Genomic DNA, 70,805 nt, shown 5'->3' with positions numbered 1-70,805 from the left:
CTGTTTGAACTGTTGCTCGATAGGACTGCAGTCCGCTGAGATGACCGGCAGCCTTTGCAGACACACCGCTGCCATCAGGGTCCACGGTGAATTCGCTCTTTCCGCCGCTTCATTGATCTGAAAAGCCGCACGGCAAACAGTAGCGCTGGAAAACTGACGGAAGCCCTTGTTTCCGACGGGAGATCTGCTGAAACGAGACAGAAACTGTAGGAGAGGCCGACTTGCCATTCTTCCACAGGGCGCAGCCATCTTTTCTGTTGCATTCAATGTACAAGCAAAAAAATAATAACATTAGAAAATGCTAAATAAAACAAAATGGAAGTAGGATTCTTTACATAATTTCTCTGCGGATAGTAGTTTATAGAGCAATTATATTATTTATTGTGTTTTAAGCAAAACGCTACAATGTTTGGTTGACGAAGATACGTTTTTATTAAACACAAAATGGCATAATATCGAGGGTTTTTTTTAAGTACTTGAAAGCACCATTTCCGTTCTCGACCCACAATTCTATGCGGGAAAACGGACGATCTATTTACCCATAACTGTGGGTGTGAAATGAAATTAATATATTTAAAAAAACAATAATACGCCACTTATACAGCCATATTAAATATTATCATTATATTTTTAATCAAGTGAAAACGGTTAATAAGCAGTGTATAAGTGAAGCTTCTACATATATTATTTTTTTGAACGTGACGCCACCCCCGCACAGCTCCGGGGGTATTACTGGTCTGGTCTGGATTGCTCCTTCAATGTCACGTTTGTTGTGTGTAAAATTATTTAACGTCTGGCTGCAAGATTGTGTATAAGTGTGTGGAACATGAATAAATTTAGCTGTATATTGTTTAGCTCACTGAGTACCGTATGTCGACAGCTTTCTGCCCCTCTGAACGGAAACACGGCCTCTCTGTAAGTGCTTTATGGCTATGTTTTCTTAGCATTTATGTTAGCTGGCGGCTAGTTCTAGGCTGTAGCATTTGGATAACAAATAGTATTTTAGATGACACCTTTATAATTACGATTACAATATCAATAGCAGATTATGTTTAATATTACAGGTTCATAAAGTTGTTGCTAATTAAATTGCGTGTGCACAGATGTGGAAGCAGAGCGTTGCAGCGGACAATATGCAGCAGTGCTATCAGGCATCAGGAGAAAGAAGCATCCTCCAGCGCAGAGACTGCGAAAGACTTCAGGTCAGTCACAAATGTACATCCAAATGAAATGAAATGAAACAACATAAAGTCTTAGCAAGGTGTGCCAAAATGTACAGCTCAAACCGCCCCAACGCGCTTCTTGAATTCTTCTGGAGGGATGCATCATCATTTTCCAGAAATATATTGCACAATTAGTTTATCTGAGAGTAACGAAGAACGCCCGAAAAGTTCACAGGCGTCTGGGTTGACTGCAGAATATATTGTGGATGGGGCATTTTGACATCCTGGAAGAAACTGGTTCCATTAGGATGGAAAGAAGTTTATATACTGATTTGCAGTAACTCTGTCTCCAGGTAGCCCTCAGGGGTACCCCTGAGCAAGGTACCGTTCCTACACACCGCTCCCCGGGCGCCCACTGCTTCACAGAGTGAATGGGTTAAATGCACAGAGGAATTTCCCCACGGGGATCAATACATTAAATAACTGACCACAATATTATTTTCTGAAATTTTTGGTATTGAACCTGTATGTATGCATGAGAGTATGTATCTATCTATACACTATACACACATATACATCTGTTCTTCTACCAGGGTCAGCTCATTGTGTCAGTACTGCATTGTGCTATGGCCTCTGGATCTCCAATTGAATTGATAGAATGCACTCATGGTCTCGCTATATACATAAGACATTTTTAAATGTAATTGGTAGCAAACAGCACAGTGGTCACACTCACTCCTTTCCCCCTATGCTGCTGAGGCTTTTAGGCTCTCCCAAATTCAGCTGGGTATCCTTGCTAAAGTACTTCCAAAATGAAGTAAACAAATGGAAGTTTGTTTAGCAAATGGTACATTCAGCTGCTCCCTTATTTCCCAAGGACTCGCTACGGCAGATGGATCCACAAATTTGATTTGGCACAGATTTCTATGCTGGATGCCCTTTATGACACAACCCTGCCATTTATGCAAACTTTTGGTCTCCTGCAGCACAACATGCGTCTCCTCATGGAGTTGAACCGGGGAGCTTTCACGTGTAAGGTGACTGTGTTAATGGAACTGGGCCAGTTGGAAATTGGTTTGGCAAATGAAAGAGGAAAAAATGAGAGGGAGACATTCCTCACCTGTCACTTAATGGAAACTGCCATCTGAAAGTTATTTTGTTAGTTGGTTATAAAATATAAAATCAGTTTTGATTACTTTTTTTATTTTTTGTGTCACACTGTTTTCCAGGGTCTGTAATTTGACAATCTGAGCAAAAGAAGAGTTAAATGAAATTGTGATAATATAACAAAGCCCCCACTGAATGTCCTCACTGTTCAGCAGTCAGCAGTTCAGGTTTTATCTTTAATTTGAATTTATTTATTTAAAAGGGACAGTGCAGTTTAACATAGTTCAAGTGCAAGACATGAAACTGATGTACCGCACATAGGTTTATAGCTACTGCTAATTTTCAACAATTGGCCCTTGTTGGGCTTACAATCTAAATAGATACATTTTACAATAAAACATACATTTTCATAAAAACAATTACAATTAACAGACAATAATTTAAAATAAAATTAAAATCATTAGTTAAAATGACTACAACTTTGATTTCCCTTTAACCACACTTTAACCTTCAATGTAAAGGATCTAATGTCTGTAATCAAGTTGATATCGGTTGATATCGGTGTGTTCCACAGATGGCAGGCCTTTATAGAAAAAGCTGACTGACCGAATGTAGATCTGCAATATAATATCTTGCAGTGGCCGTTCACCTTACTCCTAGTAATACGATTACTATCTTGTCTCTGGATGTATCTATTGAGACACTCTGGGGCCATCTTATTTATACATTTAAAAACTAATTTAAGAAAACACAAATGATTAAAACTCTTAAAACTAAGTAGATTATATTTCTTTAAAATGTGACACTGATGCCACCAAACAGATTTTTTTTTTATCCGTTATTTTTAAAGATTGGTTATATAAGGACACCACAGTGCTGCTTGGGTCCAAACTGTCATACAATATGAAAAATGAGAAAATATCATAGAATGCATAAATATCTGAGCTGCTGAAGTGGGTATATAGTGCCAAATTAACTTAAACAATTCAGATTAGCCTTGACTGTCTTAGAAATCTTCTTTACATGCTTGTCAAATTTAAGATGTGAATCTAAGATTATTCCTAAAAACTTAAAATCTTTGACCTCCTTTATTTCTCCGTTCCCTAATCGAAAAACACATAGGAACAGTTTTTTTTTTTAAGTTCAATACAAGATGATTTTGTTCCAGCCATTTTTGGACATCATTTAGATGTACCGTTAAGGTGTCTGCTGCTTCACCAGGTGACTTAGCTGGTACGTGCATAACTGCATCCTCTGCATAAAGTTGGCAGTTAGCTTTTAATATCCCAGTGTCACAAAATAGATTGTGACTAATAAAATGTCACAATCTATTTTGAATACTCAGTAATATATTATGGATATATGAAATCATTTTTCAGTTTGAATATTTGACATCAAAATAAGAACTTGTAAAATCCTAAACTTACTGCTAATGGGTTATGGATGAATTGGCACAAACCATGTATAGCGGGGGTTGGAGGGGGCACAGCTGTAAGAGGCTGATTGGGTGTTGTTTGTGAATGTCATCATTCAAAAAGAAAGTCACCTAGGAATTTCAACCTGATACCATAGGCATAGCTGCTAAGGTCCAAATCTCCATGACCTTGAACTCAAGGTCAAAGGTCAAGTTTTCTGAAAATCTTCTGAACACAATAAATTGAGAAGGATGTTACCTAGGATTTTCATAGCTGCATCTATTAGGAGGTTCAGTGGTCTGTTTTTGTTTTATTTTTTTAATGCATTCACTACTACTTTATTTCCTGCAGCACTAAAAATATCAGCTGCTTGTTCTTGCTAATGTGGCCTGTATTGACATTTCCAGTCACATAAAAAAGTTGTCTTTATTTTTTGTTTCCTTTCTCATTGCTATTCCTAACACATGTGCACCACAGTCATCAAATCTGCGCCCTGCCAACCACAATTTCCAACACTGTTTACTGATGGCTTTCACGTAGATTTAAATGTTCATTGTCTGCTTGAGCAGTTTTTCCGACTGAAGCTTCAGTGATGTGTACTTAATCTTTTCCTTCCACCATCTTAATACAAACCCCGAATTAACAGGGTTTTTCATACATGTCCCACAGCATGACTGTATTGCTTACCTTTATCATGTGGTGCATTGATGTGAAAGGACGCTTGTCTTCATTCATTTATTCATGTTTTCTCTTTAATTTAACACCTGTCAGCATCATATTTCACTGTCTACTGTCAGCAGACTAAGCTCCATTAAATAGAAGCACAGCCTGCTGCAGTATTATCATTAATCTCTAATCTTTGTTTTAATCCTACAGCTATTTACCTCCACTGCCTGGACATGACAGCGCACTGAGATGGGGTGGGAAGAAGTTTGAAGACTTACCAATTGTTCACATTAAAGCCACATACAACAAGTAAGTGAAAGCAAACTCTTACATTTGGCTTTTTAATAGTCATATTTTGACAGGAGCAAATTGACTTTGTTGCAATGTAAGTGTCAGAAAATATCTCTTAAAGCATATTCAAGATTCAGTCAGCACTTTGATTATTTTAGTCTTTCCTCTTTGTAATTTCAGACCCATTTGCCGTAGTGTTCTGATTTTATTAAGTAACCACGAAACCTGCTTTCAGAGGGAAAATTGCTGCTTGGATCTGTTTTCATAATTCAGTGAAATCAGATGTTCTGCTATGATTTAAATTTCCTATTAACAGTCATGGTGGCCATTGCTAAAAGCCACATATTAGTTAGAGTTCACGACTGCTGAGTTGTCCTCACTGTAAAAACGCCCGGCAGTTTGCGACCCAGTAACTCGCTGTGTTCTCTACCAGCACTCACATCCAGCTGACAGACAGCGCAGGGCAGTCCGTGGTGAGGACATCCTGCGGAACAGAAGGTTTCAAAAATATCAAGAAGTCGACGCCGATCGCTGCTCAGACTGCGGGCATCTCTGCTGCTGCGGTGAGTTCGATACAACACAACACTGGGCCACCTCGTTATCCCTGCAGAAGATTGTTCCAATTAAATAAAAATTAGAGACTACAGCATCTGCTGCTTCTCCACTTTGTGCAGCAACACTTAATTCATGAATATTAAATGTTTGCTGTAAACAAACTGGCTTCTCTGAGGATTTTCTAAAGGCTGCGGGCTAACAAAGTTATGGTCGGACAGATTTTCTTTTTCATTTGTTGTAATCAACATAGTTGATAAATTAAGTTTTATTATAATGCTGCCATATTCAGTAGAGTTAAATTATACTTTCCTCTCATCAGTTTTTAAATGTTTTTTCTACAATTGAAAATTAAAAGTAGCTGTACACTTTTATTAAGAGTCTTTTCTACTGGTTTTGAGTAATCTTAAAGAATAATTCTTGTTTACCTCTGTCAATTAAGCCTCTTTGTATACATACCTAAAACTAACATTGAATACCTCTGGTTACGTTCTCTTGTAATGGCTGCTAAGCCGCGAAACTGTCACAAAGTAATGAAAGCTGCAGTTATTGTTTGTTGAAGTCGATCTTAAGACTCTAGTGAATGACATTAATTGGACACCTGCTTATTCTGAATATGTTAGAAGTGGCAAAGCAGAGAAAAAGCCATGGACTCAGAGCAATGGTGTGTCTAAAGCTCTAAAGCTCCTCAACTGTGTTTTAGTCAAGATTACTAATCACATCTATTAGCCTCAGAACCAGGAGAGGATTTCATTTGTTGGCTTTATTGGACTTTTCTGAACACCGGAGTCAAAGGGATGCTGCTCATCTCAGATTTTTCTTCTGTCCATCTGCACAGAAAGCTACAGCCAAAGGAGTTAGCTTTGTGCGTGTTGTGGTCAAAGGTCTTGGTCCTGGGCGTTTGGTGAGTAGTTTCTATAAAGAAATCTTTAAAGCTATTCCAGATAAAACTAAGATTTATTTTTAATTAGTGTTATTGTTTTTGTAGCTTGTTGTTTGGTCTGTCTTCAGACTGAAGACAGTTAACAGGGATGGAAGCCTCATTAAAACAGCCTATTAAAAAATTGTTTTGGCTCAGTAGATGATAAACTTGTACTCGTACTTTAGTTTGGTATCGAAATTTGTCATATTTCTGTTAAAGGCAAGCATACAGTCATAACCCAATAAGACAACCAATAAGAGTTGGCTTATTATCAGACGGTTGGACAGGCAAACATGTGAAAGTGAAACTTCTTAATATTATATGTAATTTTTCCCAACATACTGTAACATTACATAGATCCTTAACCTCTGAAGCAAATTCTCTGATGGCTGTACTCTGGGAAAACATTGATTGTTTGGTCAGCATGCTCCCATCTGTCTTTCTCATTGGGGTGAGAAATTGCTGATGTTATTTTCACAAGTAGAAAAATGCTACACTGACAGCTCACCAGGGCCCATCTATTGATTTTTGCAATCGGAGGAGCAGCCTTTAGTACAGCAGCCTTCAAAGACATCATGTTAAAGTTATTGGTACGAGTGCATTTTGCCTAAATGTGCACGAGATTGACTTTTTCCTTTTGATTAATCTCATTTTAAAATAAAATGTCTTTTATTTGTGTTACCTGTTTATTATGTTACCTTATCTGCACTGTTAGAAGAAGGATAAAAAATCAAAGAACCATTTGTATGAAGAAGGAAAATTTACTGCAGGATAACAGGATGAAAATGAAACTAGTTTTGTGTTTTGTTCCACTGACCCTGCTCTGTGCCGATACGCGAGTGGGCGGTCAATACCAGCAAACCTGTCACAGCACGAAGAAGTGGTCCTCTAATTATTTCCAGACTTGTCATAATGAGGATAATTTAAGGAGCTGCAGACATTTTGATCTGTTCCCATTAGCTTTCTTAATGAATGAATGCATTTTTCTCTGCTCTGCAGTCTGCAATCAAAGGCCTGACAATGGGAGGCCTGGAGGTGGTATCTATCACTGACAACACCCCCGTGCCACACAATGGATGCCGCCCACGGAAAGCCAGAAGGACGTGATCTTTGTGTGCCAGAATGCACCGCGACAGGAGGAAGCTTTTGTGTTGAATTATGCTAATAAAGAGTTTTGTTGTATAGCTTTTCTGGCTCTGAGCTGACCTTACAAAAAGCGTTTTGGGGAAATAATTGCAGATGGGTGTTATTAATGAGCAGAGAACAGGCTTCTCAGTCCTCTGCTGCTACTGTTGGCAGATGAATAAACCTTCATTCTCACTGCAGGCGCTTTTATGTTCATTAGTAGACTGATGTTTGTACACAGCACAGAAACGGCTCTGCGTGGGAACAACTAGTAGCCACAGGAACCCTTGATCCTGACTATGCTACACAGCTGAACCTGCAGGACTGCAGATTGATGCAAGATTGTCCAAGTTTAACCTTCTTGTGTGCCTTTTTATATTGTCAACTTTCAGCACATTAGACAGCCACACATCTATTTAACATGATATCAGTACAAAAGTCTCCTCTCTTCCCCCCTTCATTCGTCTTTTCTTTACATTTTGCTAGGAAAATGGGAAAGAAATGCATGAATTTTTAAAAACATGCAAGTATACATGTGAATGCAACAGTTTCTATCATTCTAATGAGCTTGAAAGTCAATATTTGATATGACGACCTTTATTCTTCAACCTAGCCTGAACTCTCCAGTCGTCAGGAACAGTTCCCCAGGCATCTTGAATGACCGCCAACATTTTTCCTTTGATGATGGCTGCCTTTTGTTTCCTTCTCTGTCAAGATGATCCCACATTGCTGGAACAGTGTTGAGACCCAGGCTCTGGGAGCCCAGTCCATGACTCATAGTTCTCCACTGTGTTTTTTCCATGCATGTATGGCTTTTACTGCATTGGCAGTGTGTTTGAGGTCATTGTCATTCTGCAAAAATGGAGCCGTTGCCAGTCAGATGCTTTCCAGATGGCTTAAATGCTGGATAGAAATCTAACCGTAGCATTCTGCATACATGCTCACAGTGATTTGAACCAAAAATTTCAAATTTATTTTGGTCATTCCATAAGACCTGCTGCCAGTCCAGTTCTTGTGTAATTTGGCATACCTCTGCCTTTTTGTATCTGTTCCCATTTCATTTAGAATGGCTCTGTAACATCCACACGCTCACTGAGACCATGATGAGCGAACAGTAGATGGATCAATTCGAGGCCAGATACAAGTCTTTGGTCCTGTGTCAGGTCTTTGCTGAACTTTGTCGTATTTCTTAAGGGATTCACTTTCAGATCTGTTCATTTGCTCTACATAGTATTTTAACTCCTCCCACTTCATCTTGAGTCCAGTTCCTCTTAAAGTACAAATATCATTTTTACTCCTGTTAAACAGTCTTTGGCATTTTTTTTGTAGATTTTGATAAATAAATGGGAACAAATTGTTTTTGCAACAAGCTGCTAGCAACAAAGTGCCTAAATATGTAATTAGTTTCTTTTTCTGAGTTATGCATAGAACACTGGTTCATTTTTATGCTTGAATTATTCATAGATTAGTGTTAGGTGCCTTAACAAAATAAAGGACTGGACTTAAAATGAATAAAAAGGCACCCAATGTTCAAAGAAAGTTCTTTAGAGACTTTCAGAACGCCTGGAGAAGTGTTGCTCAAGACCACTTTAAAAAAGACAAAATTCTGGCAAAGTGAAATGTCTGCGTGGGGTAGCTTGAGACTTTTGCACAGTATTGCACATCAGTGTAGGTCTCTGCAAAGGCCAAGATATCGACTTGAAAGATCAATCCTGAGTGGGGAAATGTAGAAATGGAAGCAAGTATATACCAAGTACCATCAATTTTATTGTGTTTCAACATCTCTTCAAGATTTTCTTTTAACCTTTCTGGATATTTTTAACATTTGAGACACACCCAGAAATTTTTTTACACCTTAACAGGCTCCCTTAATTAAGTGCAAATGTTTTTAACTTAGTCAGTTTTACCATATAAGTGCACATATAGTCAGTGCACGGTTTCGACAAAAATAGATTGCAACAGATGAAATGACTTACAGGGTCGTGTGTTTGTGGGTTTCCAGTCTAAATGCTTCAAAACTTTTTAAAGGCCTCACTGATACAGTGGTGATGAAAAAAATACAGTATCACAAATAAAAGTAGATACACGAAGACTAATCTGATGCTTTTGACCTACAAATATTGTATTTCATTAAAAGAACAACTACTATAACATGTGGCTTCCTGCCTGTTATGCCACCTCCGACCCCTGGTGACCCTGAATTGTATTTAAGAAAATAGATGGATGAAGAAAAGTAGTTTTACCAACAATCTCCCGCTCTGCCTCGGGTTAAAAGCCTCATCGCTGCATATTTCAAACAACACAATAGGATCCATTTAGTAAAATGTGGAACAGAACTGAGACTTATTGTCCTGCTGTTAATACAGACTCCACGAGAGGTCTCTTAAAATGCCATCTGCAAGCTAAATATTTTATTCATCTGCCTTCAAATGGTATTTCATACACGCTAGAGGTGTTACCAAACTAGATTTTTCTTTTATAAAGAGAGCAGCTGCAGTATCCAAACTGGAAGGTACTGCAAGAGCCCCCAACTGTATTACACTGCATGTATTTTAGAGCGTATAAATGAATAAATCTTGTAATTAGGCTGATCTTCCAAAAACAACACATTACCAAATCTATTAATACAATTAGGGATATATATGCTGGTTATCGCACATTTTCTAATTTGATTAAAATAATTTTGTGACACAAAGGAAAGAAAGGAAAATTTGAGTCCAGCAGTGGATTTTGTCTCTACGGGGCTCCGCTTGCATGACCTCGGATTTTAGCTCTGCTGAATACCAGAAACAACAGTGTAAATTTTTTATTCTATTCATCTTTATTTATGACACCAAATCATAACATTTGCCTCGAACTGTTTTTTCCTCAAGGCATCACCTTACCTGGCCCTGACTGTATGCTTTTTTAAAAGTAGAGTAGAGAGGTTGTCTGCCTCCTGAATCCAAACTGGGAGCTGGTTCCAGTGAAGAGGGGCCTGGAAGCTAAAGGCTCTGCCTCCCATTCTACTTTTAAACCACAAGCTCTCTATTGGGGTGATACAGAACTACGAGTTCTTTAAGATAAAATGAGGCCTGATTATTCAAGACCTTGTATGCGATCAAATAAAAAGTTTAAAAGGTTATATTCACCATGATGTCATCAGTTGATTAACAAAGTTTTGAGCCTATGAGCTGTTGAAAATAGAGATGGGAATTTTGACTGAGAAACAAAGGACACTGGATGCTCACACAGCAATGACGTGTCAGTTAGGCCCACTCTAAAGCATACCCTACCTTGCTTTCTGTTTTACCCTACAAGAGACAATAATTTACATAATAAATGCCACGCTGTACTAAAGGTGAGTCCATAAATGCTTTGCTTTCCTTTTTACAATCAACACTACAGCTGAAGTATCACTGAATGACAAACTAAATCCCTATTAGCCCTGGACGTGGTGCTTTATAGTTCTGAGTAACAAAAGAAAGAAAGAAATACGGTTTTGGAAAAACATCTGAAATTATGTCTCAATCAGAAGGTCAGATTTAGAAATCAAATATTTAATTATAAATCATATTTTTAAAAAGCATGACTGAAAATAGAGATTTTGTACACACTAGTTATACAAAAATACAATTTATTTTGAGTCGCAGTTTCTTTACACAAACATCTAAACTCTGAACCAGGCAAAAGTCAAACCACAAATGTAAGATATTAGATATTGTAGACTCCAGTCGCAGAGTTCCTGTCCCATCTTGGCTTCTCTCACCAGCCACACATTCAGCAAAACTAAGCATAAACATCGAAGAGTGCAACAATGCTTCATAACGACACAACATAAATAACAGATTGAAAGTACATTACAACAGGTTCCACACACACCGCAAAATAAGCTCACAACTGATGACAATGACACTTTCAAGGGAAATGAAGGAATTCTGGGAAATCCTGGGAATCCTTTTAACGGGAGTGGAAGTTTAGTAATGGCCAAAAGACTAATGATTAGCCCAGGATTTTTTATGCTTCCCAGGGCTTTCCTCTATTCAGGAAAATACCATTTCCTTCTTTGTCAGGTGTAATGCTGACAAAGTTGTAAAGTGTCCGAATTAAGCCACTCTTTACATCACATCACTCATATCTTTACAGCAGCAAATATATGGTTTGTAAAGTGACAATAGAATCAACAACTACATGGACTGTAGCCATCTGCAGAGTGGGACGTTTACAACAGTACTGGAGAAGATTGTCGGTCAAATTCCTTGTGAATAGGTTACAGAGAACAAATTGGAAAAAGTCTTCAGCATCTTCTGCTGATGTTGCCTTAACAAAGGCACTTAACCAGAGAGTGTCTCAGTCAGCCATGAGACTGTGTTTAAGAGTGAAGCTGGGCAGGGCTGAGAAACAACGGCAGAATTTGATGAGACAAGAGCTTTGTATTTAATGCAGCAAAAGCATCTGGAGAGTATTAAATATTGCACTTTGAAAGAGGGAGATGCAACAAGGAGATTAAATATTAGAGTTACGAGGAGTGATTGTGCATAAAGCCCTCTCATTAGGAGACAAAAGGAAAGAAAGGTTGGCACTGCAAGGTAAGAGCAGGAGTGGATTTGGTGGAGGAGTGTCACAGGAAAGTTTTGCGTTACTCTGCATCACTTCCCCTGCAGGTTGCTGAGCTCCATGTCATCCTTGCGGCGCTTTTGTTGGGTGAAGAGGGAGCTGAACGGGTAGAGCTTGGCTTTGGCCGGATAGCGCTGACCAGCAATGTCCACCTCGTAGTCCCCGCGGTTGATGAAGTCAGGAGTGATGGCTGTAGGGAGCCCCTCGGGGCCAAGGGGTGGAGACACAAAGCCCAGGCAAACATGGCGCTCCAGGGTGTAGCTGTAGGCGCTGCTGGTGGTCGTCCCCGCTAGTTGATCGTTACGATAGACGGGCTCACCCCACCACGGCCACAAGTCGAGCTCGGTGTCATGGTCCTCCAGAACCAGCATGACAAACCGTCGTGTCACACCGTCCTGACGCTGCTGAAGCAATGCCTCACGGCCGATGAAATCTGTGTCCTGACGGAGAGAAAAAGGCGTGAAGAAGATGAGGATAAATAGAGAAAATTAGGCCCTAAGAACCTTCACTAAATTAGTGAAGATCAACTTGAGTAAACAACACAATGGCCCTGCTATGTGCAGCTCTGCTGGAGTAGCATAAGACCACCATGTTTTAAAGTCACCCACCTTTTTTTTTAACAACACTATAAAACTTAAAACAGTCTGTGAAACCAGCGTTAAACTGTAGATGCCTTTAATCAGCACCGCGCTGACACTGCTCTAAGCAGCAGACAGCTCACCTGATGTTCCACCCTTTCAAAATGAGACAGACAGTAAACTTTACACCTGCTACTTTAAAGTGCCACCTGTTGTGCCTGCAGGTGCAGCCCGGTGACAAATTCCCTGCTGCATCATGACAAAGACTCCACCAAGATGTTGAGTGCTTTAATTATTCTACTCTTCATCTCTCATCTTTCAACCATTTTAAAGCAAAAGAGGGAAAGTTTGAAACTTAATAAGTAGAGTCAAATAAAGCATCTTATGCATTTCTATCATATTGGCAAAGTAAAAATGTAGCTGACTAACTGATCAGTCTATTAGGATGAGGCAGTTTGATGTACAAAGAAAAACAAAGTCTAGATATTATACGTTTAAAACTGTCAACAGACCTTGTCAAACTTGACCCTGAACTCTCGTCCACACTCCAGCGGGGTGGTGAAGGCGTCGAGGTCCTGACCCCAGAAGGCGAAGAATTTCTCTATGCGTAGACTTCGCAGTGCGTAGTACCCTGCGTTACGGATCCCGTACTTCTGACCCACTGACATCACCTCGTTGTACACGTGCAGTGCGTACTGTGGAGAGCAGAGGAACAGGTGTCTTATACTCTATGTGGCATTTCCGGTACACTGAAATGTGAGAGTGTTTTTTGATTTTTAAACACCATCATACATGCCAGGTTCTCAGTAATCAGACAGAATAAGCCATGCAAAAATCATATCACTTTTAACCATTAACAATAAAAACACAACAACACATGTGTGACACTGAATTATCACAATTTTAAGTCCTAGAGTCCTGGTGACTCTTTCCTAAATTGCTACAAGAAACTGGATATTTTCTAGGATTTTTCTCCGGAGGTTTGTCCTGTGAAGATACTTTTATTTTATAACAACCAAGTCAAGGCAGCTAAGGACACTTTGATTCTCTTGGGACTTTAATTGGACATAATTTGACAGTATAATTGTGTAATAAATGTTTTATCCATCCTTACACCATTTTTCTGCTTTTAAATGATCGTTGTAGTATTAAAAAAAAAAAGCTCCTCTTTCAGCCATTCCTGAACTTTACACTGCAATCATCCATTTTGAAATTTGAAAATCTTCTCTGGTCCACCAAAACCTTCAGCCACAACTCTGATCCTCATAAAAGGACAAGTTAAACCCTTGGTTGTTTGAGTTTTTCATTCATCCTTATCTTCTCACAGTCTAAGGTTGATTCTTTATTAATACACTTTTACTTCTATCACCTAATAAAGTGTTTTTCAGTTCTTTCCCAGTAATGATGTATTACAAGAAAAAGATCAGAATCAAAAGATATTGTCAGAAAATTGTGAATAATGTTTCATTTTTTTAATCCCATGGCTATGCTTAACTAATTTCCTGTGAAAGTAAAAAAAAAAAAAAAAAAAAAAAAAGAAGTGTTTTTTGTAAATCATTTGTTGTCACCCACACTTTGGAAAACAACAATAGCAAAACAATACTTATTTCCATCTTTGGCATTTCAAGATAAAACCCAAGTTATAGAAAGACTAAATGTTGAAGAATATCAGGGAGTTGTGTGCTTAATTGTAATATATATATATATATATATATATATATATATATATATATATATATATATATATATATATATATATATAATAATAACAACTCATGTAACATACTCATGGGTTGTTGTCATTTTATCAACCATCCTGTGACGAGGTATCTATTAAATATCTGTGTGTGTGTAGGATTGCACCTCAATGGGGATGTAGAGCATGAAACCTGGTTCCCCAGTGTGAGTCATGCTCATGACTCTGATCCCGTTGGCATAGCCCACACTCATCTCCTGTAAACACACATGCACATAAACATGGTCAGTTTACTCCTCTTGGCAGGGTGAAGAGACAGACTGATGAAAAGGTCATTTAAAAAAAAAAAAAAACAAGCCATCAGCTTTGCTGTATCTAGCTTTCCCTACCTTACAGAACATGGAGGGGAAATGGTCAGGTGTCATGGAAACATATGACAGTTCAGCAAGAACATCCATAGCTCGAGGTCCAATCAGATTTAAAGCTGAGAAGAATAAGAGTTATAAACACTTAAGAGACTTTCTGGTTAACAAAGCCCACATCTGATGTTATATTACACGTGCAAAAACAGAATCTGGTACAACTGTTGCTCACATTTTACACAATTAAGATGACTGCATTAAAAATACACAAGATCTACTTTCAGACATGTAATTAATGCCATCCCTCCACAGACTTCATCCCTCTGGTGTCTGATTTTTAAGGTTATTTAAATAACTGGGTTACAAGTCGACAGTGGATTGTTTTGACTTTTTGCATTGTTTCGCCTTTTAAATGTTATATGAGCACTAGATGGCGATATCAGAGCAGAAACCCCAGTTGCTGCATGCGTACCAGTGTACTTCCAGCTGACATCCTCTAGGTGGAGGTGTGGGTCATTAGGCATGTGCTTCTTTATCCAGGACCAACAGTGGACCTGCTGGTCCGTCGGAGAGATGATGAAGAAGCTGGACAGCAAATGAGAAAGTAAGCAATTTTAAAAATCTGTCATGTACTAGTATCTACAGTGCCACTGCACAGATGTTTCAAACCTGTTCTTGCTGATGCGGACCACACTGCAGTCGTTCTCATAGCCACCTCTCTCATTCAGCATGCCGGTGTGGACAATGTGTCCAACGGGAACATCCAGGTCATTGGCACAGAGATGTTGCAGCAGTTCCAAGGCTTGGTCACCTGTTGACTGAGCCATCAGGACAGAGCAGAGGATTTAACCTGAATACTTTTAAAGCTAAATGCATTAATTAAAATTGATTTATTTAAAAAGGAAAGAGTAACTGCACAGGTTTTTCCCAGCTGACAAAGATCTGCATAATTTAAAGAAAAAAAAACAACAACAACAAAAAATTTCGAGTAGCTAGTACAAACATATGTACATAACACTGATAAATATCATATGCTAACTGCGTGTGACCACATAGACAACAGTAAGTAGCACAGCAGCAGTTTTTCCCCTCTCTGTAACCCGGTTCTAATTCTAAGTTTTCCAAAGTGATTCATGACTCACAGTCAGTTCGAATTTGGTGAAGGAGGACATGTCGATGACACAGACGGCCTCTTTGCAGCATTTCACTTCTGCTCCAACTATGTCAAACCAGTCTGGCTTATAAAAAGTCTTACTCTGGTCCAGGGACAGCAGATCTACAGAGAGAAACAGTCCAATTCAACCAAGTAATTTCATTCATTAGACAAAACTGCCTTAAAATCCGTCAAAATCATTTGCAGTCCAAGTACCACTGCTTCTCACTGGGACAAACCTTTTCCTGGAGGAACAAAGTACTTGGGCCTTTCAAAGCCATGTTTCTCCATCCACCGAGCCCCCTGAGTGTCCAGGCGGTCGTACAGAGGACTGGTCCTCAGCTGGCGTCCGGTCTGGAAGTCCCACCGGGGAACCTTCAGCTCATACAGCAGGGCTGAACATCGACACACAAATATTAGAAGGAGAGATAGCAGAGCAAGAATTAGAATATACTGCACATTATAATAAATATCCAACACCTATAGGATTTATAATAATTTAACTAAAGCAACAGCAGAAATTAATTATTTAAACAGTACACCAAGGTTCAGTTGACTATACAGCTTTTGTCTACTTAAAAGCATGAACCAAACACCCAACAAGGCTCACTACTCACGCATGACTTCCATCACTCTGTGTCTCAGGAAGGTTCGGCTGCTCTGCAGGTTGCCAAAGCGTTTGATGTCCAGTGGCCAGACATTGGCGGTGGGGTAGCCATAGGTCATCCACTCTGCCAGGTACCTGGATACCAAACCACACAACAGGCCATTTATCCCTTCTTGTAATGCAAAAAAAGCACGTCCACAACACAGTCTTGATCGCTGCAACTGATAAACCATGGCTGAATTATTTCAGGTGACCCAATATTGATCATGTGCTTACGTCTAGTCTTAACAGATACACTATATATATATATTTGTTCTTACTTTCCAGCTCCTCCAGCAAAGGCCAGGCCTGAGGAGTTCATCCCTGCCAGCACATAGTACCCAGACACACCTGGGGTCTCACCCATCAGACAGCGCATATCAGGTGTGAAGGACTCCGGACAGTTGACCAGCTGATGGATCTCAGCTGACTCGAGACTGGGCATTCTCCTCAGCAGGGCACTGAGTATCGGCTCTGAAGGCAGAAAACAAAAAGTGCTCTAAAATGTAGCAAATGCAGATGATAATTTAATACAGTTTACTCTAATTAACTTAAACAACCAACCACACCATAACCAAGAAATATTACAGTGCTGCTTCTTGTTCTTTTGCCCACCTCTATTGTTGCACAATTACTGAAAAACCCTGAACCACCTCTCACCATAAATCATCTAAGAGTCTAAAGGTTCCAGCTGCAACCCATTAAGATTACATATTTTTAAAAATTTTAAAAATGGATTAACAAAATAATCAAATGAATTGCAGTTCTAACAATATCTATTACAATACATTAATATAATATACATTCATAAAATACAGAACATTCTAACATTATATATTGTGATGGATTCTTTCAGCAGCCTTTTCAACCCCTACACTTATAAGATAAAATAAATGGAAAAATAACAGGGCTTCAGAGCGGTCGATCACAGACTGGTTTGGTGATGTGTGCTGCTATAATAAACGTTTTATGGCAGCCTGGTATGAGAAATCTCACATTACTGGTTTAAGGCCAAGACAAACAGTCAGGTGTATTTTTACATGTGTACAGAGGGGTAGGTCAAAATCATTTAAGGTAGCCTTAAACAGAGGTTCTAGTAACAGCAATCTACATGAAAGTGGTAGATACAGCTGTTACTAGAACCTGACATTCAACATAGGTCGATAAGCCATGTTCCTAAAGCTGGGGTTATTTATTTTTGGAACAATTTTTAATGAATAAAAATACAACATTAATACTTTTTTTTCTTTTTTACCAAAGTGATCCCAGTCCTCCTGCATGTTCTGGATCTCCAGCTGGTTGCGACCCTCAGTGAAGATGGGTTTGGGGTTTTTCTCAAAGCCTCCTGACAGAAGGCCTCCCTGCCACGGCCGTGCATATATCCTGCCATCCATATCAATCACCACTAGCAAAGAGACACATAGTTAGAAACATCTCCTGGCTGGACTTGTTTTTAGCCTTTCAGCAGGCATTACCATATTGCATATTGCTAAGCACATTATTTGGCTAAGTAAAAAGGTACAGCCTGTGCCCTAGTTTTTTCTTTTTACTATGGGACTAAAAAAAAGGACTAGACGTAATTGTCGATCTGATATAAATTGCAATTAGTTAATTAATTTGCCAAAAAACAGACACAAATTGGACTTTAAAATTCAATAGTGTCTACTGCAAAGGTTACTTCCTAGCTTTTTAATATGTGAGACCTGGTGTCTTGGGTGGAAGTGGCTCCTGGAGAGGTTTGGTGAGGAGGTAGAAGTGTTCACATCCATGGAGGGGAACTGACACCTTCGTCTCACTAGCCTGGCCCAGCTCATAAGCCCACTGGAGCAGAAACAGTCAGAGCAACCAAATACAATTAGAACAATGTGTAGAAACAAGATACTTATAGTCACCATAGGAAACAACTGCTTCAACTAGTTTCAGAGATAAAAAAGATTATGAAATAGAATTAAATTATTATTATTATTATTATTATTATTATTATTATGAAGGAGAAGAAAAAAATTGCTGCCTGTCCTGCTTACATATTTTTGACCAAGCATGACACTGAATTTCCACAGAAACAAAAGTAATTCCAAAATGTTTACAGAGGGGTTTTTTTGTCACAGATTCCATTTCTCATAGTTTCAGTCTTATTAATGCATCTCCCATAAAACAATCTACCTGTCCAGCACAGCTGACAAAATATTCACATTTAATGGAACCACGGTCAGTCTCTACAGCTGTTACACATCCCTTCTCTACCAGAACCTGCTGAACACTGGTTCGCTCCATGATCTGAACCCCTGAAGGAGAAGAAAGAGGGAAAAAAAGAGGAAACGAAGGACAAAAGAGGAAGTTACAATTATAGGGTGGGCCAGCAACAGCAGAATACACGATTTATGGTCTACCAAACCAAACTGCAAGTTTGTGTTACCTTGTCCAGCTGAAGCCACGGCAAGGGCATGGTTAACATCTGGTGGAGACACGACAGCATCTTCAGGAAGGTGGAGTGCGCCTACCAGGTCATGAATGTTAACAAGGGGGTGGAGTTTGGCCACCTCTTTAGGTTTAATAATATTACAATTGATTCCCATTACCCTGTGAATGAAGTGAAAGGGTCAAAAGTCATTTATGTTTTTAAATCAGTGAAAAGGGACAATCAGCTGGCACTATTATTTCAAACAAAACCTTGTGAGTCCCCAAAAGCTTGTCCTCACAAAGCTACTAGAGCTTTACAGCTTAATCCACATAGCTGTGGCCTAAATACTAACTACAGGACTTACTTCAGCCTTGATGCGAGGCGCTTAAGAGAAATGAAGCGATCCTGATTTTGAGCCAGACACAAAGACCCTGTCTTCACATAACCTGCAACACATACCACACACCACATATGACGCAGTCTATAATTAGTATTCTAGCTTTGCAGCTTGTTTATTGCTGGTGCACATCAAATGATATCTCGGACTTCAACAAAAAATATCTGAAATGTTTCTAAATGCATTGAGACAGAAGGCAGTATGTCACAATTTGCTCCCTTGTCTGTTTTATGCTTTAGAAGTTATAATCTGGGAAGATACAAATGCAAAACTGTTCTATAATCTAAATTAATAATTAACATTTTAAAAAATATGTGGTGATGTGCATGTGGGAACTGTTAACTATCAGCACCAATAGTAAAATGGGGAAACAGCAAACCCTTCTAAGAATAAAAAATTTAAAAAGTTAAATATGACAAAAACCAAATTCTGTAAATCATCCCACCTGTTTTAACCCCCGTCTCCTCCTCCAGCTGCTGGTAAAGACTACTGGAGTAGTTGGCCATTTGACACTCGATGGAAATGGGCTTGGCCACGCTGACAATACCAGCACATAGTCTTGTTGTTCCTGCACCAAGTCTGGTTAGGATAATAATGGCCAAGAAAGTATTAACATAACAATATCAAATCTAACATTTCTTTCCACTATCACCTCCTAATGTTAAAGCTATCCCTACTCTCATATAATATCAGTGGTCTGAGTCAATAACATAAAGAACATCTCTCTCTTCATGCTAATTTTAAGCCAACAAACACAATGGCTTATCTGTAATTTGTTGAGCTGAAACACTCACCTGCCCTGCTCAAGTAGTACAATATCAGTCCAGCCCAGTCTAGCCAGGTGGTAGGCCACTGATGTTCCCACAATACCTCCTCCACAGATGACAACCCGGGCCTGCCTGGGCAATGGAAGCAGCTGGGAGTCCCCACTGACAGTCAAACACCGAGGGGAAGTCCAGAGACCCCTGCCTACCAATCTATACCCCGTCTGGTGAAGCAGCCGCAGCCGGGGGAGCATAACAGGGGGCAGAGCCCTGGAGCTCCGCACACAGCTGGACATAGCTGTGCTTTCTGCAACAAGAAACACGGGATCTAAAGTTACTCTATAACCTTAAATAGAGGACAGTACCACAGTGAATACAGCAACAATGACCCTAACTTTACAAATATCCTGATATAATTTCAATAACATATGGTCCGTTTTCTACAGTGTGCAGGGTGTGATATAGACCTCTTGTATTATTTTAAGTTGCTGTATTTTTTTAATCTGAAATAATTTGATATTTGCTGTAGATAGGGTTGTGTCAATGTCAGTTTCATTTTAATTTGGCTAGGTAGATACTAATAAAATTATTACTACACCACAATCTATACATCTCTGACAGTACTGCTGACCTTTTCTGCTAACAGCATGGATTAGTTTGCGTTCTAAAGTTGCTATGTCAGGGCCTTTGAAAGTGTCTACTATAAGCCAGATTAAATTGTCAACACTGGAAGTCGCTAGTTTCCATAAGGTTACAAAGATGCACTGTTGTTCCTAAACTTAAGTTGCTACATTTAGCTTAACCAGACATAATCGAAAGTAAATGCAACATCAAACACTTTGAATAGGGCCTGGAAAATCAGCAAGGTGAACTTACAACAGTCCTTCAAATGTCTTGCTTGTATTATAAAGACTGCTGTTAGCCTTGAAGCACTGCTTTAGCTTTACTTGTATTCTTAGCAGCACAGCTAGCTTTAGCTAACAGCATGTCGGTATCTTTGTGATTTTTTGTGATATTTAGATTAGTGGCAGATACCTAGCAGACGTGTAGATGACCAAAGTCACGCACAAAGTTCCTAACATTTGGGGGGGTATGTGTTGGTACTACTAAAGTTAGCACTACTGATAATGTTAGTCACATAGCACAGCTTAGGCTATCGAAAAGGTAGCCAATGTTTATTATTTTTGCTAACACGACGGCTAAACCAGGCAGAAAATCTTCTCTAATCATAACACTTATTTTTCACAACTACATTAAACTCACCGATTTAGTCAAGTCCAGTGATTATGATATTTCAACAGAAGGATAGTCACTAGGGTGTAACTGAAAGCCAAATTCAGAGGCTCCCGTTAGTTAAGTGGTGCCTCTTCCGGTATAACACTTCAAAATAAATTACGTCTGCGTCGTTTTAGAATGGCTCCAGTAGCGGTGGAGCCGTTATCAGCGAAAACATTGAACTCATCCAACTCAAATACTTAGGATATATCTAGAAAGTTGCAAACCTACTTATTATGAATCAAATTATTTTTTCTAAAAAAAAATAAATTCTATTTTTATTGTTTGTTTGTTTTTTATTGTTTTTTTGTTTTGTTTTTTATCTCGAATTCACCTTTTCTTCCTGCCCCTTGTGCTGCTGTAACAGATTAATTTCCCCAATATGGGATTAATACTAAATTTCGCAGTGTGACTTATTAAATATGTTAGGTTGCTGAATTGTTGTCCATTGGACTACTTGCACTAGGGCATGTGACGTATTTCCGTTTCCAAATACTACCGCTTGGCCGTTTCCGGTATGTTTGTTTATCTATCGGTTGCTATGCTAATGTCTCTTCAGAATGAGTATAAAAAGGAAAGTATTTAAAACAGAACATTTTCAAAAACAGCAGAAGAAATATTCCGAGCATTGCTGTGTCCCACTTTGTTCGGCTTCAGCCAAATTTAACGGCATACTAAGTTTTCATGGCTTTCCGACCCATTCCGACTTGAGAAGACTATGGCTGGTAAACATACGCCGGGATCATTTCACGATTACCTCTCACACCAGGGTCTGCTGCAGACACTTTGCCAGTGATCAACTCATAGAGCCAACAACCCTTGGTGGTCGAAGGCGTCTTATTAAAGGTGCTGTACCAACACTTTTTGAGTGGAATGGCTATAAAGTTGAACCACCGCAGCGTAGTGTTTGGGAGAGAACGGAGCGACGCCCTGAACTAGTTCCTCCTGACGATCAAGAAGAGCACAGTCTTACAAGAGATCACGACTACTGCTCAGTCCCTGAGCCGTCTGCATTGGACATATCTGCATCAGCTGCAGAAGACCTGTCCAAAGACGTGGAGACTCTGAAGAAGGAAATACAGGAGTTACGTGTCCAGCGAGAATTTGGGTTACAGCGTTTTGCTGGCTCCGACACTGACATCCGATTCTATACCAGGTACACAAAAGTTCTATTCAAGCTAACTGTTTAAAATATACCAAGGTCACCATCAGTTAAATTTCGAAAGTTTTTCCAGTCTTAATGAAAACAAAATAGATATTTACTTTTTCTCTGCTGATTGCATGTTTCATGTAGATGCTTTAGTATTTAAACGATATCCTAATGCTACAGGTAAAATACAACACCAAATAGACTCTTAATCAATTATACAGCATACCATTAGCATATTTGTCACAGTTTACATTATTTTTATGTGTGTAATGTTAATTAATGATTGACACGATGTATGTCTCTCTTGTGAATAGATTTCCAAGCTATGATCATTTGATGGCATTTTGGTTTTTGATTGAGCCTTGCATCTATAAAATGATCCGGGTTTCAAGAGCCAAGTCAGCTGCCAATCGGAACGAAGAAGTGTTGACACCTGCACGCACATCAACGGTAGGTTATGGGTTTGTTGGTAGTTAGAACTAGAGGTGTAATGTTATTGTATTTATGTACAATAACATTACATTATGTACAATAGCATACATACACAGGTGTATGTATGCTAGACTCAGTATCCTTTACATACATACACCTGTGTACTACAGCACCTCATTGTTTACCCCATGGTACAGTATGGTATGCATAACCATTACAAAGCATTTAGCCAAGAAAAGCGTAATTTTACTAGTTCATAGCTTAAGGAGTAACATTTTCCCTTTTGTTTTCACCTTCCAGAGGCAGCTGCTACAGCCAATTGACGAGTTTTTTCTTTTCCTGGTTTTCCTGTCAGTTGGTTTGAAGGAGAGGGACCTGGCACACCGATTTAACATACACCAGTCCACAGTGAGCCGCATTATTGCAAAATGGACAGATTTTCTTGCCACTGCACTGGGGTCTCAATGCATTTGGCTTACACGTGAAGAAGTGCAAGCTTACCTCCCTGAGGAATTCAAAGATTTCTCAGACACCCAGATGATCCTTGACTGTACAGAGCTGAGGTGTCAGACACCATCCTCACCACTTCTCCAAAGTGAAATGTACTCTTCGTACAAATCCCACTGTACGATGAAAGCCCTGGTTGGCATAGCTCCACATGGTCCAGTGACATTCATCTCTAATCTGTATGCTGGTTCGGTTAGTGACAAGGAACTATTCAAACAATCAGGCATTGCTGAGAAGTTGACTGAAGACATGGCAGTGATGGTAGATAAGGGCTTCCTAATCACCGATTGTTGTAAATGCAAAGTGTACTGCCCACCTTTTCTATCCAAGCAGAAGCAGATGCCAGCATACCAGGTTAAGGAGACGCAGGCCATAGCCAGACTCAGGGTACATGTGGAGCGAGTCATTAGGAGGATAAAACAGAACAAACTTTTTGATAGCATCATTACCATGTCACATGTTTACAATATCAACCAACTGTTTGCAATAGCATGTATGCTGTCAAATTATCAGAACACAGCATTAGTTAAAAAATGGGTTAAGTGAGACAAGATGGATTTTTCCCAAGACACCAGTGCCAGTACAAGTAACTTATGGAAAATGACCTGCAGCTGAGGCCACTACAGTTGCATTTCCTCCTTCTCAGCTGACAATACTTGATTCCAGAACTAGTACTTGAGTGCTGATAGTTGAGTTTCAGTTATTAATAATTCAAATTCATTGCAAATGTTGAATGTTAATAATACTATTTAATTATACTACTATATTACTATTCAGATTCAACAAAATTATAAAGTAAATCACTAAATCGTTTTAAAATCATAAGTGACATTGTGCTTTTGTAACATCAAAAATACCATTTGTTATTTTCTTCATTCAGTTGTGTTATTGTCTAAATGTATATCAGTATGCTAGGCATGGAGTTTTAAATACTTACCATGTAAATAAGTTCAGCACAAATTCAATGTTTTAATGTGTGTTTTTAAAAAATGAAATTGATGCCATTGCTTAAATAACAGTTTATTGATTTCACATAAAAGTAACATGTAACAAAAAAATAATTCATGAAATATATTGCAAATAAAACATCAGTTATTTTGTTCCAGCCAGCCTGAATGATCTGTTTTCCTTTTTGCTATGTTTTCACTCTTCATTTTTCCAAACACAGGTATCTTGGCATATATGTGTAAAAAAAGAAGTAGTCAGCCTTTTCTCCGATTGCATTGTGCACATCTGTATCCATGTATATTCTTTGCACTAGGTAGTCCTCTTGTGCCCACACAACAAAGTCACACCACTGCATCCCACTGATGCGCAGTTGTCCTTGCACTTGCCAATAATATGCGTGGCTCTTTTTTTAGTTTAGGGGTACCACATTCCATTTGCACATATTTGCAGTCAAAGTTTTGTACATTGGGACATTTGAATTCGACGAGGCCAAACTGGGGGTATTCATTGGGGTCAAAAACAACACCATCAGGAGATGCAGCAAGCAAGGGGGCAATGGGGTGAATGACCAGACCACAGGGTGAGTAGTTAACATTCATTAGCCTACTATACTCTGCTGCTATTGCAGGCTCCATCTCAGTTCCTCTCCTTATGTCTGCTGTCTGCCTTGTTCCCTTCAATATACGCTCTGCTAGTGACTCTGCCGAGCTCTGGCCTCTGACGTGACACACCTCCCGAAACCTAGAGGCAGTCACTCTGGGCCTGCTGAGCTGATGCCACTCAGACGAAGAGCTTTGCTCACGTGTAGTTTCCTCTATTTTGTGAGCCATTTCCAGAGTTACAGACAAGCTTTTCAGATGCAGAAGCTCTTCTTCTGAGCACACAAACACACAGTCTGATGGCAAGATGTCATACCCCTGCAGAGGCAAGTGCAGTGTTGGTGGTGCATCACGGTGTAGTGTGATGTACCGGGTTGTCAAAACCAGCTGCTGATATGACAGAACACTGCCCTCCTGCACCAGCCCAAAGGCACTTTCCACAAGGGGCTTGTCAGGTCTCATGTTCATTTTGGTCACAAGTGGCCTGTCCTCAATATTAAATTTTGCATATGCCTCCGTTATTCTGAACAAGCAGGGATCTGGTAACGGACCCACCATGCCTCTGTAAAAGCCACTCCTAAAGAAAACATCAATGATAATAATGTAAGAAAGAAGGTTATTATACTGAACAACAACTAAACTAAAAACTAAAAGGTGTAAAACAGTGGTGCATAAGTTAGAGACTGGGATGTACATGACTGAGTTAACCGTTTTCAGAAAGTGTAATCTTGTATGTAAATTGATACCTATTCTGACACATGTATGTATGAAGAAATAGCAACATACATCTGATTTGAAGTTTGTATGTGCTTTGTCTGTAGGGGCCACCGTAAATATACTTTTATTTATTCACTCCACATAAAATGTAATAAATAAATCATATAATACAAAAATCAACTATTCACATTTCAACTTTTAACTATTTAAATTTTCAGCTTTTTCTTTTCAAACAAATTTAAAGTGAAACAACACAAAACACTGCAAACCACAACACAATTAAATATAAATTAAAATATGAAAAGAAAAAGAAGATGCATATTCTCTGTCATACAGTGGGGCAAAAAAGTATTTAGTCAGCCACCGATTGTGCAAGTTCCCCCACTTAAAATGATGACAGAGGTCAGTAATTTGCACCAGAGGTACACTTCAACTGTGAGAGACAGAATGTGAAAAAAAAATCCATGAATTCACATGGTAGGATTTGTAAAGAATTTATTCGTAAATCAGGGTGGAAAATAAGTATTTGGTCACCTCAAACAAGGAAAATCCCTGGCTCTCACAGACCTGTAACGTCTTCTGTAAGAAGCTTTTCTGTCCCCCACTCGTTACCTGTATGAATGGCACCTGTTTGACCTCATCATCTGTATAAAAGACACCTGTCCACAGCCTCAACCAGTCAGACTCCAAACTCCGCCATGGCCAAGACCAAAGAGCTTTCGAAGGACACCAGGAAAAGAATTGTAGACCTGCACCAGACTGGGAAGAGTGAATCTACAATAGGCAAGCAGCTTGGTGTGAAAAAATCAACTGTGGGAGCAATCATCAGAAAATGGAAGACATACAAGACCACTGATAATCTCCCTCGATCTGGGGCTCCACGCAAGATCTCATCCCGTGGGGTCAAAATCATCATGAGAACGGTGAGCAAAGATCCCAGAACCACACGGGGGGACCTGGTGAATGACCTGCAGAGAGCTGGGACCAAAGTAACAAAGGTCACCATCAGTAACACACTACAACGGCAGGGAATCAAATCCCGCAGTGCCAGACGTGTTCCGCTGCTGAAGCCAGTGCATGTCCAGGCCCGTCTGAAGTTTGCCAGAGAGCACATGGATGATACAGCAGAGGATTGGGAGAATGTCATGTGGTCAGATGAAACCAAAGTAGAACTTTTTGGTATAAACTCAACTCGTCGTGTTTGGAGGAAGAAGAATACTGAGTTGCATCCCAAGAACACCATACCTACTGTGAAGCATGGGGGTGGAAACATCATGCTATGGGGCTGTTTTTCTGCCAAGGGGACAGGACGACTGATCCGTGTTAAGGACAGAATGAATGGGGCCAAGTATCGTGAGATTTTGAGCCAAAACCTCCTTCCATCAGTGAGAACTTTGAAGATGAAACGAGGCTGGGTCTTCCAACATGACAATGATCCAAAACACACCGCCCGGGCAACAAAGGAGTGGCTCCGTAAGAAGCATTTGAAAGTCCTGGAGTGGCCTAGCCAGTCTCCAGACCTCAACCCCATAGAAAATCTGTGGCGGGAGTTGAAAGTCCGTGTTGCTCGGCGACAGCCCCAAAACATCACTGCTCTTGAGAAGATCTGCATGGAGGAATGGGCCAAAATACCAGCTACTGTGTGTGCAAACCTGGAAAAGACCTATAGTAAACGTTTGACCTCTGTTATTGCCAACAAAGGTTATGTTACAAAGTATTGAGTTGTATTTTTGTTATTGACCAAATACTTATTTTCCACCCTGATTTACGAATAAATTCTTTACAAATCCTACCATGTGAATTCATGGATTTATTTTTCACATTCTGTCTCTCACAGTTGAAGTGTACCTCTGGTGCAAATTACTGACCTCTGTCATCATTTTAAGTGGGGGAACTTGCACAATCGGTGGCTGACTAAATACTTTTTTGCCCCACTGTATGGGCCTGCATGAATAAACTTTCTGAATCCTTTATCATCCGCAACTGAAAATAGTTGTGGATGATTACTATACCTTTCTAATGTGATGCTGTTGCCCCTGGCTCTCTTTCTCTCTCTTTCCCTCCTGCTCTGTTCCTGTGCTACTGCAAGTGTAACTACCGCACCTCCCCCCTCTTCCTAGCGCAAAGCACAAGGCTCGCATGCGGAGTGAAGCGGAAAGAGAGGGTGGGTTTTCATGAGCTGTATGCTAAAATCATCAATATAAAAACAATGAAAGGCTTGAACTACTTCAGTTGTGTGTAATGAATCTAAAATATATGAAAGTCTAATGTTTATCAGTACATTACAGAAAATAATGAACTTTATCACAAAATCATAATTTTTTGAGAAGCACCTGTAAACTTTGACACACATTGGAACTGTTAGCAAAAGGAAGAGTTATTGAATTTTACAGGAAAAAATATCATTAATATGTCCCAACTTCATGGAACAAAGATAAAAGAAAGTGAGGACAGGGCAGAGAGGTATTTGCATGATCAGCAAGAGCCATTTCATAAACTGGAATTCAAGGCTCACGTGTAAATTATATCGTAAACCAGAAGCACTCCACCACAGTAGTTCACTCTCTGGGCAGTATTTACTTTTAAGTGAAAAGCATTATATTCTGTTTATATTCATTGTGTTTTCTTTGTTCTTTTTAATCATACTAGAAGTTTGTAGTGCAGTAAAAATCTGATCAAGGTAGACGGACAGGTTTTCACTTACACAAGCATTACACAGTATTCATTTGTAAATAACTGGACACGTTGTACGTGTGGTCAGGTCGTTTTGTATTTGTGTGTGGATTGAAGCACATGCCTGAGAGCACATCGATCACTGCACATATTTTTAAAATCTTAGTTTAAATAAAGTTTTTGATTATTTATTATAAAAAAGAGATCATATATATATATATATATATATATATATATATATATATATATATATATATATATATCTATATATATATATATATATATATATATAATGCAGTGGGTACTCCACCAGCTAACATGTCAGTTAATTTGACACATAACACCAGTTAGTTCTTCCTTTTGGTGAAAGCTGGGCTCTTCAGTTCAGCATGGTACAGCTCCAAAGATTCTGCAACATCAAACCCTCTGTCTGCTAATGTTACATCACCTGGGCTGAGGCAGTCCAGGTAATTTCAACAGTTTCTTTTTTTGTTTTTAAAGTTTAGATATAAACAAAAAAAGAAAAGTAACATTTGTCACTCTCTATCTTCACGATGGAAGATTCATTTTCATCTCATAAGTGTTAGCAACTGTAGCACTTACATAGAATTATATAAAGTACCAATGGATAATTACCAAGGTGATAAGTAATTTGGGCTAGTATCAGAAGACTGAGAACGACTCTTAGAGCTCTGGTACACGAATGGCAGAGAAACCAGACAAACACAGTTGTGTGGCTTTAAAAGTACTTTAGTGACGTTAAGCCTTGTAAAATAAATTTGTAACCAACACAGTATTTCAATAGGTTTTAACAGAATGTCAAGTATAAAAAAAAATTCCCCCAAAGTAGCAAAAAAATAGAATAAAATAAAATTGTGCACAAATAAAAGAATTAGTCTTTTTTTTTAAGTCCAAATGATACCGGTGGGGCCCATGACAAACGGGTGTATGGCAATAGAATTTGTCCGACAAGGAGTGTGTGTGATTGTCTGTCCTACCGTACTACTTGTACAGTAGAGGATTGTAGTCGTGTGAGTGTGCGTGTATATGTATATCGTCTCCTAGGATCTTGGGTTGGCTCGCCATCCAATGAACACTGGAACACTCTGGGTTCTGGAATCGCTGACCTGGTCTTTGGATTCGTCCCATATAAAAACCTGACCGCCGTCGAGTGGATGCTCAGCGTTACGTGAAGCCACAGCTCAGTAAACCTTCCGGTTTCGCTCTGCCCGATAACAAAGTTTTAGTCCGTCTGCTCTGTTTGGCTGTAGAAGCAAGAGACTGAAAACTTGGGAGCTGGTACTAAGGAGGGACAAGAGCTGCCCAGAGCTTCACCGATTGGCTGACATGCGAGGAGTGGAGTAAAACAATAGGCTCTCATCAGAGCTCATCAACCCTCTGAAAAAATTAACCCTTGTTTGACCAGAGCATATCATATATAATCTGCGTCCTTTCTATGTTTAAATAAATATTTTGATCTTGTTTCTCTTTCATTAACAGGGACAGTAAGAACAGAACAATGAACATTAAATGTTTTAATTTTTCTTCTCTTTTGTTTGAGATGATTTTAGGAACTGGGTTACACCCTCCCCTCTTGAATTCATGCAAGTCCCTTTGCATGTCCACTGCGAACTGCATCATCTAAGAACAATAATTCAGCTTTAGCATTTAAAGAGTCAATGAAAGCTGTGGTTAAACCCTGAAATAATGATTTGACCACAGTGACAAGGGGATTTCCCAATTCGGCATAGTCTAGCCTTTTTGGTGGCTGGCGACTTCTTTCAGATCGTCGGACAGGAATTTCTTTGTTTATTTGCTCATCTCTCTCTTTGTTTACTGTTTCCCTGTCAAATATCAAGTCCTCTCCTTCCTCATCACTCCCTAACATGTCTGAGAGAAGTAGGATTTGTTCATCCCTCATGTCAGGGCGATCCATAGAAGGTAAGTCTTTTTCCTTTTCAGATTTGTCGTTTCCAGGTAAGTCTCTTTCCTTTTCAGATTCGTCATTTCCAGGTAAGTCTTTTTCCTTTTCAGATTCGTCGTTTCCAGGTAAGTCTCTTTCCTTTTCAGATTCGTCATTTCCAGGTAAGTCTCTTTCCGTTTCAGGTAAGTCTTCCTCATACGAGGCTTCTCCATAACTTGCGATCTGATTGTCATAATGTTGGTTATGGTCAGCAGGACTGGCTGGAACAACATCGGATATGGTGTCTGTACAAGCTGAAGTATTACCAGCCAACTTGTCTTGATCTACAATCACATCATCCCGACCAACACTTGATTTATGAGTCAGCAGAACATCTCGCTTGACAATGTACACCGAGTCATTTGGCACTGATCTATCTGCAAACCAGTGGACTGAAACAATATCATCCTCATCCGAGGGGTGATCTGCTCTTTCCTTGTCTTTGTGAGTGGTCTGTCGCGTTCTGGGTCTTTTCTTTGGTTCTGGTTGTTCAGGTTTCACTTCCTTGGCTGCAGAGAGGAACCCACAAGGGAGTAAGAGGTCTCTGTGTAGGGTGCGTATGGGGCCATTCCCGCCCTCTGGTTTAACGGTGTAGACGGGGAGGTCTCCAGCTCGTTTTACCACCACATAGACGGTCTGCTCCCATTTATCGGCGAGTTTGTGTTTTCCTCGAATGCGTATGTTCCTTACCAGCACTCGGTCCCCGATTTCCAAGGTAGATGTGGTCACATGTTTGTCAAATCTGGTTTTGTTCCTTTCGGCTACCTTTGCAGCACTCCGTGTAGCTATTCTATAGCTCTCCTCAAGATGGGATTTGAGGTCCTTAACATATTGGGAGTGTGACTTGTTTTGTTGTTCTCTCACAGGTAAACCGAAAGCCAAATCGACAGGCAACCGTGGCTGACGCCCAAACATCAGCTCATACGGTGTGAATCCAGTTACCTCGTTCTTGGTACAGTTGTACGCATGAACTAAAGGCTTTACAAAATCCTTCCAATGTGACTTGTCTTTGTTCTCCAGAGTTCCAAGCATACTTAAGAGTGTTCGGTTAAAACGCTCCACCGGGTTGCCCCTGGGATGGTACGGCGTAGTCCGAATCTTCTGTATGCCTGCTACTTCACACAGCCCCTTGATCAGCTGAGACTCAAAATCAGGCCCTTGATCGCTGTGTAATTTTTCAGGAATGCCATAGTGTACTATGAAATGGTCCCACAGACACTTTGCAACAGTCCGAGCTTTTTGGTTCGATGTTGGGATAGCGACTGCATATTTAGTAAAATGATCTGTGATGACAAGAACATCTTTCACATTACTGCTGTCTGGTTCAATGGATAGGAAATCCATGCAGACTAACTCGAGGGGTCTTGTCGTCATGATATTCACCAAAGGTGCAGCCTTCTCAGGTAACGTTTTCCTGCGTACACACCTGTGGCAGGTCTTTATCTTTTTCTCCACATCTGAGGACATTCTCGGCCAGTAGAACCTGGCTCTGACCAGATCGAGTGTGCGCTCTATTCCCATATGACCCATGTTGTCATGTAGGCTTGTCAACACAGACTCTCGCAGGTCTTCAGGTAAGACCAACTGGTAATGTTTATTATTGCCTTCTCTTCGTGTTCTGTAGAGAATGTCATTGCACAGCTCAAACCTGTTTAACTCTCTCAGCAACAGGACTATGTCTGGAAGTTCTTTCCTCAATGTGGGAGGGGGTTTCTCCCCACTCTCCATCTGAGTAATAACATGTCTGATGCACCGATCAGATCTCTGGCTGTCTCTGAGATCTGCCTGTGAGAGTTTGGGAATGGTGTCTAGGCCTCCCAACGTCTCTTCCTGCTCAAAGCTGTCAGGTACAGCATCTCCAGAAATGGCAAGACTTTCGACAAGGGATATACCTGCATCATCACCCAAAGCTTCAGAGGTGGTTGAATGATAAACAAACTGTCTCTCACAGATAGCATGAACAACATCCTGATCGACTGAGTCAATATGGTCAGGATCTGACAGATGTTGTTTTGCGAACTGGCATATCCGGTCTCTCTCTTTTTGAGATGTAAGGTCATCAGGTAGCTTGCCATGAGGACGACGTGAGAGTCCATCGGCATCTCCGTTTTGTTTTCCAGAACGATACTGGAGTCGGAAATTGAAGGTAGAGAGGGCCGCCAACCACCTGTAGCTGGTTGCATCGAGTTTTGCTGAGGTGAGGATGTAGGTCAGAGGGTTTGAGTCTGTGACAACAGTGAACTGATTGCCATAGAGGTAGTCACTCAGCTTCTCTGTTACAGCCCACTTTAAAGCCAAAAACTCGAGCTTATGTGCTGGATAGCGGGACTCACTACTTGACAAACCTCTACTTGCGTAGGCGATAACCCGCAGCTGTCCCTCCTGCTCCTGGTATAAGGCTGCTCCAAGGCCCGTAGTGCTCGCATCTGTATGAAGGATGTAAGGCAGCTTTGGGTCAGCAAAGGCCAGGACTGGAGGCGACGTTAGCTTGTCAATGATAGCCTCAAATGCTTTCTGGCATGCAGGGGTCCACCGTTCGTAAAACGGCTCTTTTGGATCATGATACTGATTACTCCTCCCTTTTGATTTGCAATGTTTCCTCAGTGGTGGATAACCAGACGTCAGATCGTTCAGCGGTTTCACAATACTTGAGTAGCCTTTAACAAACCGTCTGTAATACCCACAGAACCCAAGGAAGGATCTCAGCTCCTTGAGGTTCTGAGGGACTGGCCAAGTTTTAAGTGTGGCCGTCTTTTCTGGGTCAGTTTCCACCCCGTGCTGAGAAACAACATGCCCCAAGTACCGAACTGAGGACTGGAAGAACTTGCACTTTTCGGGAGACAGCTTTAACCCATACTCCTTTAAGCGTTCCAGGACTTTCATGAGTCTGGCTTCATGCTCCTCAAGGGTTTTCGAGAAAACTATGAGATCATCCAGGAAAACAACAACTTCCTTGAGATTTATGTCTCCCATGCATCTCTCCATAAGCCTCTGAAAAGTACTTGGCGCGTTTGTCACTCCCTGTGGCATACGGTTGAACTCCCAGAAACCTAGTGGACAGACAAAGGCAGTCTTGGGCTTATCACTCTCTGCAACTTCGATCTGATAATAGCCAGACTTAAGATCGAGTGTACTGAACCACTTGGAACCTGAAAGTGCGGTGAAGGTGTCATCCAGTCTTGGGAGGGCGTATGCGTCTTTCACTGTTTGTAAGTTTAACTTACGGTAGTCAACACACAGACGTACCTGACCGTTCTTCTTCCTGACCACAACAATTGGCGAGGAGAATGGGGACTCGCTCTCGCGAATTACTCCAGTTGCGAGAAGCTCTTGCAGATGCTTTCGAACAGCCTCTATGTCGTGCGGATGAATCGGTCGGGCTCTGTGTTTGAATGGTGTCTCATCTGATAGCTTAATGTGGTGTTTGACCTTGTCCGTCCTTCCAAAATCCAGATCAGTCTGGGCGAAGACCTCTGGCATACTGCTCAGCTTTTGAGTAATGCGGTCTTTCCAGTCAGAAGGGATAGGAGAGTCGGCAAAGTCAAATGTCACACTAGAGGTCTTGGATGGTTCACACTCTGATGGCTCACTCACAATGTGTTTGTGAGATAGGACAGTCTGTATTGCACTGAGTTCTGCAATCACGCTCTTAGCTGGGATAGTAATGTCATGCTCTGACTCATTGGAAACTACTACAGGTAGTTTGCACGACTGGTTGCTCGGCAAGTCAAGGAGACAGGTTTGTACTAAAAGCCCACCAGGCAGGGAAGATACTGAAGGATATTCCAACAGGGCAGATCTCTCAGTGTAAAATTCCTTGATTGATACTGTCCCCTCAAGAACGACTGTTTTCCCAGCTGGGACGATCACTTCATCCTTTCCACGCATCCTCACTAATCCAACGTTTTCATCTGAACATTGCTTTTGCCGCAACTCCAGTACTTTGAGTACGGTTCTGTACCCATGAGGAATGGGTTGGTAGCCCTCTGGGTTTGCCTCTGTGTACATTTCATACACTACATCAAGAGTGTTTGTTCCAATCAATACACAAGACTTGGTTAATGTCCCGGTGTCTGGGACTACTAGAGCTAGCGTTTTGACTTCTAGTTCAGCACCAAGAAAGTCTTTAGAAAAGGTGATTCCAATCTCAACATAACCCAGGTAAGGTACAAGCTGCCCATTGGCCCCTTCAACTTCCAGAAGGTCATGTAGTGGCTCTATCTGTTGCTCAGACAAATACTGGTCATAGTAGGACTTGGTGACAGTGGTCACTTGAGAACCCGTGTCAAGGAGACAACTGCACACCTTACCTTTGATCGTGACTTGACCTGTACTCTTTGTGCCTATGAGCCTCTTAGGTAGTCTGAAAGGTTGTTCTCCAACATGGGATTGCCTCAAAGTGGCCTGTGCTCCTGGTTTAGCTTGACTTCCAGATTTAGCGGGACGATGTTGACCTGCTTCAGTCCCAGTTTGCCCCACAACTGAGACTGCGTCTAAAAATCCTGGTCAGCAGATGGAGTGTTTTGCATCTCCCAAATGCGACGCTTCTCTCTCAATTGCTTCCTCTTATCAGCGACAAGAGTGGGGTCTGGGTCATTACTGCAACTTGCTGAGATGTGGCCATCCTGACCACACTTGAAGCAGTACCATGGTCTTGGCTGGGTGCTCTGCCGCAAGTTGGCAGGCTTCGCACTTGTGACCTTGATGCTAGGTGTTGCCATAGCCATCTCACGTAAATCACACTCAGCCCTGTCCTTAGGCTTCGAGCTTTTCTTCTGTTTCTTTGCCATCAAATTAGTAAGCTGACTCTGTAGGGATGCAACTTGCTTCCTCAGATCTGTCAACGGGTCAGAATCAGATTGAGTCACTGTCTGTAGCTCACTACAGGTGCAAGTCTTTTGACAGTGTGCCACAACCCGCTGCCGGGTTGAACCAAGGTGTTTCTTCATCCGTGTGGCTTTAGCTGCCAGTCTATCTTCTTCTGTTCGGAGCATTAATAGAAGTTCTGAGAATGTTGGAGGTTGGCTTTTCTTGTTTTCAAGATTAAGATCTGAGAGCAAGGTGTGGTCCCAACATCCACGACAAAACTGCTTGAGAATGTGTTTATCGGCATCCTCAGCAGAGACTCCTCCCCTCTTCAGAGTGAGGTTCAATGCGCCCTGAAGACGGCAGAGGTATGCAGAGGCCTTTTCACCAGGATCCTGAAGAGTGTTCATGAATTGAGCGAAAAGCTCCTCTCCGTCTTCCACTGTTCCAAAAGCTGCATCCAACAACTGAAGGTAAGTTTCAGGTGTAGCTTCTGGGCTCAGTCTGTTAACAATGTCAGCTGCAGGGGACAACAAGCTCTCAAAGATCTTTCTAGATTTTTGAAGTTCAGACATGGCAGGGTCTTTCCTGAGAAGTTCAACATGTGAACGCCATGTGTCATAATCCGTCTCACCGCTGGGTCTGGGGATCCTGCCAGAGAATGAGCGGAGTCTCATTGGAGAATATGAATGTGCAATCAAGTCATCTTTCTTCACGATGTGTTCCACAATGACTTTCTGAATTTCAGGTGGGTTGAAACTGTTTGCCGCACTAAATGGGCTCTTTTTGAAATCAACAGGTAGGTGTGGCTCCGTACCACCTTGAATCAATCCTACCTGTGGTAGTTCTTCAGACAACTGCTGGCGTGCAATCTCAGACGTTTCAAGAGAGGGGTGAAGCTGGTTCTCCCTGTTTGGATCATCAACTTGCATGGAGGAGAGCATACATTCATCATCGGTCTCTGAACTCCCAATGATTTCACTGATCTCTGTCATCATCGACTTCAGTACCTCTTCAAAACTTTTGCCACTCAGTTTTGCCACCTGCTTTATTTCATCTAAGTAGGATTTAGTAGCACTGCCTCCCACCTTGGCAGTGTAAACGCTGGAGAGAGCTCTTACATGGTATTTTACAGCGGGCTTCCCTTCAACTTCATATGTGTATGACAAAAGATCAGTTAAGGCATCAATGGAGTTACCACTTCGGTACTCAACGATCAGGTTTTTGAAAAATTCTGAGTTTGGATCTACAACTGGGACGGCTCTAAAGGTACCATACTGCTTCAAAAAGTCAAGAACCTCTTCATCATCCGATGAATTGAGTATACCACTAACAATTACTGCATTGGGGACTTTGATACCTGAGCTCAATACAAAATCCATCTTGTGGCAATAGCAAAAGATGTTTCAATGACAATACACACTTTAAGGAGGTTTCACTGCTGATATTCATGCACCAAAGAGCTCCTGGCTGGCTCGCCACTTTTGTAGCACTTACATAGAATTATATAAAGTACCAATGGATAATTACCAAGGTGATAAGTAATTTGGGCTAGTATCAGAAGACTGAGAACGACTCTTAGAGCTCTGGTACACGAATGGCAGAGAAACCAGACAAACACAGTTGTGTGGCTTTAAAAGTACTTTAGTGACGTTAAGCCTTGTAAAATAAATTTGTAACCAACACAGTATTTCAATAGGTTTTAACAGAATGTCAAGTATAAAAAAAAATTCCCCCAAAGTAGCAAAAAAATAGAATAAAATAAAATTGTGCACAAATAAAAGAATTAGTCTTTTTTTTTAAGTCCAAATGATACCGGTGGGGCCCATGACAAACGGGTGTATGGCAATAGAATTTGTCCGACAAGGAGTGTGTGTGATTGTCTGTCCTACCGTACTACTTGTACAGTAGAGGATTGTAGTCGTGTGAGTGTGCGTGTATATGTATATCGTCTCCTAGGATCTTGGGTTGGCTCGCCATCCAATGAACACTGGAACACTCTGGGTTCTGGAATCGCTGACCTGGTCTTTGGATTCGTCCCATATAAAAACCTGACCGCCGTCGAGTGGATGCTCAGCGTTACGTGAAGCCACAGCTCAGTAAACCTTCCGGTTTCGCTCTGCCCGATAACAAAGTTTTAGTCCGTCTGCTCTGTTTGGCTGTAGAAGCAAGAGACTGAAAACTTGGGAGCTGGTACTAAGGAGGGACAAGAGCTGCCCAGAGCTTCACCGATTGGCTGACATGCGAGGAGTGGAGTAAAACAATAGGCTCTCATCAGAGCTCATCAACCCTCTGAAAAAATTAACCCTTGTTTGACCAGAGCATATCATATATAATCTGCGTCCTTTCTATGTTTAAATAAATATTTTGATCTTGTTTCTGTTTCATTAACAGGGACAGTAAGAACAGAACAATGAACATTAAATGTTTTAATTTTTCTTCTCTTTTGTTTGAGATGATTTTAGGAACTGGGTTACACAACAGTTCTAGAAAAGGAGACAGGTTTGTTCCAGTGTGCAGAAATGTTATTATAAATGTTCAAACTACTACACTGTAAAATCTAATTAGTTCCCAGAACTCAAAAAACTATGCAAACTCGTTACCTCCAAAAAATTGAGTAAAGTTTACTTAAGATGACTGTTAGGACAACTTATTCATTGCAAGTATGCAGTACTAAGAGTAACTTGATGTTCCTGAAGGTGCATTATGAATTGTTTACCCACTGACAAACTGACAAAGACTACTAAATTAAAAAACAATTTGTGGTAACCTGATTATGATTTAAAAAGAATGATTAACAACTAGAGATGGCACGATACCACTTTTTTATGTCCGATACCGATATCATAAATTTGGATATCTGCCGATACTGATATGAATCCGATATAGTCTGTTTTTTTAATCAATAAAACGTTTTTTAATATCTTGCTGCATTTTGTATAAGTTTATACTCAAGTTTAAATAAATAACAACACTAAAGCTATTCTGTCATACCTGTATGTAAAAAATACACTGCACCCAAAATATTTCATAGTTCAGCAATATCAATCTAATAAACTTAAACCTGCTCCATCCTCCCTGTTCTGGTATTTTAAAGAGTACTTAGCAGAAATATTAAGCAACCTAACTAATAGGGTTGCAAACTCCCAGCAAAAAAAAATAGGGAACCACCCTCCACCTCATGATGCTTAATCGATGTAATCAAATTTAATTTGATGCAGGGGGAAAATGCACAGAAATAAATTATTTTTCAAGAATAATTAAATAGATTCAACATCTTTCTTCAACAGATTTGCAGACTGCACAGATGGTTCCTTCCCAAAGGAAAAAGTAGTATACCTTACTAGGGTATATTAGAATTAACAGTTACTATATACAGTAATGGACTTATATATATATTTTACATCAGATTAAAACTTTGGGTGTAAGAGTCAGATAATTATTTATTAAAAGCTCGACATTTTAAATGAGAATAAGAAAGAAAAGTATGTCTTTGTGCCCCCTTTTCCCTGTTCATGCCCTATCGGCCCCCCTGGCTAAACTTTGCTAGATCCGCCCCTGCACAGTTACCAGCCGTCAGCTGCATAGAAAAAGATCCTGGTGTAGAAAGTAATATTAAATAAATTCTAACAACAGCTTATCAAGGTTAAACGTGCTGCTGTTGTTCAGCCGCTGGTTTCCTCTTTCTGGTGCAAAGTGGGCCAAAAACAAACAAGAGAGACGGACTCACGACAGAAATGCCGATCAGCTGATCATTGATCAGTTTCACGATTGAAGTGGGAGCAGGAGAGAGCGAGAGAGAGAGAGGCAGTCGCTCCAGGTATTGGTTGTTAAGCTTAACGCTGGAATGCTTTACAAACATTCAGAGATGAACTTACACACTTGCTTTACTTCTCTCTGGGATAACTGCTGGTTTGGTAGCACACAGCCGCTCTATCACGTGACCACACTGCTGCAACGTGCTACGGTTATGAGCCGAGTTACGCCGTGTAGCGAGTTTTGTGAGGTGCTTTTTTGATATTTAATGGATCGGATTACATTTTTTATTTCTCGCCGATATCCGATCCAGGAATTTGGGTCAGTATCGGACCGATATGTAATATCGGATCGGTCCATCTCTATTAACAACACTTCTTGTAATGGTGTTGAAATCAGCCCATTGTTTATTTTCAAATGCAAAAAAACTGCCACCATCTGTTGGCAACTATGACACGTTTAGAATCTTATGACCACTTTGTCCTTTGATCCTTTGATCCTTTGATTCTAAAAAACCCTTAAATAGGGGTGAGACACAACCACTTTTAGTCCGTTATTCGCAGCATTTATGTTCGTAGCGTTCAAACATTCGCCAGAGAAATCTTTTAAAACATTTGGATCCTTTTGAGAGTGACAGTTTACAGATTCAAACATGTCTCAGAGAAAAAAAAATAAAGAAATCCTTGAAGAGAACGAACACCTGAAAATAAACCAGAGAGACTTGCAGTGCCAACTCCAAGACATGGAGGAGAAATACAGAGCGCTGCAGGCAAAGCTTGATGAAAGACCGCACACAAAGGAAGACTTTCTTCAAGAAAAAAGGCTACAGGAGATAAAACAGAAGGAAATGGTTTTCAAGCTTCAGGACATGGAGAAACACAACAAAGGCTTGCAAATCAAGCTCAATGAAGCTCTGCAAAAAAATAAAGAGCTCCTCCAAGAAAAAGATCAGCAGGACACGAAGCAGTGCAAACTCCAAGGCATGGAGGAAAAATACAAAGCGCTTCAGGTAAAGCTTGATAAAACACTGAACAAAAATAAGGAGTTGCTTCAAGAACAAAAGCAACAAGAAATTAAACAGAAACAAATGGACTGCAAGCTTGAAGACATGCAGGAAAAATACACAGAGCTGAAAATAAAGCTTGATAAAGCACTGCAGAGAAATAAAGATTTCCTTCAAGAGAAAGAACAGCAAGACATGAAACAGAAACATCTGGATTGCAAGCTTCAGAACATCGAGAAACACAACGAAGGCTTGCAAGTAATGCTTGATGAAGCTCTGCAAAAGAATAAAGAAATCCTTGAAGAGAAAGAAAAACTGGACACTAACCAGAGAGACATGCAGTGCCAACTCCAAGACATGGAGGAGAAATACAGAGCGCTGCAGGCAAAGCCTGATGAAAGACCGCACACAAATGAAGACTTTCTTCAAGAAAAAAGGCTCCAGGAGATAAAACAGAAGGAAATGGATTTCAAGCTTCAGGACATGGAGAAACACAACAAAGGCTTGCAAATCAAGCTTAATGAAGCTCTGCAAAAAATTAAAGAGCTCCTCCAAGAAAAAGAACAACAGGACATGAAGCAGCGCAAACTCCAAGGCATGGAGGAAAAATGCAAAGCGCTTCAGGTAAAGCTTGATAAAACACTGAACAAAAATAAGGAGTTGCTTCAAGAACAAAAGCAACAAGAAATTAAACAGAAACAGATGGACTGCAAGCTTGAAGACGTGCAGGAAAAATACACAGAGCTGAAAATAAAGCTTGATAAAGCACTGCAGAGAAATAAAGATTTCCTTCAAGAGAAAGAACAGCAAGACATGAAACAGAAACATCTGGATTGCAAGCTTCAGAACATCGAGAAACACAACGAAGGCTTGCAAGTAATGCTTGATGAAGCTCTGCACAAATATCAAGAGCTGCTTCAAGACCAAGAACAACAGGAAATAAAGCAGAAAGAAGACAAAGAAATTCTCCAGGACTTTGAGAGGAAAAACCAAAACCTGCAAGAACTTTATAACAAACTGAACTACAAAACAACTGAACTGGAAGAGGAAAAGGAAAAGCTGCAAAACCAGTGCTCAGAGATGCAGAGTAAGCTCAATGACATGCTGAGAAAAAACACAGAACTCGAGGAACTTTCAGACAACTTGAAGTGCAAAAACACTGAGATGCAGGTGCTAAAGCAACAACTGGAGAAAACAAACCAAGACCTGCAGTGTACACTTCAAGAAATCGAGAGGAGCAGTCAGCAGTTGGAAGACACGCACAACAAATTCCAACAGAGTTATACAGAGCTGCACGAGGGAAAGCTAACGCAGGAGGCAACATCTAAAGAAATGAAAGAAAGGCTTGAAGACAAACAAGCCAAATTAGAAGAAGTGGAGAAAACATGCAAGAGACTTGAGAAGGAGAATGCAGAGACAATCGATCAGCTGAGAACCCTCATCCTAGAGAAAAAAGTGCTCGTGGAAAAGCTGATGGAAAAGAAGAAAAAAAGATTCCGCTTCTTCTGGAGGAAGAACACTCCTGCTTTTTCTTCCTTTTCTACTTTTTCTACTGCTGATGTCACCCTGTCTTCCTCCACCTCTGTCCCATCTTAATTTTCACCTCTCCTCTCCCTTTCTCTCCCTTTCTCTCCTGACACCTCTCCCTCCCCTGTCTCCCTTTACCTCCTAACACCTGTCCCATCTCTCTCTCTCCCCCCCCCCCCCCCCCCCCCCCCTCTTTTCACCCTCACCCCCCAACCAGTCCCGACAGTTGACTGCCCCCTCTAGAGCCTGGTTCTGTCATAGGTTTCTTCCTTTATAGGGAGTTTTTCCTATCCACTATCGCACCTAGTGCTTGCTCAGAGGGGATTGTTGGGGTTTTCTCTCCTCTATCTCTTTCCTTTCCCTTCTTCTTTACAACCCCCCCCCCCCCCCCCCCCCACACACACACACACACACACACCCCTTTCTATTTCCCAAATTAATAATAAACACAATTGGCAAAATTTTAAAAAGTCAGATCAATGTCTTCATTCAAGAATGAATTGTCTTTGTCACAGGGTCATGTGTATTTTGTGTTTTCCTCGGGCTGGTGATCCTTGCAGTCGTTGAGCCCAGGAGTCCAGATTTTTAGTGTTTTAATCACATTTAGTGTTACATTTTAGATCACAACAATAGGATATCCACAATTTAGGATTCAGGCATTTGTTTTTTTCAATATTGTAATCATTCTATGATTGCAAGTGTTTAGAGTTAATTCGTTGATTCAGATGATTAGGTTAATAGCTCGTTTAGAGAACCTTTTCATGATATGCTTAATTTTTGAGATAAGAATTTTGGGTTTTCATGAGCTGTATGCTAAAATCATCAATATAAAAACAATGAAAGGCTTGAACTACTTTAGTTGTGTGTAATGAATCGAAAATATATGAAAGTCTAATGTTTATCAGTATATTACAGAAAATAATGAACTTTATCACAAAATCATAATTTTTTGAGAAGGACCTGTACACTTTGACACACATTGGAACTGTTAGCAAAAGGAAGAGTTACTGAATTTTACAGGAAAAAATATCATTAATATGTCCCAACTTCATGGAACAAAGATATAAGAAAGTGAGGACAGGGCAGAGAGGTATTTGCATGATCAGCAAGAGCCATTTCATAAACTGGAATTCAAGGCTCACGTGTAAATTATATCGTAAACCAGAAGCACTCCACCACAGTAGTTCACTCTCTGGGCAGTATTTACTTTTAAGTGAAAAGCATTATATTCTGTTTATGTTCATTGTGTTTTCTTTGTTCTTTTTAATCATACTAGAAGTTTGTAGTGCAGTAAAAATCTGATCAAGGTAGACGGACAGGTTTTCACTTACACAAGCATTACACAGTATTCATTTGTAAATAACTGGACACGAAAAACTAGAGATAAAAAAATGTGATATAATATTATACTGCGGTGTATTTCGAACAAACTAGGCAGCTTATTGTCTTTCTCTTGATGATACTTTCTTTTCTCTTTTTTAAAGGCTCAAACTATTTGTTATGAAAGCAAAACAAACAAACTGATGTTGTATAAATTGATTCAGGATTATTTACTTCGAGTCCAGAAATCATAGCTGTCTCATCAGATCCAGTTGTGACATTAGCTAGAGTTTCCGCGGAGGGTACTTGGTTCTGTATGACAGCACAGCTTTTAGGTTGAATTCAAGCGCTTGAGTACAGCCTGATAATTAGAGGCCTGCAAACTGTTTGCTGATGAACTTTTGTCTGTAAAAGTACAGACAGCTTTAGAAGACACAGGACACGAGATGGGTTCAACATTTCTTTTGAGTTCCATGTAACAATCCCTAACTCTGTAATTAAAGAATGTGCCATTTAATCTTGGCTGGCTAAAATGGGGTGGCTGCCGTTCAGGATTTAGCACAAGTCAGCTTTTGATCAGAAAGTTTTCTGGTTTGATCCCTGGCTGCTCCAGTCTGCAGGCCAAATATCCTTGGACAAGATCGTAATCCCAAGTTGCTTTCTGATGCATCCATTGGAGTGTGAATGCTTTATAGAGTTTGTGAAACAGTTGTACGTGTGGTCAGGTCGTTTTGTATTTGTGTGTGGATTGAAGCACATGCCTGAGAGCACATCGATCACTGCACATCTTTTTAAAATCTTAGTTTAAATAAAGTTTTTGATTATTTATTATAACAAGGAGATGATATATATATATATATATATATATATATATATATATATATATATATATATATATATATATATATATATATATATATATATATATATATATATATATATAAAATGCAGTGGGTACTCCACCAGCTAACATGTCAGTTAATTTGACACATAACACCAGTTAGTTCTTCCTTTTGGTGAAAGCTGGGCTCTTCAGTTCAGCATGGTACAGCTCCAAAGATTCTGCAACATCAAACCCTCTGTCTGCTAATGTTACATCACCTGGGCTGAGGCAGTCCAGGTAATTTCAACAGTTTCTTTTTTTTGTTTTTAAAGTTTAGATATAAACAAAAAAAGAAAAGTAACATTTGTCACTCTCTATCTTCACGATGGAAGATTCATTTTCATCTCATAAGTGTTAGCAACAGTTCTAGAAAAGGAGACAGGTTTGTTCCAGTGTGCAGAAATGTTATTATAAATGTTCAAACTACTGCACTGTAAAATCTAATTAGTTCCCAGAACTCAAAAAACTATGCAAACTCGTTAGCTCCAAAAAATTGAGTAAAGTTTACTTAAGATGACTGTTAGGACAACTTATTCATTGCAAGTATGCAGTACTAAGAGTAACTTGATGTTCCTGAAGGTGCATTATGAATTGTTTACCCACTGACAAACTGACAAAGACTACTAAATTAAAAAACAATTTGTGGTAACCTGATTATGATTTAAAAAGAATGATTAACAACTAGAGATGGCACGATACCACTTTTTTATGTCCGATACCGATATCATAAATTTGGATATCTGCCGATACCGATATGAATCCGATATAGTCTGTTTTTTTAATCAATAAAACGTTTTTTAATATCTTGCTGCATTTTGTATAAGTTTATACTCAAGTTTAAATAAATAACAACACTAAAGCTATTCTGTCATACCTGTATGTAAAAAAATACACTGCACCCAAAATATTTCATAGTTCAGCAATATCAATCTAATAAACTTAAACCTGCTCCATCCTCCCTGTTCTGGTATTTTAAAGAGTACTTAGCAGAAATATTAAGCAACCTAACTAATAGGGTTGCAAACTCCCAGCAAAAAAAAAATAGGGAACCACCCTCCACCTCATGATGCTTAATCGATGTAATCAAATTTAATTTGATGCAGGGGGAAAATGCACAGAAATAAATTATTTTTCAAGAATAATTAAATAGATTCAACATCTTTCTTCAACAGATTTGCAGACTGCACAGATGGTTCCTTCCCAAAGGAAAAAGTACTATAGCTTACTAGGGTATATTAGAATTAACAGTTACTATATACAGTAATGGACTTATATATATATTTTACATCAGATTAAAACTTTGGGTGTAAGAGTCAGATAATTATTTATTAAAAGCTCGACATTTTAAATGAGAATAAGAAAGAAAAGTATGTCTTTGTGCCCCCTTTTCCCTGTTCATGCCCTATCGGCCCCCCTGGCTAAACTTTGCTAGATCCGCCCCTGCACAGTTACCAGCCGTCAGCTGCATAGAAAAAGATCCTGGTGTAGAAAGTAATATTAAATAAATTCTAACAACAGCTTATCAAGGTTAAACGTGCTGCTGTTGTTCAGCCGCTGGTTTCCTCTTTCTGGTGCAAAGTGGGCCAAAAACAAAGAAGAGAGACGGACTCGCGACAGAAATGCCGATCAGCTGATCATTGATCAGTTTCACGATTGAAGTGGGAGCAGGAGAGAGAGAGAGAGAGGCAGTCGCTCCAGGTATTGGTTGTTAAGCTTAACGCTGGAATGCTTTACAAACATTCAGAGATGAACTTACACACTTGCTTTACTTCTCTCTGGGATAACTGCTGGTTTGGTAGCACACAGCCGCTCTATCACGTGACCACACTGCTGCAACGTGCTACGGTTATGAGCAGAGTTACGCCGTGTAGCGAGTTTTGTGAGGTGCTTTTTTGATATTTAATGGATCGGATTACATTTTTTATTTCTCGCCGATATCCGATCCAGGAATTTGGGTCAGTATCGGACCGATATGTAATATCGGATCGGTCCATCTCTATTAACAACACTTCTTGTAATGGTGTTGAAATCAGCCCATTGTTTATTTTCAAATGCAAAAAAACTGCCACCATCTGTTGGCAACTATGACACGTTTAGAATCTTATGACCACTTTGTCCTTTGATCCTTTGATCCTTTGATTCTAAAAAACCCTTAAATAGGGGTGAGACACAACCACTTTTAGTCCGTTATTCGCAGCATTTATGTTCGTAGCGTTCAAACATTCGCCAGAGAAATCTTTTAAAACATTTGGATCCTTTTGAGAGTGACAGTTTACAGATTCAAACATGTCTCAGAGAAAAAAAAATAAAGAAATCCTTGAAGAGAACGAACACCTGAAAATAAACCAGAGAGACTTGCAGTGCCAACTCCAAGACATGGAGGAGAAATACAGAGCGCTGCAGGCAAAGCTTGATGAAAGACCGCACACAAAGGAAGACTTTCTTCAAGAAAAAAGGCTACAGGAGATAAAACAGAAGGAAATGGATTTCAAGCTTCAGGACATGGAGAAACACAACAAAGGCTTGCAAATCAAGCTTAATGAAGCTCTCCAAAAAAATAAAGAGCTCCTCCAAGAAAAAGATCAACAGGACATGAAGCAGAACAAACTCCAAGGCACGGAGGAAAAATACAAAGCGCTTCAGGTAAAGCTTGATAAAACACTGAACAAAAATAAGGAGTTGCTTCAAGAACAAAAGCAACAAGAAATTAAACACAAACAAATGGACTGCAAGCTTGAAGACGTGCAGGAAAAATACACAGAGCTGAAAATAAAGCTTGATAAAGCACTGCAGAGAAATAAAGATTTCCTTCAAGAGAAAGAACAGCAAGACATGAAACAGAAACATCTGGATTGCAAGCTTCAGAACATCGAGAAACACAACGAAGGCTTGCAAGTAATGCTTGATGAAGCTCTGCAAAAGAATAAAGAAATCCTTGAAGAGAAAGAAAAACTGGACACTAACCAGAGAGACATGCAGTGCCAACTCCAAGACATGGAGGAGAAATACAGAGCGCTGCAGGCAAAGCCTGATGAAAGACCGCACACAAATGAAGACTTTCTTCAAGAAAAAAGGCTCCAGGAGATAAAACAGAAGGAAATGGATTTCAAGCTTCAGGACATGGAGAAACACAACAAAGGCTTGCAAATCAAGCTTAATGAAGCTCTGCAAAAAATTAAAGAGCTCCTCCATGAAAAAGATCAACAGGACATGAAGCAGCGCAAACTCCAAGGCATGGAGGAAAAATGCAAAGCGCTTCAGGTAAAGCTTGATAAAACACTGAACAAAAATAAGGAGTTGCTTCAAGAACAAAAGCAACAAGAAATTAAACAGAAACAAATGGACTGCAAGCTTGAAGACATGCAGGAAAAATACACAGAGCTGAAAATAAAGCTTGATAAAGCACTGCAGAGAAATAAAGATTTCCTTCAAGAGAAAGAACAGCAAGACATGAAACAGAAACATCTGGATTGCAAGCTTCAGAAGATCGAGAAACACAACGAATGCTTGCAAGTAATGCTTGATGAAGCTCTGCAAAAGAATAAAGAAATCCTTGAAGAGAAAGAAAAACTGGACATTAACCAGAGAGACATGCAAGGTGTGCAGGAACAACACCGAGCGCTGCAGGTAAAGCTTGATGAAACACTGCACAAATATCAAGAGCTGCTTCAAGACCAAGAACAACAGGAAATAAAGCAGAAAGAAGACAAAGAAATTCTCCAGGACTTTGAGAGGAAAAACCAAAACCTGCAAGAACTTTATAACAAACTGAACTACAAAACAACTGAACTGGAAGAGGAAAAGGAAAAGCTGCAAAACCAATGCTCAGAGATGCAGAGTAAGCTCAATGACATGCTGAGAAAAAACACAGAACTCGAGGAACTTTCAGACAACTTGAAGTGCAAAAACACTGAGATGCAGGTGCTAAAGCAACAACTGGAGAAGCCAAACGAAGACCTGCAGTGTACACTTCAAGAAATCGAGAGGAGCAGTCAGCAGTTGGAAGACACGCACAACAAATTCCAACAGAGTTATACAGAGCTGCACGAGGGAAAGCTAACGCAGGAGGCAACATCTAAAGAAATGAAAGAAAGGCTTGAAGACAAACAAGCCAAATTAGAAGAAGTGGAGAAAACATGCAAGAGACTTGAGAAGGAGAATGCAGAGACAATCGATCAGCTGAGAACCCTCATCCTTGAGAAAAAAGTGCTCGTGGAAAAGCTGATGGAAAAGAAGAAAAAAAGATTCCGCTTCTTCTGGAGGAAGAACACTCCTGCTTTTTCTTCTTTTTCTACTTTTTCTACTGCTGATGTCACCCTGTCTTCCTCCACCTCTGTCCCATCTTAATTTTCTCCTCTCCCTTTCTCTCCCTTTCTCTCCCTTTCTCTCCTGACACCTCTCCCTCCCCTGTCTCCCTTTACCTCCTAACACCTGTCCATCTCTCCCCCCCTCCCCCCCCCCCCCCCTCTCTCTTTTCACCCTCACCCCCCAACCAGTCCCGACAGTTGACTGCCCCCTCTAGAGCCTGGTTCTGTCATAGGTTTCTTCCTTTATAGGGAGCTTTTCCTATCCACTGTCGCACCTAGTGCTTGCTCAGAGGGGATTGTTGGGGTTTTCTCTCCTCTATCTCTTTCCTTCTTTCTATCCCTTTCCTTTCCCTTCTTCTTTACACCCCCCCCCCCCCCCCCCCCCCACACACACACACACCTTGCTATTTCCCAAATTAATAATAAACACAATTGGCAAAATTTTAAAAAGTCAGATCAATGTCTTCATTCAAGAATGAATTGTCTTTGTCATGGGGTCATGTGTATTTTGTGTTTTCCTCGGGCTGGTGATCCTTGCAGTCGTTGAGCCCAGGAGTCCAGATTTTTAGTGTTTTAATCACATTTAGTGTTACATTTTAGATCACAACAATAGGATATCCACAATTTAGGATTCAGGCATTTGTTTTTTTCAATATTGTAATCATTCTATGATTGCAGGTGTTTAGAGTTAATTCGTTGATTCAGATGATTAGGTTAATAGCTCGTTTAGAAAACCTTTTCATGATATGCTTAATTTTTGAGATAAGAATTTTGGGTTTTCATGAGCTGTATGCTAAAATCATCAATATAAAAACAATGAAAGGCTTGAACTACTTCAGTTGTGTGTAATGAATCGAAAATATATGAAAGTCTAATGTTTATCAGTACATTACAGAAAATAATGAACTTTATCACAAAATCATAATTTTTGGAGAAGGACCTGTACACTTTGACAGACATTGGAACTGTTAGCAAAAGGAAGAGTTACTGAATTTTACAGGAAAAAATATCATTAATATGTCCCAACTTCATGGAACAAAGATAAAAGAAAGTGAGGACAGGGCAGAGAGGTATTTGCATGATCAGCAAGAGCCATTTCATAAACTGGAATTCAAGGCTCACGTGTAAATTATATCGTAAACCAGAAGCACTCCACCACAGTAGTTCACTCTCTGGGCAGTATTTACTTTTAAGTGAAAAGCATTATATTCTGTTTATATTCATTGTGCTTTCTTTGTTCTTTTTAATCATACTAGAAGTTTGTAGTGCAGTAAAAATCTGATCAAGGTAGACGGACAGGTTTTCACTTACACAAGCATTACACAGTATTCATTTGTAAATAACTGGACACGAAAAACTAGAGATAAAAAAATGTGATATAATATTATACTGCGGTGTATTTCGAACAAACTAGGCAGCTTATTGTCTTTCTCTTGATGATACTTTCTTTTCTTTTTTTTAAAGGCTCAAACTATTTGTTATGAAAGCAAAACAAACAAACTGATGTTGTATAAATTGATTCAGGATTATTTACTTCGAGTCCAGAAATCATAGCTGTCTCATCAGATCCAGTTGTGACATTAGCTAGAGTTTCCGTGGAGGGTACTTGGTTCTGTATGACAGCAGGGCTTTTAGGTTGAATTCAAGCGCTTGAGTACAGTGGATGATTACTATACCTTTCTAATGTGACGTTGTTGTCCCTGGCTCTCTTTCTCTCCCTCCTGCTCTGTTCCTGTGCTACTGTGTAACTACCGCCCCTCCCCCCTCTTCCCAGCGTAAAGCACAAGGCTCGCATGCTGAGTGACGTGGAAAAAAAGTGCGAGATAGAGGGTGAGAGAAAGAAAAAAAAACAAAACACAGCTCGTGATAAGGAGCCGGCTCGCGTCGTTCACGTCAAAGAACCAGCTCTAAGAGCCATTTCGTTCGTGACCGACCCATCACTACTCTATTGCATTGAGATCTGAGACTGTGTGGAGGCTATTTGAGTAAAGTGAACTCACTCCAACGGGTAATACACTAGATGTTTCTTAAATGTGATGTTCAAGAAACATCAAGTGCATTAACTTTTTGAAGCCGCCTCTACTCTAAAGGAACATGGACATGGCCACCAGCAATACGCAGATAGGTTGTAGGGTTTAAACAATGCTCAGGTGGTAAGGGGTCCAAACTGTGCAAAGAAAATACCCCCAATATGATTACACCACCAGCAGCAGCCTGAACTGTTACAAGACAAGATGGGTTCATGCTTTCATGTTGTTTAAGCCTAACAGAATGTTGCAGTTCTATATTCATCAGACCAAGGCAGTATTTCTACTCTTCTATTGTCAAATGTTTCTGAGCCCATGTGAATTGTAGCCTCAGCTTCCTGTTCTTCGCTGACAGGAGTGGCACCCAGTGTGGTCTTATGCTAGTGTAGTTCTGCTTCAAGAGTTGACTCGTGTGCCCAGAATGGCCAGAGGTCGGGCCATTCTTCCTCGACTTCTGATATCAACAATAAGCATTCTAGAGATGGTTGTGTGGGAACATCTCAGTAGATCAACAGTTTCTAAAATATTCAGACTAGCCTTCCCGGCACTAATGACCATGCCAAATTCAGAGTCACGTAAATCACTTTTCTGCCACATTCTGATGCTTTGTTTGAACTTCAGCAGGTCATCTTGACCGTGCCTACATGCTTAAATAGACGACTGAGTTGCTGCCATGTGATTGGCTGATTACACATTTGTGTTGATGAGCAGTTGAACTGGGAAACTTAAGAAGGGGCTGGCAAGTGTATATTGCAATAGCATAGAGCTGGGCCTGCACAGAGGTAACCACTGAGGGGAGCCAAAAACCAATACTTGCAATTTGTAAGTATTGTTTGCATGCTTCTGTGGCTGCAGTGTTCTAGTAAAACAAAGGGTACTAAATATGCGTTCCAGTCTATTTCTAGTCCTAATTAATATTCATGTTCACAAAAGGTAGAAATATAACTTACTCTCAGGAAGCGCTCCCTCATGTTAGTGAAATTAACTCCCAGAGGGTTAGTAACCCTGTTACTACTGCTACCCTATTTTCAAGAAGGTCAAAATGCAATATTATAATGCAATTAAGAATATTCTATAAGTAATTCAACTTTTTCAGCAGGTTTAATTTTACTGTTAATTTTTTTACCTTAAATTGTCTATACAATAGTCCAGCCTTCTCATTCAGTTTCACATTTTTTTCACACAAACAAGGGAGAGAAAAATTAAATGCATGGCAACAAAGTTCTTTTGAGATTTCACAAGTAATCATCAGGTTAAACTGGGATTTGTAAAGAGGTGAAACCATGTCCACTGTGTATGGGGGTCAAACAGAATAATCATTCTTGTAATCAGCTTTTCTAAATGTATTTTTAACATGTTGCACTGCAAAGTAAAATGCCTCACATCCACTTTATTGGTGAATTTTCAGTCAAGTGTCAAGTTAATCTAAATACATATAAACTAGCAAGTGCCTTTTTATTTTATTTGTGTACTTATCTTTTAAATTTTAAAAGAAAGGAACCTTTTTTGAGTTTTTAGTGGAAAATAACTGACTAAATTACTCCCATTAATTGTTAATTGTATATTTACATGTAATATTTTCTTAATAAAACACATTCATGCTTATCTCTGTGTGTTTCCTTGTTTTTAGTTCATTTAATAATTAGATAAGTCGCATATTTTAAATACTACTTAGTTTAAGTAGCAAAACTTTGTGTAATAATCCATTTAATATGCTAGGGGGAAAGTGCCGTGATTGACCGAAGAGGGAATCAATAAAGTGTTCCAAAAAATAAAAATGTAGCAATAGCAGATTCATCCTGAATATGGGGCTTTTATTCCAGTTTGATTTTATAAAAAGCTCACAATGAAACTCTGGAAAGTCTAAATCATTTCCATCCATCTATATTGTTTACAGCGCCTCTCTCGTTGGATCAGTATAAAGATTCTATAATTAAAGCTTATGGGTTAAAGCCATGGGCTACCACTAGATTACTTACATGTATGCCTACTTGATAATTTAATAGAGAGACCAAATAATTTTTTCTGCTCTTCCAAAAAAAAGTAGTTTCAAATAGTCATCTGTCTTATAAAAACAAAGGAAAAAACACTTCAAGACACAGAATCAGTTGCTCCATGACAAGCCACGAAGGAAATATTAAACTATATTTATTGACATGTTTAAATCCAGCTATTTACAAGTTATAATAATGAGCAAGAAAAATATTCCACACTAGCACAGTTCAAGAACCCAACACTTTTTGTACACACTGGCGCTTCAAGAGCCAGTTATGTATGTTGCTCACTTGTACATGAAATAGCAATAGCCCTGTCTCAGGTGTATTTTGGCACAGTGATAAATCAACAGATTTGAGCTGATTTTTTTTTTCCATTTATTTTCCACAAGTTACATACAGATTACTTTACATTACTGCTGACATTACCCAAACCATAAATTAAAAAAAATGATGTTGTCATTTTAAAGAGACTGACTTTTGCATTCTGCTCCAAGATATATTTAAGAGAGAGGAACTTACACATATTCAACATTAAGGATGCATGTACGCGTTTTAAGCACTACTGAAATAATACTAAAATTATTGGTTAAAATAATCATATAATACCTGGTAGCAGAACAGCAAGGATTATGCTACCTTTGTTGGTAATCTGACTGCCAGATAGTATAAAACAGTAAAATAAATCTACATTTTACTGTAAATCATTGCAGGACTACTATGGATTTTAAAAGTAAAAGCTTCCTTCAAAAGTCAAATGCCAATCAAATGAAACTGGTACATTCGATCAAGGGAACAGAATGGGAAGTCTGAAAAATGAAGAGTTTCAAGAGGTGGGAAACATGCTGGGTTATATGCAGTTTCAAAGGGCCTAAAACCTCCACTGGAGGATCAAACTGTATGAGAGTTCAAAGAAGAGTTTGATAACATAAATACAAGGAATGGGAAAACAGAATCAGCACTTCAAATATCTCAGAACATCAAGGAACTCCAACAGAAGTCTCCGATTATGGGCTTCATTTTGGTTACTTAGATTTAATAGGTTTGATGATGTCAGACAAACATTGACATGTTAGTGACTGGACTACAAAACAGATCAATGAAAAGACTTCAGACCTCATTCTGTTGAGCGAGGTCTTCTGACACACTGTTGAACTCAGTGGCCCGAGTGCTCATCCCCAGATACTGCTTCAGGAACTCACTGAAACGTTTTTGGTTGTTCCACTTGCGGGCTGACTTCCGAATACCAACGAAGCCCCCATACCTCTTCTGGTAGGATCTTCCTGGAGACATGAGTCTCCTGTGGCCGTGCCTCCCTTTGACAAAGCCACCAAACCTTTTGGAGATTAGCGCTACATCTCCCTGCCCTGCTGCCACATCAGGGTCTCCTCCTTCCTGACCTTCCTCCTCCTCTGCATACTCATCCTCCAGGGACATCGCATTCTGGGAATTATAGGCAGCGTTGAGGTGATTTCCCTTCCCACCCAGATCCCTCTCCTCTGTATCAAGTCCATGGGTCACATGATCAACCCTTTGTAGTGCAATAGGAAGAAACAAACTTCCTTTCATCTGCTCGTCCTCCCCAGGAAACAGAGCCTCCACCTCCTCCTGAGATCGTTTCCACACTGAACCGCTTGGGGACAAGATTTGTGACAGCAGTGCTTCATGACAAAGGTCCCATGAGGAGGATGGGAAAACGCTGCTTTCGCACTCAATGAAACACACCTGACAAAGACAAAGACAGGAGATAATCTTAATGTCCCAGCTCCCAACAGAGGAGATCTTTGTAACAGACAAAAGTTTGCACATAAGGTAATCTCTCAGATAAAAACACCAAAATAAATAATGCTGCTGCATTTTAAAAAATGGATAAATAGAAGCATGCACATCACTAAATTCATATTCGTTTTGATGGTAATGTAATATCAACCAAAGATGGATTACAGTGAAGACTGAAGGCATTCTCAAAGTATTCTTGTCTGACAGTCACACACTTACATCATTTTACCAGTTTCCTCTTGATATCTGAGTTTACTGATGCTGATTCCCAGACATACAACTGACAACACAGCTGATGGCCACAAAATAAAAGGACAAGGTTTATGACCAGATCTGTTTATTTGTGGCTGAGCTGTTTATATCAGCTCTTAACAAATATTAAAATGAATCATAGTCATTGGTTTGCGCCATACAAAGCCATACACCTACTCATGCTGACACACTAATGACACTGACTAACACAGACTATTTGATTACTAAATTGATGCATTTTGGATGAAGCTGTGTCTCTCCCATTATGGCTCCTGAGAAATCCATGACACACAAAATTAGGAAATATAACTATTACATACAACTGAGAAACTGGAAAATGCAATGCATTGTTAGATGATTGGGTAATCTGAGTCCTGAACACGTCTACGCATTAAAAGCGTAGATATTTACACATGTGCCGCAGTATTAAAGCACCTGATTTGCTAGGGCTGCTTGAGTGGAAAGTCCTTAACTCGAAAAATGCCAAAATCAATAAGACAAAGGGACATTGATTGGATTTCTGTCCTTGTTATCACCTCTTTCTTCCACTTCAGCTGTTCAGTGGGCATTTGTGATGTGTCTGCCTGCCTGCCTGGGTGTCTGTCTCTCAAAGAACACTGACATACACTAATTTCTAAGATACCCCTAACCTAAAATACTACATGTCAAGCACTAATGCTCACCTCAGCCCAAACCCTAAGCCTTAAATCACATCTTCACCATTAAATAGGGAACCTGTTTTTCATCACCATACTGTGTTGATGCAGTATGGATGTGGATCCATTCTGTAACTGGTATGCTGGTTTGTGTTACTGGACTGCATCTGTCAAAATAAGATTGAGGATTTGAACATGTATTGCATGAAATACTGAGGTGCTTGGAGGGCTGCAAGATTCCCAAGTTAAATGGAAAGAAATTGAACATTTAAATTACCAAAGGAGTAAAAGGTGGTCAGCATAGCGTTAAATAACAATTTGTCTTTAAGCACTAGGCTCACTTGAGGTCCCTTTAAATACCACACCTGACCTAAGTACCTAACACTAACAGTTTAAAAGGTTATGTTTTAAGCCATTTGGACTTGAATGTCTTCTAGTGTGCTCCCTGCCAAAATTGACTTAGAAGCAGACATGCCATTAAGTGGAGAAAAACAACCACCAGGCATAAACACGAAGAGAAACATACATCTATCCCCAGGAATCAATTAGCCACAACAAATTAAAACTCAAATGCCAAAAGGGTAGTTTGTTGAGTCAGTCAGTGAGGGAGCTGTTGAGAGGATGAGATAAATACAGGGAGGTGGAGTGAGGAGTTTCCAGTTTATATTCACTAAATGAAAAGAATAGAAGTGAAGAGATTTATTTGGCGCTATGTGTTAGCTTATTTAATAATGTGAGAGAAGACCAGTTTTGCCTTCATGACATATCTGCTGTGCATTATTATGTTATTAATATTTCATAGTTGATGTGTAGCAAAACTGAGCTTCATAATAGTTTCATGATATTGTTGAAAAATTATTATGCATAATACCATCAACTACTGATTATATGGTTGATGGCAAATAATGAATAATTATTGATGTGAAAGTGAAGAACAGCAGCTACCTTTTAACTGCTCCCAGTTGACTCTTCTGTTGCCTTCACCTTTGTGACTATGCTCCACTCTTATAACACCAAGTGTGTGTGTGTGTTGATGTGTGTTGAGCCCTTACCATGGTGTTAAAACTGAGCTGTTTGGGCAGGATGTTGTTGCAAGACAGGCAGTCAGCCTGGCAGTCACTCTGTCCAGGATCACAGAGACAGAGCAGAAGCAGAGCCACCACGGTCTTCATGGTCCCACCTTCTGTTGCACAACAGGACAGAGCAAAGGCACGTGTTCAGTCCAACACTTTGATACTGAACTAACTACATCTCGGGTAACTTACATTCTGTAGTGTTTGGTGAGTGTGTAATTTTCAAACAATATCTGTCTTTGCAGAATAGCAGAGTAATATACTTCTATGTAATATAACATCAAATTGCTATGAAAAGTAGTTTCAGCTAAATGTGCAGTGATTAAGTCCGTATCTTCTGATATGTCATGGTTTGCCTTATTTTCTTGACACCAATAAGAATTTCTGCGAGCCAAATAAAAATTGAAGAAAGGGACAAGGAAACAAATCCCTGCTGAAATCATAACTGTATGTCTATCAACGAAGTTTTGTTTAATTGTGGTGTCCTGCTACATTACCAGTGTTGGGGAGTAACGGAATACATGTACCGCCGTTACGTATTTAAAATACAAAATATGAGTAACTGTATTCCGTTACAGTTACCGTTTAAAAAGGTGGTATTTAGAATACAGTTACTTTGTTGAAATAAATGGATTACACAGCGGTACTTCCCTGTTTCATATTGTCGTGGGTCAGGACTGTTTGGGTTTTGTTTGACAGCTACGTTCTGTTGTTCCAGGTGGCAGTGTTACGGTTGCCATGGTTACAGGGTGACGCTCTCTCTCTGCGTGTTTCCTGGGTGAGAGAGGCCTTTTTGTTGTTGTTGTGCTAAGCTAATAGGCAGAATGCTACCGGTATAGCTCTAAAGAATGTAGCATCATAGGCAGTGTAGTCCGTGCTGCAGGGAGAATGGACTGCCATACACGTTATGTGTCTGTGAGCGAGGGAGGGAGAAAAAGGAAAAATACGAGCTGTCATCGATCAAAAACGGGAGCTGGAAGCATGTTAATATAATAATAACCACTGCAGCCAAGTAGAGAGCCTGATGAGCCCAGTTGTAAGTAAGCTATTAAGACTCGACTGTACACTGTGTTCGTGTTTTCCTCCAAAAACAATAAGTTCTGTTGGAGCAGCCTTTCAACGCCTCTCTGTCTCTCGCTAGCAAAGTTGACCCAGACAACATGAACCTGCTGTATTAGTCAGAGGTCCCTTTACTACGGTTCAGAGCCGCGGACCTTCAGTAATAGTAATAAATCACAGCAATAGTACATTCATGTAGTTGTAAACAGCATGATAATATATTAAGTAATCCAAAGTATTCAGAATACGTTACTCTCATTGAGTAACATAACAGAATACGTTACAGAATACATTTTGAGACATGTATTCTGTATTCTGTAATGGAATACATTTTAAAAGTAACCTCCCCAACACTGTACATTACCTATCAGGGTATCCAAAATCAAGCATGCAGTGTAGTCTTTAAAAAGCACTTTGTGCTTGTTAAGCCCACAATGTCATTTTCAATTAGCAGCATAGTGTGTAGGCAGTATGAACACATGTTTTAAGCTAATGTGACAAGCTTGTTACAGAGTCCTTACTGTAACAGTTAGGGAGCAACATTGTCATAAATTTGGACTCGTGTTTCTGGCCACGAGGCAAATGTAATTGTAATATTCAGTCTCATTTAGCTCTGTTTTTTGTCTCAATAGTAGTTTTTTTTTTCACAAAGTCCTCAGGGAAATATCTAGCTCTGAAATTTCCCTCTAACTTCAGGTGCTAACTGTGTCTCTCTGACGCGGATATTGTACAACGTATCCAACACATTTTACAGGGTTTTCTATGGAAATATCTGCTATAGTTGATAATAGTACAATAAGAGAAGTTAGCATGAGACAAAGCTGTTTATTACTGTCATATTTTATAAATTAGATTGAGTTTTAGGTTGGGGTTTCTTTTTTACTTTCAAATATATTTTTGATGAGACCTTGGACTGAGCTTGCCAAGCTCATTATTCTAAATTCAGCTAAATACATTGACAAAAACCTCAGTAGGCCATTGATGAGGGATGAGGGAGCACTGACTGCATCCCTCAGTCAACCTGTCATCCCCGAAAAAGTACAGGAAAAGTGGTTTTGTTTAGATGAACAAGTTAGCCTGCCTCACTGACTCACTGACTCTTTAAGTTAGGATGTGTAGTTCCCATCATAGCTCTAAAATACCAGTCAATATAAAGCAATAGAGCTGAAGTAGCAAACAGATTTGTGCACCTTTTCTTGCAGTCCCACACATTTCACTTGGTCTGTTCTATATTACAATCTGTGTTCTTTCTAATAGTGACACTTCTTTCTATGTATTATATCAATAATAATGTTGGCTTTTCTTCTCAGTTTGGCGTTATGGTAATGACAGTATTGAATTTTTGAGCCAGAAATGATAATATTTGGATGAGAGGATAGTTATCTCCTGTAAGGATTGAAAGGTGCATTCACAGACTGCATGGATGCATTACATTTGACAGTTTTAAAATAAACATTCAAGAATTACTAGATAGTCCTTGATGTCCTTGACCACACCACTACTGCCATTTGTGCAATTAGTGTCATTGTGTCACACAAACATATAGCTACTATTCAATCATTGGTGTGCTAAATACCTTTGATTAATATCACAGTAATAATACATAGAACTGAAAGTCACTTTTAATACAAATTACTTTTTAAATAACATTTTAAATATTACTGATACTAATAGCTTGAACTGATACTAATAGCACGGTGGCACGGTGATTAGCACTATTGCCTCACAGCAAGAAGATCCTGAGTTCAATTTCACCATCAGGGGTCTTTCTGTGGGGAGTTTGCATGTTCTCCCCGTGTTTGCGTGGGTTCACCCCAGGCACTCCAGTTAGTTAGCAGTTAGTGGGGTTGGGTTAATTGGAAATAGGGGTGAATGTGAGTGCAATTACTTGTCTTTGTCTATGTGTTAGCCCTGCGACAGACTGGCGACTTGTCCAGGGTGTACCCTGCCTCTCACCCTTAGCCAGCTGGGATAGGCTCCAGCAACCCCGTGACCCCGAAAAAGGATAAGCGAATGGATGGCTGTTTTAAACTTTTACTAGCTTCTCATCAATGTGTGATTTGCACTAAATACTGTGTAGGCCAGACAAGAGTTCAAGAGGAAAAACAACACAGCCACATGAAAAAAAGAAATACTGAATGAGTCTAAGCGATAAATGAAACGGCGTTCAGAGAGGGACAAAAACAAAATAAAACAGTTTGACCTTATTTTGGTAGGAAGAGTCTGGCAAGTCTGACGTCAGAAACACAATTACGGTTTTCGTCTCATTAAACAAACTCGTTAACTCCTTTAATTGATGCCTCAATAATGCCTCCGGCAACAAACTGAGTCATTGTTTCTTGATGACAAACAAATTTGAACTCATATGCACAAAACAGTGGAACACACACACTTACACAGCACACAAGCATACATGTCCACACTGTATCTGTACTTCAATACATTAAAACAGACAGTAGAAAATGCAACTTTAACGGCTGGTTTAAATTATCTATTAAAACAGCTTAAAAAAAATTTAGAACTAATTTGTCTTCAGTGAAAAACTTATTTAATGTCTTAGAAATCTGGAATTTATTCAGGGTAATTAAAAAATGATAGAAATGTAATTGCAGTACAGTTCAGTCCAGTCTCTAACAACTCATGAAAAACAATAGCTCTGCAAAATTAATCAGCCTTCTCGTGTGCAAACAATAAAAGTGTGTGTCAAGTCTTTAATCTGATGGGAAAGAGGGCGGGTTTGCCAGTGAAGGACAAAAGAACATCACAGCTGTTTTAGGCAGGAATGTAAGACAGATGGCACTGGATTTAGACAAACAGCTTGTGCGCATTCATGTGGCCGCAATACATCTCATTCTCCATCCTCCTGTCACTGAATCTGTCCCAGCTTGTTTTCCAAAAGCAAGAGGATAATGTGCAAAGATAGCCACATTTCTCTACTGAGATGTGGTCAGAAGAGTATAACACAGGCGAGCCACATATCCTTAATTTAGCAGTGAGTGAAGATAATTAAAGATGTACTCTTTGTTAGATAAACTGGTTTTATCTAATTACCTGGTTTTATCTCAGTTATCTCGTTTATTCAGCCATTTGCATGGCAGCAACTCAGTGCATTCAGGCATGTAGACATGATCGGTGCAACCCCTGAGCATCAGAAAGGGAAAGTAAAGTGATCTTGAACGTGGCATGGTTGTTGGTTTATTTCATAAGTGTTTGATCTACTGACATTTCTCTGGACAAAAATGCTTTGTTGATGCCAGAGGCCAGTGCAAGAACATCTCAGAGTGTGTCCAACTTGAAGCAGATGAGCTACAGCAGAAGACCACACAGAACTGACATCCTATCATATAGGAACAAGAAACTGTGGCTACAATTGACATGGCCTCACCAAATCTGTACAATAGAAAATTCTTAAAAGGTTCTGATGAGTCTCGATTTCTGTTGTGGTATTCAGATGACAGGGTCATAGTTCTGTATAAACAACATGAAGGTATGGATACATCCTGCCAACTGCTGGCGGTGGTGTAACGGCGTGGCGGATATGTTCTTACCTCAAACAGGTAAAAAGCTTTCTTCATCTTTCAACATCTTGCCTCTGTTTTAGGAATACTAATGCATGTCCTTCTGTAATGCTGGATTTTAAATTATGTTTTATTTGCTTGTAAAATGGTTGCATTCAGACAAATCCATCTTCTCTACCTATTACCAGATGGAATAATTGAAATAAGAAAACAGTGAGCTTTTACCTTTAAACAAATCACATCTGGTTAAATCATGTTCATCAGGGTGAAACCATGTTGCTGCTTTCTGAGCTGAGCCTTTACTATCTCAGTTTTAATATTTTAGTATACTATACCGCTATACTACTACTAAACATTAGTAGTTATGCTTGCACCAAATGACTGCATTGCTTTTCAAGCCAATTTTCCATGTTTCAATTAAGGATTAATATTATTGTAATTTTATTTTATTTATGAATCACAACTTTATAATTTTGTTACAGTGAAAGTCAGAGGGTGAGCTTCCAGCCGTCCATGCCTCAGTCTATTTTATTCCATTTATTCTAGGTTGGGCAATGGTGGTAACAGTAAGTAAATATCCTTCTAACCAGAAGGACCTAGAAACCATTTTCCAGGTCCTTCTGGATGATTCTCACACATTCAGTCTAGATTAGATACATAATCCCTCCAGTGAGTTTTTGGCCTGCCCCAGTGTCTCTTCTGGGGTCTAGATAGACAAGGTTTTTTTCAGTTTGACGTGCCTGGAAAACTCCCAAAGGCATTCAGAAGGCATTCTGATGAGAAGCCTGAATCAGATCAATTGGATCCTTTTGAAATCATAGCAGCAGCTTTACTTTAGGCTCTAGATGTCTCAGCTCCTCACCATACTGTATCTCTCAGGCTGAGTCAAGTCACACTAAAGGAAACTCCTTTCGCCCATTTAAATCTGCGACTTCATTCGTTTGGTCACTTCTTAGAGTCGATGACCACAGTTGAGGGTTTAAACATAGATCGATCAATTTAATGTTTTTATCACAATTTCCAGTTGCTGGTAGAATATTTCACTTTAGACTGACTGACCAACAGAACAGTCGCAGAGTTATACATCTATACATTACTACTTCAACTAAGTCAAATGTCTGTGTTTCGGAAAGGTTTAGATGATTGATGATGTTCAGATGATTCCCTCTTTCACAAGTTTCAGACAAAATAAGGCAACTGGCTAACCCTGTCAGAATAATATGATAAGTATTCTTAATTTTGTAAAAATTCAAATATGCTTGGGCAGCTGTCATTGGAACGAGCACCCATAGTGCTACACTTTAGGGAACAGATGACTATCCTATCTGGGCTAACTCTCTCACTGGCGAAGAACTAAGGCCCGATTTGCTATCCAGAATATACCAGAAGAGGATGAACACAGCCTGATAGCACTCACTCAGGATATTGGAGTACAGATATGTGTGCAAACAGAGGAGCCCTGAAGGTAGTGTTTATCTATATTTGTCTTCTTTTCTAAATTGTTCAAAGCTCTGTAAAAATGAAGCACAGTGTGGATTTATTCTCAAGTCTGCCATGTTCTCTTGAGTGCCTGTTAGACTCAATTATTCTGCTTTTAATTAACTGATTAACCACTAAATAAACCAGTTAATTAAGTCATTACTGTGTGGCACTGTGCTGAGGCGCTACTGATGGATGTCTGCAGTCAAAATGAATAACTCCAGCCCCCCGATGAAAGAAAAAGCATTTCTCATTAGTGTCCAAACCTGTTATTTCTCACTGGTTCTCAAATTGTGGGTCGTAAAGTCAATGAAGGTCGGGGTGTGGCGAGCTAGGAATAATATGAAGTGAAGCTAAAACATTTTTTGGAGGAAATAAACACTGAATGGTTGTTTCAGCAACCTCTATGTAATTAAAAATGTAATGGTATGCATTTTCTTTCATTTTCTATAATCAATAAATATATTTTGACACAGGAACATAAGTTTGTACTTTGAAAATATGTTTGCACATTTATTTAAATCTATAATCTTCAGAATCTTCGAAATTACATCGAGGAAACTAGAAATAAGTGCTGTTAAGGTTAAAGAAGGTTAAAGAAAGGCTTAACTGTATATTCCAGTCTAATTTCTGGTCTTGTCATCCAGCCACATACACCTCACTATAAGGACAGCCCTCAGAAATTCTCAAACTATCTCACATCGTATTATCGACTGTTTCCACCAGTGTTTCTCCCCATTATTGCCATTTTCTCATCAAGAATAGGAAATAAAAAATAAATTACTCCCAGCCTGAAGTACGGCTTAAAGCCGGATTATTTACGCGTGGCTGATCGGGGAGCAATGTGCATCCGTCTTGGAGTTGCAGATTATCGGGTAACTTATGTAAAGACCACAGTATTGGCAAATTTGCGTCAGTGCACCACGTCAGGGTCTCCGCTCGGCTGTAACTTTCCTCACTTTTTGTTTCCTCTGTGATGCCAGACACACTGTAGATGTGCACATGCACAAATGGCATTACAAGGCTGTGTGAGTTTAACTGTTGTCTGCCAAATGATGATGCGATGCTGATGATATGATTGCAATGACTCTGTTGTGTGGTAATGACTGGCTCTGAGTCTCTACTAGAGACAATGCTCACTTTATGAACTGATGTGACAACCGCCACTTGATTTTAAACGTAAAAATTTGACTTGAGGAAGATGATGGACCATAAGTATAAAGGGGCAGCAAAATTGTATGAGTATAAAACAGATTACTATCCTCGGGAAGACAGTGCATAGACAGTTCATGCAAAGTGTCACAAGCTACCTCTCTAATATAATTTTCTTAGCCTGCCTTGAATTTCCCCGTCTTATCTTTCTTTAACTTACTCTGCTACTTCACTGGCTGCTTTTATTGTAAAAAAAAAAAACCAAACAAAAACAAACAGGTGCAAAACAAAGTTGTAGTGAATAGTTTCATCATGTTTTATTATTTCATTATAGATATGTAAATTTATTATATTTATGTTTATGTCAGTGAAGGTTCTCAGTCATCCAGGTCATCGTAGTCAAAGGAGCTTGCAAAGAAAAGCGTCTGGACTTCTTTAAGTTACTTGAAGATGTTTCACCTCTCATCCGAGAAGCTTCTTCAGTTTCACACCCAGTTTCACACCTTGGCTCAGGCGATTAAAGGATCATCAGGGGGTCCTTTTGTCCCTCCGTGGGGGGATACTCCCACTAGGTTTATATCTGGGACTCTCCACCATTTGACCTTAGAACTGAAGAAGCTTCTCGGATGAGAGGTGAAACGTCTTCAAGTAACTTAAAGAAGTCCAGACGCTTTTCTTTGCAAGCTCCTTTGACTATATTTATGTTTATAAATATATGATTCTATGTAGACATAGTGAAAATAACCTGGTGAATTTTAAACTCTTGTTAAGAATGATGAAAAAAGATTATTCTGGATGTGCTGAACTTAGAACTGCTGATCTACTGAGAAAATGGTGTGAAAAAGCAAAACTGTCCAGTGAGCAGCAATTCTCTGGGTGAAATTGCATTGATGATGACCGAGGTCAGAGGAGAATGGCCAGACTGCTTTGAGCTGAGATGGCCAATACAAGGCAATACAAACTCAAATAACTTGCCATTACAACCAAGCACAAGAGCAAAAGAGCACCTCTAAGCCCACAACACATCAAGCTTTGAAGCTGAGAGCAACAGAAGACCACAGCAGGTACCATTACTGTCAGCTGAGAAGAGGCAACTGAGGCTACAGTTCATACAGGCAAAGCTGGAGAACAGAAGACTGGAAGAATGTTAGCTGGGCTGATAAATCTCAAACTCTGCTGCAATATTCGGATTGTACGGTCAGAGTTTGGAGTAAGCGTGGAACCATCCTGCCTTGTATCAGGTTCATCCCTTTACAGCCACAGTGTACCCATCTTCTGATGGCTGCTTCCAGCAGGATAACGTGCCATGTCACGAGGCTTAATTCATGGATGGATGGCTTAACACATCATCGATGTGAAGCTGACGAATCTACAGCAACTGTGTGACACTATTATGTCAATATAGACCAAAATCTCCGAGGAATGTTGAATTTCTCCTAAGGGACAATAAAGTATGTTTTAAAAATAGTAACTGGTGTAATATGTCACGTTAAATTTTCATGCGACGCGTGCTTAAAGCATTTTTTTTACACTCTTCTGAATCCTTAGTTATGTACAGATTATTTTATGGGCTAATTCAACTCAAATGACTTCTTTACAAGGAGTAAAATCCTTCCAACTCTTCCAACAAGGAGTGAGGACGAGCAATTTTAAAGAAATATTAAATAACTGTAGTGAAATCACGATGTTGGTTTTATAAGCTGATGAGTCGATTTGACAGGTAATTAAATGTTGTTTAGTCTTCTGCCTGCAGCCAGAGTACATTTTCTGTCAGAAAAGAGACTGTGAGTGACAACCTGTCCCAGCCCACTCAAAATACATTGTGCTCTTTGTTGTAATATTGATGTCTAACTGGCAAAATGGCAGTGTGGTCATTGACGTGACACGTTTCAGGAGAGCAAATAAATCTTGCACATCAATACATGATTCCTCCTTATGCCTACGTGCACTCTTATACTCCCCTGTTATCAACTCTTCTTTTCTTTTAAGACGCAGTTTCAGTGTCTTTTGTTCTTTTCACTCTTTATGCTGCTATTTTTTTTCACTTGCACTGTTTTGCTTCCCACCAAAACAAGACAACATTTCTACTACAACTTCTTGCTTTTTCTGCATGTATGTCTCAGTATCAGTGTTCCAAAAGCTATAACTCATCTGTGTGAAAAACAAGGTTTAACACTAAGTTATTTCTTTAAACTTTCTCTTTCGTGGTCAGTGGTCATGTCAGTTGCACCATTACTGATATAGTTTTGTGATTGATGCATTTGTGATTCAATAAAGCTCAGATTTGAGGAAACATTTAGAAAAAGACCTCAAGTTTTGTTTTATTTGGTTTTTTGGGGGGGAGGGGGTCATGTTCCCTGTCAATCAGACTGAGTGCGACGTAGCAGCTGAAGCCATTAACAGCAGACACGCTAAGCTAAATCAATTTCCTTTCTCAATGCATCTAATCACCTGAAGTCAATTGACGTTGTAGAGGTGACTGACACATACTTACACAGAGGTCACACCAGACTGGTTTCCCAATGATTTTTCTTGTTATTATTGCACTTTTTTCAAGTTATTACAGAGATTCACTGACAGATGACTGAAATGAACAGGTTGAGTTGTGGCTCAGACTGCACGCCCTATAACCCAAATTTCCTCAGTAAATTACTAACTCCTGAACATGGATATACCAGACATAATTTCCCTTGAACTTAATTTACACTTTGATCTGTAAAGTCAAAGCTGTAGATCAAGTTCCTTCAAAACCAGATTTTTTTTCCTCTTTCACTGCCTACCGATTTACTACAGCATGATGTCTTTCACAGTAATTTGTAGTTTTTAAAATCTAAATGTTAAAATGATTTGTTAATAAGTTTAACAAATGTTTATCATTTGTTAATAATAAGAAAATTTTACTGTATAGTGGTTACCTGTTTATTTATTCATTTTTAATCTTTTCTTGTTCTATATTATTATGACTATGTTAATTTAATTACAACATTAATTAAAATCTAACAGATTCAAAAGGTATAACAGGCTGCAGGAGGTGATTGAGGTGGATATGAGACACATATCACACATCCTGCCTCCCATAACTGGCTCTTATTAGGCAACAAATATAAAAATAAATAATTTTGCCTGAAGCTTGTACAAGCGTCATGCATAATAGCATAGAAACGTATCATGTTTCAAATCTTCCTCATATCAAAATGTAGCAGCAACAGATGTAGCAGGAACTACAAGTAAATATTGCAATGCAAGATTGAATAGTAAATATATTAACAATTATTTGTTGCCTGCCAAATGCACTAATGATCAAAGCTTTGTCGTTGCTGTAATAGATAAAAAATATATATAATCTAATTGCATTTATGCCTTTCTGCTCTTGCAATTAAGTTTGAGGAAGCATGCAATTTCAAGGGAGTAGGCTCATCATTTGCCACTAAGAAGGTCACATCCAGGTCTTTTAATATATCCACGTGTTAAGACAGAGGGAAAGTATGGAGACTGTATCCAGACAGCAATAATCACGACTTTCAGGTTTTTCTTGAGTAGATATCGAAGAAATTAGGTAACCTTAAGTAGGGTTTTCTTGCTCAACAGACTGTATCTGACATGAATCATTTCTATTTGGTGTTGAAACAGAGGGGAAAAGTGGAACACAGCAAGACGATAAGGAGAGGTGTCTGTGAAGGGATAGATAAGCATAAAAGGATGGCTGGAGATCCTGCTGTGTTAGGAACATTGTATCTTTGGATTAAGTCCACACGTTCACAGGCAGTTCAATGCTCCTGTCAGAGATGTGTACACCGCCACTATGCCGTGTGACCTGTGATCCAGCAATCATTTCCTCATTCCATTTTCCCTTTCTACCCTAAATGAGAATGTTTTGTGAGTGTTAACGACGTGTATCCATATAGAATAGAATAGAATAGAATAGAATAGAATAGAATTAGAAAAGAACATATACAACGAAATTGTAGGTTCTTCACACAAACTGTGCTGGAATAAAATATATATATCTCACTATAAAAATAATGATATTGTGGAATGTATTTAGTGATAGGAAGAGAACTGTGGATTAGAAGGGATTTACAAGCCAGGAGAAGCATTATATTTGATGCATTTGGCTGAAGGCGTGAGTTGAAAATAGTTCCAATAGGGATAAGAAATGTAAGAAATTTTCTTGTCTGAATAAAAACTGAGAAATTAAACTTGCAAGACAAGCTATGTCATGAACAAAAAAGCTCAGAGCTCTGTGAGTGAGCCTTCTTTTGTCTCTTTGGATTGATTCTACGATGTTTAAGATAGCTGTCTTAGACATTTCAAACATTTTGTTTGCAATTACAGTTTGTTTTGAAATCCCATCTCTCTCACTATCTCTCATTGTCACTTTGGCAGTGTTTGTCAGGTTGTCTGCAGGTACACAATGAAATCGCCCACAAAATGAAAGGATGCTCATCACTACAAGATTATGTGTTTCACAATGGTACAACTGAGCTACAATATAAACCTCATTTTGCATACATCAGTATCTCTGAATACAAAAGCGTGTTTACCTAAAACCACCCACACCAAATCCTCAACTTCTTTTCAAAGTATTCCTCAAAATTTAAGCATTACATTTTTATAGTGTTATTTAGTGTTCATGCAGCCTCACCAAAGACATTACTTATATGGTTTTATTCAGTCAATGCAAAACTCCTGCAACGAGACAGCTATAGGAACATCTTGTACCCTGATCTGTTGTACCCACAGGAAATTTTGCTGTGAAGTGTAAGAAAGCAGACGCTTATTTATTATTATTTTTATTCTTTTTAATAGCACTGTCTGTAAACATATTCCTGAAGATGAATATAAACTGACACAAGACCAAGGATTAACAGTTGTTAAAAAGGTCTTTAAACAAAAGTTTACTATAGAAAATTCCATCATCAGTGTTGCCTTTGTTTAAACAATTTCTTTGAAGGTCAAAGGAAAAGTGTGCACCAGGCTAAATATAACCTTAGGCTAATTATTAGGCTAAGGTTATAGGCTAAGATATATTCAAGTTTGTTATTGACTTTATAAAGGTTTTTTTTAAGAGATTGAATAAGTGTAGCTCTTAGTGATCAGTTTATTAAATGCCTAAAGGCACAGGAAGAATAATATTAATAAACTATGTAAGAAGGAGGCTGCTGCTATTTCTACTTCTACAGGTATTAGTACTACTAATGCAAATAAAAGACAGAAAAATAAGATTCATGTTTAAAATTGATTGATTAATAATTAGTTACAATGATTAATAGTAAATTAATTATTACATTTGTTATTTAGACAACATGATTCATTAATTAAAGAAAATTAAAAACTATAATGGATGATGTATGTGTCATCAAATTGTCATTTGATAAATTTGATAAAAGATCCAACCATTTTAATCAATCCTATTTAGCTTGATTCATTACTCCAGCTCTTGAACGGGGTAATAAAGAGCATTGAAGTCTGGAGCAAAACGATGGGCCAGATGTGTCCAGGTGCCTTACATGTCAATAAAATCTATTTATATTACTCAATTTAACCTTTTAGTCTCTATATTTTATAAAGGGAGCTGAACAGCTGGTTCTGAATGACAACAACAAAACAAGCTTGAGACTTATTCACAGGAGTTGTCAGTAAAACCCTTGATTTCTGAGCCGCTACCTTTTAAAGTAGCAATGTTCATTCCAAATTACACCAGTGACTCAAAATAAGCTGAGAGCAGTCTATAAGTATCTACTACATGAGAGCTCATACTGGTTAATGTTCATGTAATTGCTTTGGTCATAATTAAGCCAAAGTATTTTTACTTTAATGAAGAATGTGGCAGAAGCTGTCATTAAAAACAACATAACCTTCAGGCAAAAAAAAATCTAAAAATATTCCTCTGATGAAGGGAGTTCTGCAAAATCTTACCCTCATTAGGCAACATGAGCTCATCCAAATTACCTTTCATTACTTCAGATGAACCCAAACAACATATTCCTGCAAAGATTCCCCTTTCATTCCTGGATCCTATCAGCTGTGAATCAGAGCTTGATGATTAAAGACAAATCATGACCAGCAATTTATGACCTTTCTATTTGCTACCTGCCAATGTGCTTACAAATTAAAATGCATGTGTACTCCTCAGATGCAGTCTCTTCACGTCATGCTCTGTGTTCTGTACATAACTTTTTGCTTTTGGAACACTGAGGTCTGTAGCTGTTCTTTAAGAGCAGATGCATTGACTCTATTGAACACAAAGTGTTTAACCTGAGGTACTGTGTTAACTCACACTGTCACTTACATTTTGAGATATTATATATATTTTTTCAGTGAGATTAAGCTCAAATGTCAGAAGGTAACGACACAGAAGTAATTATTACTCAGTAATTATTAAAGTAATTATCCTGGGAGACTCCAGCAGGTGTGGGTCACAGAGTAGCAATGAAGACACGTACTGACTGGGATAATAAAGCTTTACTCTTAAAAAGGACTCACTGGTTTCTTCTTTCTCCTGTTTATCTTGTATTTTCTGCTAAATTTAGATTTCATCTTTTGGGCTGTCTAAACAGGGCTTGCAATGCAACATCACTCACCCTTAAAGGAACTAAGACGAGTCAAATGAATGTAAATGTATAGTTTCTATGGGGTTTCTTCAACAATACACACAACAAACGGTTAGTGCATGACAATACTGAGAAAAATACAAAGGAAAATTCTTTATATAAAGGTCAGAGGTCAAGCAGTTTCTTTTTCTCCTGTACTACTCCCTCCTGCTCGCCAAGGATTCCTTACCTGTTCTGGGGCTACCAATAGGAGGTCCCTTGGGTGAATGCAGTTTGTCAGCGTATGATTCCTTTCTTCTGTCTCAGTGTGGCGTTTCTGGCTACGTGGAGGCTGGAGGCAGCTGCTCTTATAGGGACCCACCCCTCCACTTCAACCTCCTCCTTCTGCTTGTCTCTCTTTCTCTCTCACTCTCTTTCTTTCAAAAATCCCTCTTTCATTACTTAGAGAGAGAGAGGGATGGACAAGGGAGGAGGAGGCAGAAGATGGGGGAGCAAGGAGGAGTCAGGAGGTAGAAGCAGGGCTGCAAGGAGAAGACGAAGATAGACGAGAGATGGTAGATAAAAAAAAACTAATGGACAACGTGTGTGGGAAGATGGAGAGGCAAACAAAGCTGAGAAGAAGGGAGAAAGACGTAAAGAGGAAGGACGGAAGACATATGTCTGCTGTGTTGTCATTTTCGGAAAATTGACGTCAATACATTTAAATACTAATAAAACAGAAAATACTAATACATTTAACTCAAAGATTAAAAATATATAATATTCTTCTTTCAAAAGGTATTCTACAATTAATTGATACTATAATTACAACTACTACTGCTTCATTAAAAAATGCATAAATAAAAAGTTAATTTCAAAAGTTTAATTGCTTTGGAATGGCTCATCCTTGGTATATGTAAACGTGATCCTTCCCATGCCTGCATCACACTTCTGCAAGATGAATTCCATAAATGGGGACTTCAAATATCTTCTTTTACATACTCTATGTATATTTAACTCTTAAACAAATGAAATAATGTGGACACAGCCCCCCAAGTCTCTTATTCTGATGTCTTTGCACATACATATTCAGTTGGTTCAGATTTTTTTCAATTTTTTTAGTCATTTTGTGTTTCTTTTAGGACACAGATGTCGATCACACTGTGCAACAGGTTGCACTTCGTCCTCCAATATAGTTGTTACTATTAACTGATTCTTGTATTAAACATAGTTACAGTTTCAAATAACATATGTAAAAGTAATCGCTGTGAACCAATAGCTCAGGCTGCTTTAAACACTGTGTTTCAAACGTTTTTTCTCCATAGACTTGGATCTGTGTGATATTAATTAACCAATTATCTCAGGCATACAGTCGTGGCTGTGAGAACATAAGCCCCGCTTGCTTTTCAAATCTTTGGTTTTGCCAGTCAGAAGAAACCTGACTTAAAGGAAAAGCCTTAAAAGGACTGGAGCAGAAATGGCTTGTTTCAGACAAAGCATGAAGTGAGGGGCCAATATAGGGTTAATAAGGAAGTATGGATAATGCAAAGCTTCTCTAGTAGAGTGCAAGAGTAAAAAATACA

At 39.3% G+C, this 70,805-nt stretch overlaps 7 protein-coding genes and 1 pseudogene across 9 annotated transcripts in view; 4 read left to right on the top strand and 4 right to left on the bottom strand.

The window, feature by feature from the left end:
- mrpl46 (mitochondrial ribosomal protein L46) overlaps positions 1-250 on the bottom strand; it is a 7,347-nt gene extending 7,097 nt beyond the window's left edge. For both annotated transcript variants that reach the window (XM_006779727.2, XM_006779728.2), the window contains exon 1: positions 1-250. This exon is cut by the window's left edge and continues 12 nt beyond it. In XM_006779727.2, coding sequence (XP_006779790.2) covers positions 1-249 — 249 coding nt within the window. In that variant the 5' untranslated portion in view covers position 250.
- A 487-nt stretch (positions 251-737) lies between these two features.
- Positions 738-7,303, top strand: mrps11 (mitochondrial ribosomal protein S11). The gene is made up of 6 exons (XM_006779726.3): positions 738-915; positions 1,104-1,202; positions 4,562-4,660; positions 5,076-5,205; positions 6,033-6,098; positions 7,116-7,303. The coding sequence occupies exons 1-6, from the start codon at positions 827-829 to the stop codon at positions 7,221-7,223; spliced, it is 591 nt and encodes a 196-aa protein (XP_006779789.2). The 5' UTR covers positions 738-826; the 3' UTR covers positions 7,224-7,303.
- Positions 7,304-10,840: 3,537 nt separating this feature from the next.
- Positions 10,841-21,207, bottom strand: pdpr (pyruvate dehydrogenase phosphatase regulatory subunit). The gene is made up of 18 exons (XM_006779725.3): positions 21,098-21,207; positions 19,865-20,141; positions 19,516-19,649; positions 19,038-19,119; positions 18,689-18,852; positions 18,436-18,557; positions 17,976-18,093; positions 17,528-17,677; positions 16,554-16,746; positions 16,244-16,368; positions 15,866-16,021; positions 15,616-15,749; positions 15,143-15,291; positions 14,946-15,058; positions 14,501-14,595; positions 14,279-14,368; positions 12,928-13,110; positions 10,841-12,277 (listed from the first exon to the last, which is right to left on the bottom strand). Exons 2-18 carry the CDS (start codon positions 20,128-20,130, stop codon positions 11,870-11,872), a joined length of 2,682 nt encoding a protein of 893 aa, XP_006779788.1. The 5' UTR covers positions 20,131-20,141; positions 21,098-21,207; the 3' UTR covers positions 10,841-11,869.
- A 411-nt stretch (positions 21,208-21,618) lies between these two features.
- LOC118453706 (uncharacterized) lies at positions 21,619-24,299 on the top strand. Its single transcript, XM_087843896.1, has 3 exons — positions 21,619-22,265; positions 22,574-22,709; positions 22,992-24,299. Exons 1-3 carry the CDS (start codon positions 21,670-21,672, stop codon positions 23,742-23,744), a joined length of 1,485 nt encoding a protein of 494 aa, XP_087700022.1. The 5' UTR covers positions 21,619-21,669; the 3' UTR covers positions 23,745-24,299.
- Positions 24,300-24,711: 412 nt separating this feature from the next.
- LOC148106282 (uncharacterized) lies at positions 24,712-39,098 on the bottom strand (annotated as a pseudogene). Its single transcript, XR_015719248.1, has 3 exons — positions 39,090-39,098; positions 38,783-38,913; positions 24,712-25,322 (listed from the first exon to the last, which is right to left on the bottom strand). The product of XR_015719248.1 is annotated as an uncharacterized LOC148106282 (transcript).
- On the top strand, positions 38,812-41,360 carry LOC148106281 (uncharacterized). The gene has a single exon (XM_087843892.1). It carries the CDS (start codon positions 39,313-39,315, stop codon positions 41,257-41,259), a length of 1,947 nt encoding a protein of 648 aa, XP_087700018.1. The 5' UTR covers positions 38,812-39,312; the 3' UTR covers positions 41,260-41,360.
- A 3,851-nt stretch (positions 41,361-45,211) lies between these two features.
- On the top strand, positions 45,212-48,064 carry LOC148106280 (uncharacterized). Its single transcript, XM_087843890.1, has one exon. It carries the CDS (start codon positions 45,680-45,682, stop codon positions 47,738-47,740), a length of 2,061 nt encoding a protein of 686 aa, XP_087700016.1. The 5' UTR covers positions 45,212-45,679; the 3' UTR covers positions 47,741-48,064.
- A 3,794-nt stretch (positions 48,065-51,858) lies between these two features.
- Positions 51,859-69,556, bottom strand: pnoca (prepronociceptin a). The gene is made up of 3 exons (XM_006779724.3): positions 69,473-69,556; positions 55,461-55,591; positions 51,859-53,446 (listed from the first exon to the last, which is right to left on the bottom strand). Exons 2-3 carry the CDS (start codon positions 55,578-55,580, stop codon positions 52,832-52,834), a joined length of 735 nt encoding a protein of 244 aa, XP_006779787.2. The 5' UTR covers positions 55,581-55,591; positions 69,473-69,556; the 3' UTR covers positions 51,859-52,831.
- Between the last annotated feature and the right edge of the window lie 1,249 nt (positions 69,557-70,805).

The sequence above is a fragment of the Neolamprologus brichardi genome, chromosome 1 (assembly GCF_056152115.1).
Source record: "Neolamprologus brichardi isolate AB-2024 chromosome 1, ASM5615211v1, whole genome shotgun sequence".
Taxonomy (NCBI): Eukaryota; Metazoa; Chordata; class Actinopteri; order Cichliformes; family Cichlidae; genus Neolamprologus; species Neolamprologus brichardi.
The sequence above is the reverse complement of the archived record's forward strand: the minus strand, read 5'-3'. Positions and strand labels throughout refer to the sequence as shown.

What these genes read in the sequence shown, in the direction of transcription:
- mrps11 (XM_006779726.3), top strand. Translation starts at nt 827, where the DNA reads ATGAATAAATTTAGCTGTATATTGTTTAGCTCACTGAGTACCGTATGT. An exon ending in AACGGAAACACGGCCTCTCT is followed by an intron (nt 916 to 1,103) that starts GTAAGTGCTTTA and finishes GCGTGTGCACAG; the next exon opens with ATGTGGAAGCAGAGCGTTGC. An exon ending in ATTAAAGCCACATACAACAA is followed by an intron (nt 4,661 to 5,075) that starts GTAAGTGAAAGC and finishes GTTCTCTACCAG; the next exon opens with CACTCACATCCAGCTGACAG.
- pdpr (XM_006779725.3), bottom strand. Translation starts at nt 20,130, where the DNA reads ATGTCCAGCTGTGTGCGGAGCTCCAGGGCTCTGCCCCCTGTTATGCTC. An exon ending in CAGAGTGATGGAAGTCATGC is followed by an intron (nt 16,022 to 16,243) that starts GTGAGTAGTGAG and finishes GTCGATGTTCAG; the next exon opens with CCCTGCTGTATGAGCTGAAG. An exon ending in TGTCAGCTGGAAGTACACTG is followed by an intron (nt 14,596 to 14,945) that starts GTACGCATGCAG and finishes TATTCTTCTCAG; the next exon opens with CTTTAAATCTGATTGGACCT.
- LOC118453706 (XM_087843896.1), top strand. Translation starts at nt 21,670, where the DNA reads ATGAGTATAAAAAGGAAAGTATTTAAAACAGAACATTTTCAAAAACAG. An exon ending in GACATCCGATTCTATACCAG is followed by an intron (nt 22,266 to 22,573) that starts GTACACAAAAGT and finishes TCTTGTGAATAG; the next exon opens with ATTTCCAAGCTATGATCATT. An exon ending in CACCTGCACGCACATCAACG is followed by an intron (nt 22,710 to 22,991) that starts GTAGGTTATGGG and finishes TTCACCTTCCAG; the next exon opens with AGGCAGCTGCTACAGCCAAT.
- LOC148106281 (XM_087843892.1), top strand. Translation starts at nt 39,313, where the DNA reads ATGTCTCAGAGAAAAAAAAATAAAGAAATCCTTGAAGAGAACGAACAC.
- LOC148106280 (XM_087843890.1), top strand. Translation starts at nt 45,680, where the DNA reads ATGTCTCAGAGAAAAAAAAATAAAGAAATCCTTGAAGAGAACGAACAC.
- pnoca (XM_006779724.3), bottom strand. Translation starts at nt 55,580, where the DNA reads ATGAAGACCGTGGTGGCTCTGCTTCTGCTCTGTCTCTGTGATCCTGGA. An exon ending in AGCTCAGTTTTAACACCATG is followed by an intron (nt 53,447 to 55,460) that starts GTAAGGGCTCAA and finishes TGTCTTTGTCAG; the next exon opens with GTGTGTTTCATTGAGTGCGA.